Source organism: Pipistrellus kuhlii, unplaced genomic scaffold (genome assembly GCF_014108245.1).
Source record: "Pipistrellus kuhlii isolate mPipKuh1 unplaced genomic scaffold, mPipKuh1.p scaffold_m20_p_2, whole genome shotgun sequence".
In the NCBI taxonomy this organism is placed as follows: domain Eukaryota; kingdom Metazoa; phylum Chordata; class Mammalia; order Chiroptera; family Vespertilionidae; genus Pipistrellus; species Pipistrellus kuhlii.
This window is the reverse complement of record NW_023425515.1, coordinates 76,691,918-76,764,006: the sequence shown is the minus strand read 5'-3', so window position 1 is coordinate 76,764,006 and position 72,089 is coordinate 76,691,918.

Here is a 72,089-nt window from a genome sequence, read left to right as displayed (position 1 = left end):
AATTCCAAATGCTATTGAGGATGCAGAGAAACTAGATTACTCATATTTTGCTGGTAGGGATATAAAATGTAACAACAGTTTTTGAAAGGACTATGTCCATATCTTAAAATACTAAAAATGCAACTACCATATTACTTTCCAATTGCATTTTTAGGCATTTATCCCAGAAAATGGAAAACATATTCACACAAAACCAATACAATAATATCTATAGCAATTTTATTGCAAACAGCCCAAAATTAGAAACTATTCAGATGTCCTTCAAAGAGTAGATGGTTAAATGAATTGAGGGATATCTATATCAAGAAATACTACTATTCAGCAATAAAAGGGAACAAAGTATTGATGCATGCAATAACCTGAAGGAATCTCCAGGATTATGTTGAGTGAAGAGAGCAAATCCAAAAAAGATCATCAACTACATGATTCCATTTACAGAACTTTTTTTTTTTATTATAAAAATGTAGAAATAATGGATAGATTCATTGTAGCCAGGTAAAAAAAGAAGGAGTTGAGGGTTTGATTACAAGAGGACAATATAAGGAAACCTTGTGGTGACATAAATGTTCTGGGGTTTGACTTCATCACTGTCAAAATGCTGGTTATGACATCATACTTCAGAATTAAGATGTTATCATTGGAAAACTGGTAAAATGTACAACAAAAGATTAATTTGTATTATTTATTACAAATGCATGTGTATCTACAATTATGTCAAAGTTAAAAAATAGAAAGGATTTTTAAAAATTTTAAGAGCCAGCCAAAAAAATGGAGACAAAAAAAGACAATGAAATGAGAGTGGCAGCCATATTTGTCCAACAATTTTCTAAAGTGATGCAAATCAAAAATAAATTTAAAATTTTTAAAAAGTGATACAAGTCAGGGAACAGTGATTCAAAATTATAAAATTTTCAAAAAGTTCATAAAAATTTCCTTCTTAACATGAGATAATTGAATATTATCAGGATAACTCTCAATTGAGTAATCTGTGCAAAATAAATTATCACGATTAACATGAAAATACAATAAAGAAACATTTAAACTGTCAGAAGTTATTATTATTATATTAAAGTATATATAAATTTACACACACACACTATAGACCAGGTTTACTGACAACATTCCTTACAACCTAAAATGTCACCTTCAAAGTTTTTATAGTTAATTTTCTACAAGAACAAAAAGTGAGTATTAAAGTAAATACTTAAGAGGAAAAAAGCATTTCTATATAGAAAACAAATCTTCCTTTTACACATATTAGAGGCAAAATTTTTCAAACCTGATGCAAATGGACATGGTACCAGATATGCAAAGTATTTTAAAATACAATTTTATGATTTTGTTTACAATTATTTATACATAATATTTTCTTTAACATTTAACATTATAAAAATAATTTTAACAATTAAATTATGAGAATTATGTCATTTTGCAATTCTTAAAATACTCATTGGTCCTCCAGAAACTTATAGCAGTGGGTTAAGTGGAACAAGAAGACAAATACTGTTTATTAAATATTTATCAGAATATTAGAATTTGAAGTTACCTTCAAAATTAATTGATGGAATTCCCTCATTATATCTATTATAATAAAAGAATAATATGCTAATTAGACCAGACAGCCAAGCAACCTTCCGGTTGTCAGACGAAGCTGGGACTGTGAGGGCTGGCCAAGTCTGCAAGGGGCTGGGAGGGCCGAGCCCCTTGCATAAATTTTGTGCATCGGGCCTCTAGTCCTTTATAAAACTAACACTCTTATCTCACAATTAGCATATCACAGGACCTCGCTATATAATTCCTAAGTCATGTAAGCAATCTTTCCACCTAGCCAAATGTAATGATATTTGAGATAATATGCTTTTTGCTTAACAGTGTAGAACTTAGGTTTTACACGGCAATAGGTAGCAAAGTTAAATGCTACCCAATGCTATTATTTCGCCTATACTTTAGTAAGTCCAGGGTGCTTAGAGAATTTGATTACACAACATCTGCTATAGTGCTTAATAGATAGCTCATTCTCATAATGTGTCGGACTTCCTCTTCTGTAGTATGTTTTGCCTCATTAATACTTGACTGCACTCATCACATCTTACTGCTCCCACAGTGGATACTGAATTCCATGAAGTCGAGGATTTAATCTTATGCAGATTTGGGTCCTTAGCACTTTCACAGTATTTGGCTTTTGGCAAGTCCCCAAAATAGGCGTATTAATAGAACTTACTGTGGAAAGACTCAGGGGCACAGAGAAGGATATAAATGACTAATTATTAAATTGTGCTGAATCGAATGGAGATTCCTTTCATTTAATATGTTTGCCAATAGCTTGAAATACTTAAAAGCCAGGGAATGGCCAAACCTCCTTTCTCGCCCCACATCTTTACTGAAATATTTTTATAAAGAATTATATCATCTATTGTTTTTTAATGAAAAAATAGGAGCATGTGTGTTGAAATGGTCAGGATTAGAGTGATAAACAGTAACAGGTATTTTATAAAGCATTTACTTTACTATTGTATTTTATTTTCACTAGGATTATAATAATTATTTCATTATTGGTTTCTTCTATAACTGCTGATAAGAACAATCTGGTTCCCTGATTTACTGATAAGGGCAACATGTTTCTTAGCCAGGGATGAGACTGCTGAGGCTTGCTTCTGCTCCAAGGTGGTGTGAGGAACCAGGGAGGAGGGATGAGGAAAGATGTGCAGTAAGTGGACAATGTTTGAATGTGTCCAATTTGGAGGAGCTACATTATGTGAAGATGTCGACATCAATGGCTCCAAATAAACCACAAATGATTGCAGTAAAAATGTGAGTGAAACCCTGAAAGAAGGCAGTTTTACACTGAACATTATTTAGCTGAACTGGGAAAGAGTGAACGGGTCCACACAGACACATAATAGTTAATATACCATGAAACAGAAGAATAATTGCTTTATTTGGGCTGAGGTGAGGAGATCCTGGTCTTCTGCTAGCTATAAAAAAATTTACAGTACAAAGAAAAGGGCACCACCTTTCCAAGTATATGAAATCTTTGAAAGAAAGATTAGCACCAAGACAAAATAAGAAACATATGAACAGGTATGTTTTGAAATGTATATATACTTGTATGGAGTATCAGTACTTTTCTAAAATTAAACATAATTGTAAATACCTATCATCTCTTGAGGAATAATTGATCACTTACAACTGAGTCTGCATTATTGTGGATGAACCTACTTATTAGTTATATTTCTCCATGAGTCAAAGTAAAAAATACAATGCCAATTCTTTTCAATATACTATTTGTCTTTAAAACATTGTAGCTGATACTCAGTTTTTCTGTTTTGGGAAGCTACAACTTAAGCTTAAAAATTAATTGGCTTTTTTGCTAGAAGTCGATAATGTAAATCTTGTTTCTAAGGCCACTAATATTAAACTAAACCAGCCTGTACTTCTCAAGTTGGGTTGTGTATTTCAAGGAAGCAATCAGAGATATGCCACAAATAGAAGAAATTACAAAATATAAAGGGGTACCAAGTGGCCAAGCCTTGTGCTAATAGTGGGTAAGATAAAACATGTTTCACATACGTTCTAAAAAATATAAAGATGCACAAGTATGGAAAGACTTTTATATTGAATAACTTGTTTTCATACACATGCTGACAACCTCTGCCTCTGAATGTGAGTGTAACTCTATTAATATTTAATCTAATTCTTGATGTTTGAGTTTAAAATTATCATTCTACTACTTATGTTTCCCTTACTGTTCTTTATATTTCTCATTTTTTCTTTCCTACATTCCTTTGAATTAGTTAATAGTTTCTAGAATTTCATTTTACTTTATCAATTCTTATTTTTTAGTTAAACCTTTTTTTCATTATCTGTTTTGTGTTCATTTTAATATTACAGCGTGCTTTCATAGTATTTCAAGGGTCTGCATCCATATAATGTTGTACCACTAACAACATGTACAAATTTGCAACTCTTGCTCCTGTGGTAGAGTTTTCATGTGTATTGAACTGCATATTTTCTGAACCCCAGTAAGCAATGTTAGTGTTTACTTTAATTAACAGTGAGCATTTAAAAGAAATGATAATTTCCAATATTTTTCACTTATCACTGAATATTTAAGAGTTCATACTGTATCATCTCTTACAGTTTGAAGAAATTCCTTTAGAATTTGTTGTTAAGGTTTGTTGCAATTAAGTACTGAATTCTAGTGAATACCCTTTGGGTTTTTTTAAGTATAAAAATATATGTATGTAGTTCTCCTTCATTCTGTAATATTATTTACCTTGGATGTAGTATTGCTGTTGACATATTTTCTTTAGCTCCTTAAAGATATTGTTTCATTGTCTTCTGGCCCAAATTATTTTTGAGGTCAGAAATCCTTTGAGTTTCTGCATACCTAACATGTAATCTTCTTTGATTTCTTTAAAAATATTTTCCTTATCTTTTGCTGTGATTAGTTTGATTATTATATTCTTATTATGGCAATTGTTATCCTACTTGGGTTTTATTGACATCTTAGGATTTGTAAATGTGTATACATTACCATTTAAGAACTTTTCAGCCATTATTTCTTTAAAAATTTTAATTTTATTAGCTATTATCTCTTCCCTTTTCTTATGAAATAGGCCTTTTTGTATTGTCTCAGATGTCTCAAGGCTCTGTCAATTTTTTTAAATCTCCTTTATGTTTTCCTCTATTTTTTAGGTTTATTAAATTATACTATCTTTTATTTAAATTTCCCAGCTATTACATTCTGTTAAGTGCATACAGTAAATTATTTTCCAGATACTGTATTTTTTAGTTCTATAATTTCTATTTAGTTCTTTTTTATGGTTTTTATTATACTTAGCTGAGATCTTTCCATGTTTTCATTTATTACAAGTTTGTTTACTTTTATGTCCTTAACTGGGTTATTCTAATTTTTGGTGCATCTTAAATGTATTTATATTTATTATCTTTTTCTATGAGATTATTCACATTTTCTATTTTTTCGTATGTCTAATCATGTTGAATTGTATCATGAACATTTTTGTACATTCTGTCATATGCTTCCCAAATGGATTTTTATGCAAATTAACTCAGTTGAAATCAAATTACAATTATCTTAGGCACACATCAAAATCTTAGTTTGTGTTTTTTGTTTGTTTTAGTTTTGCTTGAAGTCTTTGTTTTAAGTCTTCACTGTGAATGTGTAGGTCAAGGGACAGGCCAGAAATGTTGGGGGAATTTACAGGGAAATTTAGATTCTCTGTCTCTGTCCTTTCATTTCTAGGATTTCTCCTGTATTTACCAGTGATTGTAATTGTCTCAAAATTATAAATCTGATAGCCTAAAGTTTTCTTTGGAGTTTTAGATGACTGCATGGCACAAATACTATCGCTCCTTTGCACATGTTATAAAATAAATACAGGTACATACACACAGACATAGATACTTACATACATACACAAAGAATATTACAAATCTATTCAACTTTTTTGTCAGTTTACACTTGCTCTTCACTATTTTTGATATTTTACAAATAATTTATACTGTCATCTGTGGCATAGATGTACAAAGCTCCAACCCAGCTAAATAGATCTTGATGTTGATTTACACAGACTGTCCCTGACATTCACATAATATACCTGAATTTTTATGTAGCCCTCATAACCTTATAGACATTTGTTTATCAGATTTTCAAGAATATGCATTTCCTATCTATGTATTAAAGAAATTAAACCCCTGAAAAAAATTTTTGAAAACAAACTTTGCATCTTGACAATAGGACCAAATTTTTTATTCTATCTTTCTGAATCATGCCTTTTTTAGTTTCTCTATATGGAGTAGTGTGGTTATAAGTTGTTTATGGAAAAGAGCATTTTAGTAGAAAGATCACTTTTTTGTTTTTAACAAATAGTGTAACGTGACATGTTAAAAGGTTCATGGTTTTAATTTTTACTTTTTAAATAATAGATAATTTATATTCAAAAGTTTTTGAGAAAGTATATATTTTGTTGACTTTCTGAAGGTGTTTCTTTATTGGCTTATTATTTTTTCTGGTATTTTTAATAAGTCTTCTTGAAATTTTGTGTGTGATTTTAATTCAGGATCCCATCATCTGCCTTAGATAGACTTTTCAAGGGAGCTTCATTTCCAGAAGGGAAGGTCTTTAGAGAGATGAGATGAAAATATGAGTGAAGCTTTGATTTCTTTGAGTTACTTATTTGGAAAGAAGAAAGTGAAGACAGCTTTTAATCAATCATACAATTTTGTGTGTTCTCACTCAGAATAAGTTACAGTTTCTATATCCCTTTTAGAAGAGAATGTTGGACCTTAGGTTATGAAAGCCAACACAATCATCTACCAGTGATTTTCAACCTTTTTCATCTCAAAGTACACACAAACTAATTACTAAAATTCTGTGGCACACCTAAATATATTTTTTGCCCATCTGACAAAAAAATAAGTAAAATTTTTATTCATTCACCCAGATAGCTATTGTTGTGTTGGCTGTTGTGGTTTTTTTTTTGTTTTTGTTTTTTGTTTTTTGGTGTTTTTTTTACTTGACAATCTAAGGGAAATGAAGTCAGTGCCCTAATTAAATAGTCAGGTATGGCATGATTTAAAAATTATTGCAGCACCCAAGTGTGCTGCGGCACACCAGTTAAAAATCAGTGTCATATACAATATGTTTTTTATTATTCCTGCTGAAGGTTTTGCTGATAAATGATGAAAAAAAAAGAATTATCTCTACATTGAGGAACTTTGATAAATTATGTGGACATGCATATATTCAATCTACTCTTTTATTAAGGTTTTCATCAACTTTGTCTTTGCCTGAAATATTCTTTTAGTATAGTTATCGCCATACTTTTTCTGTAGTACTCAACAAGTTCTTTGGGAATAGACTTATCCATTAGAATTCCCTGAACAACATTATTACGGTAGACATTTATGATAATGGTCATAAAAAAAGAAGAAAAAAACTTTTCATCTTTCTTTAAACAAAGTAAATTTTCTTAAAATACAAGTAAAACGTGTGTTAATTCTCATTTTCTTAATTCAAACACTATTTTTCTCTTAAAAAGGGGGAAAAGACGCAAGTTTAGGATGAGTATCCTTTAAGATTTATTTTACAGTCAAAGCCAACACTTTATTTTCCTAAAATGGTGCTGTGGCCATTCCAATTCCCTGGCTGTCTGTGCTGAGAATGAGACTGGCAGATATATTGATACTTCTTCATATGGAAAATAAATCTACCTGTAACATAATTGACAAATAGTGACTAACAGACTCTTAGACATTTTATTGTTTATTCAGGCACACAATTATGAACATTCATTATAGGACTGTTCTGCCTACCTTCTAATTTTTAGAGTCATGCTGCCTCATATCAATTATCATTTAAGTGACTATGTTGGCCTCTAACAATTATTTCAGCTTCTGTTCTTTGAACGGATAGAAAACTAGACAAACAATTGTATTCAGGGCTAAAAGTGTTGTGAAAGGCTTTTAAAAACAATATATGCAAATATTCCTTTAAAAGTTAGGTTTTAAGTTGTTTCTGCAGGAGGACAAATCCAGTCTTTGTCATTCCATCCTGACCAGAAGTGCAAGGCTTTCATTTAGCCAAACAAAGGATTACTTTTATTTGTTTTTGAAAATATATTTATTGATTTTTTAAAGAGAGAAGAAGGGCAAGAGGGAGAGAGCAATACCCATCAGCTGACTCTTGCATGCCTCCTACCAGGTATCAGCCCTCACCCTGGGCATGTGCTCTGACCAGAAATCACACTGTCAATCTTGTGGTGCCACACCAGATGGGACTCAAAGGGTTACTTTAAATTGTTTAATGTATTTAATGGAAATGAAACTTTGTTTAGATGTGTCTTAATTTAATTTTTCCTCATATTTGGACTTTAACTTTTATAATGATTTTTATGTAATATTATAATCAATATTTTTATAGATAAATATTAGTATACATTTCAGATTACTTTTCCAGGAAATTATATTAGAAGTAAATATTATTGAACAAAGTATGGTTTTATGTCTCTTTTGTATTATGTTTAAAAATACTTTTTAAATAATCTCTTTTATATCTAAGAATAAAACTGCATTTCCAAGTTATCATCAAAATAGAATATTAATACCATGAAACTCCTAAAACAAGATAATTGTTATTTCATATTTTTAAAACACCAGGAAGTTTGTTTAAAGAATTCCAAATGGAAAAGATGAAACCACCTCTTTTTATTTAAGGAACTAATTCAACTATAAATATTTTGACTTATATGTGTATATGAGCATGGACAATAGAAAACAAATAAGAAAATTTAAAATAAAATGATATTTGAAATGAAAATATTGTTTTGAAAATGCTGGCAAAATTTATTTGTGAGCCTATAAATTCAAAAACTCAATTCAAAGGAAATTCTTTCTTATATGAAAAAGTAAACCTTGTTGTTATAAACTACTGAAACTTCAGTTTTGTTTCTTGCAGTAAACATACTTAACAAATAAAGACATTGATTTCTAATAGTGGAATATTGGAGAGACAACTAATTATATTATAAAATGCTTTCACTAATGTGAAATTCAAATGCTGTAACTGTTATTAGTATAGAAAGTAACTATCTAGCAAAGATAAAACTAATTTATGTTTTCAATTTTTTTGTGAAAAATTGAAATTTGTATAATGCCACTAAAGTAAGAAATTGAGGTAAAAAGTAGAAATGATGATATAATAACAGTAGGTCCATGGGTTACATCAGAGGTCCATTCTTATGACGCATCTTAATGCGATTTTCTCATAAGTCGGAATCCACCTACATAAACACCTAAGTCACTCCATGGAGCACATACACAGCAGTAATGAAGTGAAACAGTGAAAAAAAATGTAAAAGTAAGATAACAATTCCTAACCTTTACTTGTGGTTAAAAAAATAATAATAAAAAACATACAGCACATTTGTACATATGTCAAAATGACAGAACTTTTATTTTTTATAAATAAATGAGAGATGGCGACGTAACCACAAAACAAGGTATGTGGAGTCCAACATAACACGAGGACTGTCTGTGGAATAGACTATATATATATATATATATATATATATATATATATATACACACACACACACTTGGAATAAGGACAGATTTCAGAGTCTTTTTTTCCAAGTAGTCAAATCAGATGAATTTTAAATATGTATTTCTATAGCTTTGACTACTACTGCTGCAAAAATAAGTTTCAGTATTTATCACTGAAACTTAAAAAACACACAACTCATTTTGTTTTCCAGCTCAGATAAAATTGTTCTTGTTTAGAAAGGACATTAACTGAGTATTAATTAATGCTTTATTTTATTCAGTCACTGCTTTATTTATTCAGTCAGTTACCAAGTCATGTTTCCACAGTCTTTTCTTTGTTTCCCAGCAGCCACAGCCTGTGCTGCTACAGAGGAGACTCAATCACTGTCCTCCCCCTCCGCCCCTCGGCCCACCAGACTATCACTTGCCCAGAAGAACAGAGACATTAACTGAAACTCCACCTCCAGGCCACCTAAGGAAGAATGTCTCCATGGAAATTACAATCACCCTTTGGTTATCAAAAAATAGCTGCAGGAAATGAAAGTATGTGGCAACCCCATGTTTTCTGGCTTGAACTGTTTACTGATTTTCTCCAAAAAAGCTATCAGGGTTAATCCTGTCATTCCTCACTTTCTGATTCTCCTTAGTCATTTGGAGAGGCCCTAGTCACCCCTGCCATCATTCATCACTGAACTAGCATTCCCACGCTGTGGTGTATGTTCATTAATCTCCACTAATCTCTTAACTCCAAAACCCTTCAAGTGTGCCCTTTGCAAAGCACCCTCTGTCAACAGCAAATTACTGATATGCTCTAACTCTGCTCTGAATGTCCCCATCATTCTCTTCCTCCTACTGAAACCTGGCTATTCAATGAACACATCACTTTCCTATAGTTCCTCTAAGGAATTTTTTGGCCTCTCAAGGACTTCACTACCAATAATATGTCCTCCTTTTCCTGCACATACTTTCTCAATTATGTCAAGTCATTCCCATTTGCCTTTCTAAGAATAAAAATAAAAATTTGACCTCCATATCCCACCCATCCCACCCTAGCAATAACTCCAGCTCTCTGCTCCCACCCAAGGCAAAACTTATTGAAAAAGTCTTTTGTAGACAATATCACTATTTTCTTACCTTCACTCTTTCTTCACAACACTCTTATAGAGCTTCCAGGTCTACCATTACACCACCCCAGCCTGCTACGCCACTAAGTCTATTTTTTGCAAGGTTGTCAATGACCTATATGTTGTCAAAATTCATAGTTATCTCCTTGAAACACTTTTTTTTTTCTTTGAACCCCTGGTTTTTCTCTAACCTTGCATCTAGCTTCTTTGATAGTGCCCCCTTCCATGTTTAATTTCCAATGTTGACATATTCCAGGGCTTGACCCTGAATCCCTGTTTGTACATCTAGACTTGAGTCACTATCCTTATGTGATCTTACCTAATCCTATGATTTCAAATATTTTTACCATGTAAGCCATCTCTCCAAAACACCAAACTGATTTTTCCACATGACTGTGTAATATTTACACTTAGATTTTTAACAGACAACTTGTAAAACTTTGCCAAAACATAACTATTTTTTAACCTCAAGCATGCTTTTATTGAATTTGTTTTTAATTTTAATAAACATCATGTGAGTGCCTCAAGTCAGAGCCCAGATATTATCTTTGATATATATTTCCGTCCCTCATACTTACAACCAATCAAATAAGGATATTTATTTTCTTCTTTTAATGGGTTTTTAGAGAACGAGGAAGGGAGAAGGAAAGGGGGGGGGAGAGAGAGAGAGAGAGAGAGAGAAAGAAACATCAATATAAGAGGGAAAGGTCTTTGGCTGCCTCCTGCACGCCCCCTACTAGAGATTAAACCCTCAACCCAGGCCTGTGCCCTGACTTGGAATAAAACCAGCAATCTCTTGGTGCATGGGTCAAGGCCCAACCAACTGAGCCACATTGATCAGGGCATTAAATAAGGATTCTAAAATCTACTTTCAAAATTTGTTCTGAAACCATTCATTTCACAATACTTCACCAGTGTCCACCATGTCCACAGTGTGTGGATTGTGCAATGGACAGGGGCATCTAGCCCGGGGGTATGTCTGTGTGAAAATTCAGCCTATGCTCTCCTTACTATATTGGTATTGGTTGTGACTTTTTGACAGTAGAGATGTATATATTTTTATTGGTACAAACACTTTTTTATTTGGCAAGCCTTGAACTGAAAGGATCACCTTTTTTGAAGTGTGCTGTGAAGACAGGCTAGCTAACCCCTAATATTACTCTAGTAATGGCCACCATCATCTCTTCTCCAAGTAGATGTAACAACCTTCTAATTATCTTCTTTCTCTCTAGTTTTTCCTTAATACAATTGCCCCATATAATGATATAATACATTTACCAGACAAAATAAAATTACAAATCAGAACATAATTTTGCTGGCTTAAAATCCTTGCAAAATCTTACATAATATATGTTCTGTTTCATCATATAAGCTTATCTAGTATCACTTTTGAGCTATTGATACATCATTTATATATAAATGTATAAGGAAAACCCTCATTTTCCACATGTGTCTTTCTTCTATGTGACTCCTTACTAGTCCCACAGAACATTGCACTTCTGGCACTTCTGGTCACCAAATGTGTGGAGGTTTTTGCACATAACAAGCAATTCTCTCTGACACCAGCTGGGTATCCTATGATTTAACTCAATTCTGACATTATCTACCTGGAGACAGTGTCGGATCTCACACATTAAGAGCTTAGTCCCACAGACTGATCCAACACCACTTTGGTGCCAATCACAAGTTTTACTAGATCCCCAGGTTATCCACAATTTCAGTCTGATTTGGTTCCCATAACCCACTTCAAATTACTCTAATTTGCCAGATTAATTCACAGAACTCAAGGAAACACTTAGATTTGCCTGTTTATTAAAGAACTAGAGGCTGGGTGCATGAATTTGAGCATGGGTGTGTGTGGAGGGACTGCGGGAGATTGTCCAGTGTGTGAGGTTGGCTGTGGGAGTCCTTACTAGTCCAGCACCCTCTGTCAACAGCAAACTCCTGCATTGAGTGTCTGCCCCTTGGTGGTCAGTGTGCACCATAGTGACTCGTCAGCCAGTCATTCCAGTTCTTCAGTCTTAATGGTGGCTTAGGAATTTATATATAGACAGATGGATAGATGATAGATGATGATGATGATGATAGATAGATAGATAGATAGATAGATAGATAGATAGATAAATGATAGATAGATAGATATAAAAATGGATACAGATGAACAGCTAGATGATGGCATAGATAGGGTGAAGTGTGGGAGGGTTCCAAGTGCAGGAGCTTCTGTCTCTGTTAAATTGGAATGGGTCACTCTCCCAGTGAGGACATATTTGAAAACCAGGAAGCTCTCTCCCTGAGCCCCATACAATTGGAATTCTTGTGGACATTCCATCACAAGGGAATAAACTCCATTTTCAGCCCTTCTCCCTTCTCAAGAGAATCATGGGGGTGGAGCCGGGGGGGGGGGGGGGGGGCTGGGACTGAAAATTCCAAGCTTCATATCATGGTTGTTTTTTCTGGTGAATAGCACCTTTCCAGAGCCATCCAGGAGCCCAGCCAGAGTTGTCTTATTAGAACAAAAGATACTCTCATCACCCAAGAAATTATAAGTATTTCAGAAGCTCAGAAGCTCTGTGTCAGAAGCTGGGGCAGAAATCAATACATTGTGTGTGTGTATATATATATATATATATATATATATATATATATATATATATATATAAAATTATTTTCTTACAGTAAGGAACTCTGTTTTAGTGTTCTCTTTTTCCTTGGACATGTTACTATCAGATTATCTTGTGGTTGGATTTTTATTATTTAGAGCTTAGCCTAATGATTATAAATATTCTTAAAATTTTCTCTGAGGATCCAAACTAAATTGCTCTTATTTAAATATTTCAGTTACTTATTATTAACTAATTTATTGTTTAGTCTATATCTCTTCTCTAAAATGCAAACTCCCTGTCTGGCTTATTCACATTTGATAGTATTTTGAATTGTGCATGGTATATAGTATACTTTTCATAAATACTTGTCCAATGACTTTCTGAATATTTTAAAGTAAGTCACATATTAAGCCATTGTTGATAGCATTGAGTCTTTACTGAAGCAAAAACAATTTTATTCTATAAGACATAGCTAATAAAACTTCAATAAAGTTGTCTTCTCCCTGAAAAACCATGTCATTATACACATAAGAATTAGAAACTTTTAAGAGGAGCATTCATTTTTAAAGAAAGAAAGTAATCAGTTAATAGTTGGTTCTATTTATGACGAAGGATAGCTGAGAGATACAGATTTGAGTCTTACAAATCAATCACCTTCAAAATAGAAAGAATAGAAAATAAAGTTCTAAGCAAAGAAAAGAAACTAACATAGTAAAAATCAAATGATAACATTATAAAGAAAATTTGAAAATCAGAAAAACTTTATTTCATAGTGAGAGAAAAAATAAAGAGTATAACTCATTTTTACGATTTCTATACAAACAGACAAGGCTTTAGATTATAAAATCTAATTTATCATGTTTTAAGATTTTTTCAAAGTAATTATTGAGAGAATTAAGTTATTGGTATGCAACCTAATTATCCAGTTTTCTTAAAGCCCTTAACTTATTTTAATAATTGAGATATTAATAAAATAATGAATCTGGCCAGTTTGGCTCAGTGGATAGAGCATCAGCCTGTGGATTCAAGGGCCCCAGGTTTGATTCCAGTCAAGGGCATATACCTTGGTTGCAGGAACATCCCCAGTAAGGGTGTACAAGAGGCAGCTAATGGATGTTTTTCTTACATTGATGTCTCTGGCTCTCTATTCCTCTCCCTTCCTCTCTGTAAGAAATCAATAAAATATATATTTTTAAAACAATTAATTTGTAGTAAAATATAGCAAAGAAAATATACATATTTAGCAAAACCTATTTTCATGTCTGTCACATTTGATGTAATCCTGATTCAGATTTTGTATTTTAATTATTTTAATAAAATGTAAAAAAATGTAATAGTATTTTTCTCCTTCAGTTTTAGAAGCTCACAAAATTTTTGTAATTTCACTAATGTGTACATTACATATATAATTTTTAAGAGGAATTTAGAGAAATTGTGTTCAAAATCCTGACTCTATTATGTACTGATCAAGTGCCATTGGGAAAAACTATAAAAACTGTATTAAGTATAAATTCTCTCAGTTCCAAATGGGGTCTATGTTATTTTAAATTGTTGTCAAAATAATTGATGTATGATGTCTAAAGCTATTGGAACATTTCTAGCATCATTTAGAAATTCTTAATATACTGATGCTTTCATTTATTTATAAAACAAATAATTCACAGGTAGAAAGACATTATTTTGCCCACTTAACAAATACACTCTATGGTATTTTCAAAACATGTATCTATCTGTATTAGAGGACTTTTTACCTCACATACCATTTTAGTATTTTTCTTCCATTGTTATAAAAATAATTACACAGAAAAAAATATATTTATTTAAAGTCAATTATTATCTATCTATCTATATAGAAAATATATAAGTGACCATTCGACCATTTGACTGGTAGCTATGATACACACTGACCAACAGGGGGCAGACGTTCAATGCAGAGGCATGGAAACATGGAACAGAATGATGAATCTCAGAAGGAAGGAGTGAGGGGGGATAGTAGAAAGAGATTAACCAAAGATTGTATATGCAAATTTGAGGCCTGGTGCACAGATCATGTACTGATGTAGTCCCTCAGCCTGGCCTGTGGGATCAGACTGAAACCGGCAGTTCAACATCCACTAAGGGGTCCCGAATTGTGAGATGGCATCAGCCAGGCCAAGGGATGCCACAATTGCACGAATCCATGCACTGGGCCTCTAGTAAAAAAAATAAATAGATTACGTGAGAAAAGTTTTATAATAACCTCAAAGTTACACGTCATGGCAGGAACTAACATTTTGTCCTACTTTACTTTGGGCAGCTATCCGTCTCTTGCACACCATCCCCATCGCCTCTTTAATCTTATAGTTTGAACAAGAGCTATCATCTTACATACCCCACCCTAGCCATCACTTAATAAAAAGGGATCTGTGTGTACTCAAAATGTAACAATCTGATATGTTCCTAGGAAATTTGAAATGGAAATTAAGAAAGAGAGCTAGTTTTTCTCAATTAATGAAGGAAGAACTACGAATATGTAGTAGACACGGCATCCACAGTATGGACAAAGTTCATCTGCACGGAGGGCCTAAGCTTGAGACCATGAGATAGACAGCCTGGTCATTTTTGCTCTTGTTTACACTTGTCCCTAAGGCCAGCTGCTCGTGTGACTTTTGGTGGTTTGTTTCCGTGAACAAATGTACTTCCCTTTTGGCCTAAGTTTGTTCAAGCTGCGTTTCCTTCAATTTAAAACAAAACTGTACTGAGAAATGTTTATTGTCCAACATTACTGTGTATCATTTACTCATTTGAAGAGCAAGCAAAACATAAAACAAAACTTACCTTCAGATCATATTATTTATACTTGAGAATTTCGGGTAAAAATTCAATCTTTGGGAAATAGTGAATATTTTTAGAGAGCAAGACATTAATCTTCAGAGATATTTATATCTACTCTTCTTATATTGTTTATTTCTACTTTTAGAAGGAAATACCAGTGACAATTTTCCCCCTAAGAGTACAGAACTGTTTTGGCTTGATTAGAAGTCATCTTTTTAGCCCCAAAGTGCTCTGTTCTAGCAGCTGCATAAACAAAGGACTTAGTGCTTTATATTGAAGATACAACTCTTACTAGTGTTTGCATTTTCCTTGGGATCATCCTGTTAGTTGTTCAATTTGCTAGAAAGTATAAGAAGATCACAATATATTAGGACTCTTGGTTTTAACAACTGTCTGGTGTTTACATTTCATCATGAATCATCCTTCCATTTCCACTAATTAAATATTCTAATAATTACATATAATCATGATAGAGATTTTCAAAATATAATTTCCCAACAATTTCACAACACAGTGAAATGATTTATTATTTAGAAATGATTTGAAGTTGTACTATTAAACATAAAACACTGTTACTAAATGAATTAAAAAGTGAAAAAAACACTACCACTCAAAATTTAAGCAGTAATGTACCACTATTTGCTAGATATTCTCTTAATAAAGAGAAGTGAAAATAGTGGTTGGTAAAAGAAACATAAGAACATTTGTTTTCTTTTATTATTTATACAAACGTGGCATTAGCAGATTTACCCAGAAATTATGCTGTGCCCATTCCTTATTTTGGGCTAAGTAAAAAAGAGAGGAAAATACGTGTATATTTAAAATAAGTACATATGAAGCTTTAAAGGCAGGGCTTCTCCTTCTACCATTGAACACATTGAACAATGAACACACACTCTTTAGTGGCTATGACATCCTCTTTGAAGGCAATCCTGTTTACAATCCCTAATGCTCCGGCACCTATTGTTGGACTTCTTCTCCATCCTTCCTTTACTTTGTGTGTTGCCTCATGATACTTTCTTTACCACATGCAGCTTCTGAAGGAATTATCCTATATAATAATAATATACAAATCGACCAGATTGTGGAACAACCGGTCACTATGATGCGCACTGACCACCAGGGGGCATATGCTCAATGCAGGAGCCTGGCTCATAACTGGCAAGCTTCTCCCAACTCCACGGCACTCAGACATCCCCTGAAGGTCCCAGACTGTGAGAGGGCACAGGCCGGGCTGAGGAACTCACCCTCCCTGAGTGCACGAATTTCGTGCATCAGGCCTCTAGTCTCTAATACTCCCTGAATGGACCTAAGCATGAGATGTTAACTCCAGGTATTGATGAATTGAATAGAACAAGGACTGAAGATATAATAAATAAGATAGATAGAAAAAAAAAAACTTAATACATTGTAGTAATGGATAATATTTCTCAAGTTTTATCAATTCAGACATCAGAACACCACTGTCAGATATGTTTTGCCCAGCCTAAATACCTATTATTACAACATCAGGAGGAACTCTTTCATGTGTATTTATAAAATAAAAAAAAAAAAGTAAGTTTACTTAAAATGACTAAATTTAAACTCTGGAATGAGGATAAGATACATTTTACTATAAATGTCATTAGACCATTTAATAGATAACAGTAAATGAGACAGCAAATTCTGATGTAATTTTATATAGAAAAAGCTTATACATAACATTGTATAATTGTTCAGTATATATTGTGTTTCCCCGAAAATAAGACATCCTCAGAAAATAAGACCTAGCACAACTTTGGGAGAAAAAATTAATATAAGACACTGTCTTATTTTAGGGGAAACAGGGTATTAGTCCATACATAATTGTATAATGCTTTATACTAATAATCTAGTTAAAAAATCATTATTCATATATGGTTAAAAGAATTGCCTCTGTATTTGTCCTGGTTCTTTCTAAATTCTATTGGCACTGCTTCTGTAGTTGTTCTGGGCTTATCTACTATAGGCAACTACTTTTCTTCTGATTAGCCCCCTATTACTCTTTGCAGGAAATAACTTGATTTGTTAAGAAGGCGTTATTATATACATTCATAATGTCTGTGTTCATGTGTATTGGTTCAAGAATGGCTTCTCTTCCTAGCTCATGACCTTGCGGTCCTACATCTCCTGTGTTACTTATCGATATGAGGCACTCTGTATAAATTTATGGCATAAATGTATGAAAGATTATTATGATAGGAATAGCAACTTTGAAATAAAATCCAACCTAAAGAACTAACCCCTTCCACAAATGCATGGAATAGAGCTATTTTGAAACTCCCAGTGTGCCCTTCGTAAGAAAGCTCCCTGAAGAACGGTTCAGTGGTCAAGACGCTGGACACTACTTTGGTGGCTGCATCAGAAATAAAAGCATCTGCATATAAATACAACCAATGGACATAAAACTCTGGGGAGGGAGGGGATGTGTGAGAGGGAGGGAGGGGGGAAAAATCAATAAAATATGTAAAAATAAATAAATAAATAAATAAATGATTTAAAAAAAAAGAAATAAATAAAAGCATCTGCACTTTGAAGTGCTTTTAAAAATTTACTTGACGTGATTTTTAAAATTGAATTAGTCTACTAGTATATAAAACATTACGCAAGCAGTAAATGATCAAGAAATCAAAAATATCGCCAAAACCGGTTTGGCTCAGTGGATAGAGAGTCCGTCTGCGGACTGAAAGGTCCCAGGTTCGATTTCGGTCAAGGGCATGTACTTTGGTTGTGGGTACATCTCCGGTGGGGGCTATGCAAGAGGCAGCTGATAGATGTTTCTCTCATCGACGTTTCTAGCTCTCTATCCTTCTCCCTTCCTCTCTATGGAAAATCAATAAAATATATTTTTTTAAAAAGAAATCAAAAGTATCATTTGCCAAATCTATTTGTATAATATTTTGGGTTGTGAGATGACCCTTAATTCTGGCTGCTAAAATAAAATTTTGTAATCCACTCCTTTTCCTCCCCACCTTCCATGAAACCAAAATAAATTAAGTAGAATGATTATCTTGATGATAAAAGCAGAAATCTCCAAAACACTTTCAGGCTGCCTAAATACTGATGATACTTTCAGTATTTTTAAACTGATTTGTTGGTAGGGTTTATATCTAACTACTTTACATGATGTACAGTAGGGCACTTCTTAGTGTAATATTACACAAAGAGATTTATTTGGATAGTAACATACACAGTCCCATCTGCAATCATTTATTTCAGCCTACACATGTTTCAATGTTTGTAGAACTATCCCCTAACTATTATCATATAATTTCATGATTGATTCTTTGATAACTTCTCTCTAAAATCCTGAAAGAGAAAATGATGTAGGATTGATTTATTTTCAGTTTGCCATCCAAAAATTTCTATACCATTGGGGGCAGGGGAGACACAATAGTGTTTTCCAGAATTGTTTTTACTATTTTCTGGATTGGGTATGGTTTATAATGACACAAATTGAATTCCAAGGCAAGCTTTTGAATAATAATGTGGAGCAAAATACTCTTCTTACTGAAAATTTCTGGTTTTGCTTCTCTTTCCCCTTTCTTATTTCTTTGACTAGAAAATTCAGATAAGAATTATTGGAAATTGCATTTGGTGGGTTGTTTGAGAATAATGAATTACAATCAGTAGAGTATATTTGTAGTATGATATTTTTTTAATGGTCCTGTTACTGAGTTTAGAAACATGAGAGTTTGGTGACAGTATACAGTTATAGGAGTGAAACATCTGGTTCAGTTACAAGTGGATTACTTAGAATAACAGACTCATCTGGGCAGAAAGTTTGCAAATGAAGAGAAACCCCATGAGAAGTCAGTTGGTGGGAAGAAATAGCAGAGCAAGGCTACTTAGAAGAGCAGGCATAATAATAGCAGAAGGCAACTATTTTTAACTTTTGGATGCACATTTGATGTTTCATAGACAAAAAAACAGGTCACAGCAAGAGGGAAAAAAAATGATACAAAACATACAAGTTAAACTTTCTGAATAGTAATGCCATGTGCAGGAGTTTCCCAGCCATCAGCACTGTCCCTGAAGACCATTTATACTTCACAGCATTAATATTCATTAGATATAACGCCATATGCTGCACAGCAGGGTGCATTGCCAGTAGGCTGTTTGTCATAAAGCCAGATTTCATAAAGCATTGTAAAACAAACATTATGATGATAAATACAAAATGACAGGCTAATTAAGAGAATCTTAATTGCCATTTTTCCATAATAACATTTGTTTAGTTGTATCTGTCTTTGTGCTAGCATCCTTCTTGTTCAGCTTGCATTCTATGCACCTTCCTCATCTCTCCCCCCAATCCCCCTCCACACACAGAAGGGAAAAATCATGCCACATATGATTTAAAGTACTTAATGCCTCTCTTTCCCCTCCCACAAATCAATTATAGAGTAATGAATACCTGTGCATCACTGATATTCACCAACATTAACCTCTAATCCTAAATGAGTGGAAAGTAACTAATGGAGATTCTGTACTCACATGGCAAGTGAAATAAGTTGCAGAAATCAATAAAAATTCTAAATCCAAAAATCATTTGAAGTCTTTTGGAAATATTTGGAGTTAATATTTTCAGCCTCAAAAAATGCGTCCTGGATTTTGGAAGTCACCATGACCTTTAAAAAAGAAAAAAAAATCCTGAAACCCATGAGATTTCATCGAGCATCTCTCCACCCAAAAGTGATGGACCTACCTTACATCATATTAGCGCATAGAGGGTCTCTCACCTTCACTCAAGACCTCTGTGTCATATTCTGCACACTCCCTAACTGACCTAGTCTATAAAAGGTGAACTATTATTATCTAATCATTTGAATAACAAATATATTATATTTTTCTCCCCTTTCTTTATAAAATAGCATTTAAAATATGGATATTCTTATTGCAGTTTCAAAATAAGGGCTTACTAAGAGGTCAGGCATGGCCTAAGGAACAGATGAATAACCAACTCCCAGGAGCTGCCACTGAATTTCCTTGGTACTTTTACTAGGATGCAAGTACTGATTCTCAGATTTGCTATATCACAGAAAAATTAGAATAAGAGAAATTTAAAATCAGAGGTGTGGTTGTAAATATTTAATAACTAATTCTCAGATGAGGAAAATAAAGTTTGATTCATAGGATTTGCTCAAATCAAGCTATCATTGAGAAGTCCCAAACATGAAGTTGGAAAGTGATACATACGATTGACTGTCGGGAGTGTTGATCTTATATATAATATACAAGAAGTTAATTATAAGTAGAAAGTCATCACATCTGGATTTTCCATTTCGGGTGGAAAGAGAAAACATTCTGAATTTATGTGTCCAGGGGTTCAGAGAAAATTTCTGAACTCAGGTACCCGTTATATCAGATAGGAATATATATATATATATATATATATATATATATATATATATATATATACTTTATATTTATATTTATATTTATATTTATATTTATATTTATATTATTTATATTTACATATTTATATATACACACATTTATAAGTATATATAAATGTGTATACACATATATATGTAATCTAAATAATAATTCTATTAACAAATCTTGACCACAGAATTATGACAAATAAGCAGTTAAATTGGTATAAATATAAACTCTAATCAAAATTATAACAACATTAAATGGGGAAGAAAAAATAAAAATGGCCTCTGAAACACAATGTTAAAAATTCCCCAAATATAATATATTTAGAAAAAAGGTGAATACAATAATTTGAGATAAAATATTTTAAAAATTTTTTTGAGAAAAGTTGATATGTTCCATATTATTTGTCTATACCATAAACATTTTATTTCTTATTTGAGATTTTTTTTTTAGCTATAGTTGTTAAATTAAGTAAAACTTTTGTGTGGGTGGCTGGGAGCAAGGGGGAGGCTCAACATATCTTCTATTAAGATGAAAGTGAAATGAAAACTAGTCATTTAAACAAAATAATATGAAAAATTCTCAACATTCTTCAAAACTACCTACTAATTCTACAGTGTGTTATACAATAAACTTGGGCATGGACAATTCTACATTTTCAGTTGAGGTTTTTAGATGTTTCTTTAGTTAATTATTTTGTGAATCATTATAGTTATATAACTACTAGAGGCCCAGTGCATGGAATTCATGCACAAGGTGTTCCCCTCAGCCTAGCCTGCACCCTCTCTAATCCTGGACCCCCCAGGAGATGTCTAACTGCTAGTTTAGGCCCAATCCTGGGGATCAGGCTTAAATCGGCAGTCAGACATCCCTCTCACAATCTGGGACCACTGGCTCCTCACTGCCTATCTGCCTGCCTGCCTGCCTGATCACCTAACTGCGCCCCCCCCTTGCAATCCTGCTCACCCCTAACTGCCTCTGCATGCCAGCCTGATTGCCTCTAACTGCCCCTCCTGCCAGCTTGGTCACCCCAAACTGCCTCCCTGTTGGCCTGGTCACCCCCAACTAATCCCCTGCCAGCCTAGTCACTCCAAGCAGCCTGATGTTCAGTTGTCCATCCAGTTGTTTCAGTCGTGATGGCCCCTCGCTTTTTATATATTGATACAATTTAAAAAGCATATGATTATTGGCTTTATTATTTTTATAATCATCATAATTAAACTTGGCTTTGAATTCTGGATCCACCACTTTTCAACTCTTGACTTCTGTAAAAAATAAATGAATAAATAAAAAATAAAATAACTTTTGAGCATTACACCAGGATCATTGTCAGAGTCAGGGGCAGGGGCAGGGCTAGGGGCAGGGAGATTGCAGTTTCGCTCTAAGTTTCATACTCAGCCTAATTTTGGTTGCAACTTATGGCTTTTCCTAGATGCTTGGAGGTCCCTTGGGTAGGTGCCCTGGTGAAGAAGCCAGAGAAGTGCCCACAGCTGCCTGGTTGGGCACCTCTCCAGCCCAGAGCCTCTGTTCTGCCTCCTGCAAGCCTGGCCCCAGGCAGAACAGCCCACCTTCAGGATTCTTTTGGTCTCAGCGCTTTATCCTGGGTTTCATCAGCCTGGGGTTCTTCCCCTGGTGTGGCTCATCTAAGTTTCACAAAAAAGCCTGACTGATGCTGGCTGTGCTGAGCCTTATTGAGAATTTTTCATGCAGCAAGGAAGAGCCCTCTGGTACCCTCCTCTTCCCTCTCCTTATCTCCTCCTCTTCCTCTTCCTCTTCGCAGCCCATGGATACTTCTCCAGCTGTTCCAGCAGTGGGTTGCCTTCTGAGTCAGGAGTCTTAACGATGTCAGTCTTGATGATGCAGGTGCAGCGATGCCGGTTGAGCATCAGGGTGAGCTGCTGCTGCTCCTGCTTCAGCTCCTCCATCTGGGTTTTCAGCTCCACATTCATGAACTCCAGACACTTTGATTCCCGCTGAAGAAACTCCTTCTGCTCCTTTTCTTGTTCCAGCATAGGGCTGCCACCACTTTGTTCTTTTCCCCAGTGCCTTTTCCTCTGAACTACTTGTAAAATGCCAATCGCATACAATTTTCATGATGATTCAATGTTATATCAAATATATATCCAGTGATTTAAGTCTTAATATTTAGCTCCCGTCCACTCCTTCTCAGCTCTTTATATTATGATTTTAATTCTCTATTCATTGAAGAAAACTATAATACCATTCCATATATGCAAAGCTTTATTAAAATTGATTTTTAGATAGAGAGGGGAAAGAAGAAAGTGAAACATCAATTTGCTGTTCCACTTATTTAGGCATTCATTGGTTTCCTGGAGCCTGCAGGCCTGGGGAAAGGATCAAGAGTCCAGTCTGATGGCAGTATGGCTCTGGTTCCCCAGAACCTGCTGGGCCAGGGGCAGGGAACCCAGAGGCCAGTCCAATCACAGCATGCTTCCAGTTCCTCCAAGCCTGCTGGCTGGGGGGAGAAACCAAGAGGTCTGAGGGATGGGGGAGAGATGAAGAGGCCAGTCAAATTGCAACGTGGCTCCGATTCCCCAGAGGCTGAAGGCCGGGGGAAGGACCAAGAGGTGCTCCTGCACTTCATGGTGACTGGTCATTGGGTAGTTTTGAACGTGATGCCTTTATCTTTTTATGATTATGACTAGAGACCCGGTGGATGAAATTTGTGCATGGGGATTATCCCTCAGCCCAACCTGCACCCTCTCACAATCCAGGACTACTGGCTCCCAACTGCCTACCTTCCTGATTGCCCCTAAATCAGTGGTTCTCAATCTTTCTAATGCCACGGCCCTTTAATACAGTTCTTCATGTTGTGGTGACCCCCAACCATAAAATTATTTTCTTTGCTACTTCATAACAGTAATGTGCTACTGTTAATGAATCATAATGTAAATATCTGGTATGTGGTATATAAAAGTAGATCAGAAAAAAAATTGTCATTAGATAACACTGCAATTCAAATTTTATTAGAAATACACTCTATCTAAGATCTATCCTGAATAATTCCTGCATCATTTCTTTACTGAAATGATCTTATAGTAATAAATAGAACTATAACAATATAAATGCTACATTTGTGATGAATACAGTTCACTCTGAAAATGCATTAATGCAAAGGAAAGACAATTCTATCAAGTAAGACTAGAAAAAGGGAAAATATTATCTATTTTTCAGTAGCCAAAGTACTTGCAGAAATTAAAACAGTGTAAATAATAATCTACACTAATAAAAGAGAAAAATACAAATTGACCTTACTTCCTCTACAACCACAAACCATGCCCACCAGCCAATCAGGAGCACGTATGCAAATTAATTCAACCAAGATGGCTGCGGCCTTGGAGTAAGCAGGAAGCTTCGGTTTCCCTAGCAATAGAGGCAGGCAAGCTTCCTGCCCGCTCTGGCTAGCACTGGCCTTCACTCAAGCTCAAAAGTTTCAATTATAGAAGATAAATAAATCCCAGATACCAGGGCTTCTGCTTGTGTCACAAACCACCACAGGCCCCTCACCCAGGTTGCCCCATGCCCCAAGGGAACCCCCACCCTGATCCAAGACTCACTTCAGGGTAAACCAGCCACCCCCACCCATACACCAGGCCTTTATCCTATCTAATAAAAGAGTAATATGCAAATTGACTGTCACTCCAGCACACAAGATTGCTTCCCCAATGTGGTCAAAGATGGTTGCCCCTACATGGACACAAGATGGCCACCACAAGATGGCCAGAAGGGGAGGACAGTTGGGAGGGATAAGGCCTGCTAGCTCTAGCTCTAGCTCTATTATCATCTCTATCTGGATTCCAGGTCCTGTTTTTAACATAGCATTAGTTTGCAATGAGAAGTCTTTCAGGTGTTAATTTCTCTGACCTTGTTCAAATTCCATATCAAAATATTTGTTTTTGAATTTGCACTTTGTAGATTCTTTTTAATCATTATTGCATCTTACTGCCTTTTCTGTGTCTCAATGCATGTGCTTTATAATTTATCATGAATTTACATATGAATCCTTACGATAAAAAAAAAAAACACCAAAGTAGTTAAATACGTAGTAAGAAAGAGATAAGAATCACATTCTATATAAGCAAAAATGTAAATACTCACCTTGGTGTATCATATTTAAATTCAGGTGTACAGTCCTAGCCAGGTAACTCAGTTGGTAGAGCAGTCACCATATGCCAAGGTTTCAGGTTTGATCCCCAATCAGGAATCCAGGAATCAACCAATGAATGCACAAATAGTGGAACAACAAATCGATGTTTCTCTCTCTCTCGATATATCAATCTCTCTCTCTTTCTTTCTCCCTTCCTCTCTCTCGCTAATAAATAAATAAATTCAATGAATAAATTCAGCCATACAGAAATATAAATTTATTTTTCTGTAACTAACTCTACTTATTTTGATTCTTAATTCTGCTGAACTGGTAGGAAACTTTTACCTTAGTCTTCTCAGTAAACTTTCTGCTAGATGTGTGCAAGAGGAGCTGAAGAGGAAAAGGCTATGGAATGTTCAGGCTTACTGAGACAGGAGAGCATCTTTCTCAGATGGTCCCCCATACAGCTCTTCACCCAAAATGTCTCTTCTTGTATTTCACGCCTGGCCTATTTGTGCGAAATTAATCATGGGGTTCAATGACTATTTCACAATGTGCCAGAGGCCCCAGAAGTTTGTGAGAGGCTGTTATCACACTTAAGAATCACAAAGCTCTTACTTCTTTAGAGTGTTTCCACCCCCCTCAGTGTACATGACCCTTCTCTTCCCCTTTTCCCCACACGGCCCATGTATTTTTTTTCTTAAAAAAAAATAGTATTGATTGATTTTGAGAAATAGAAGGGAAGGGAGAGAGAGAGGGATTTGTTGTTCCACTTATTTCTGCATTCTTTGGTTAATTTTTGTATGTGACCTGACCAGGGATCAAACCCACAATTTTAGTGTATGGGGAAGACACTCTAACCAACTGAGCTATCCAACCAGGGCCCCAGGCACTGTTTAATTTCCACCTCCTCCTGTCTGTTTCTTTAAACACAAATCCCAGACTCTTAAAATGTGCACAAAGTTGGTTTGATAAAATAGAAAAATATCTCTCTACAAAATTGTTAAGTCATTTCTCCCTGATCTGTTTCTACAGAAGAAAAATTAATGTGGCAAATTCACAGCCAATGGGGGAAAAATCAACATCAAATATCTTTATTGTTCAACATATGAAATATTTTTACACATTTTTATGTAAAAGACAAATTGCTTTGTTTTGTTTTTGCTAATATTTTAAAAACTAGATTTCTACCTTCTCCTAAAAAATTTTTAAAATTGGGATCCAGGAGATAGATCCCTATATTCCTGCACCACAAAAAGTAGTGCTGAATTAGCTCTGCTTACCTAAGATGACTTTCATGTTATTTATTTCATCACAGTTCTCACGAATCCTAAAAACAGAGGGTAGTTTTAGTTGCATTCATCAGTGATCTTTCACTACTATTTCTCTTATACCTGGTCATTTCATTCTTTCATGGAATCTGCCTTACCCTCTATATGAATTTGCTTTTGCATATAGGATGAAGAGCTTATGTTTTTGGAACCTAAGTTCAGAAATTTGGAAGGCTTTTATTTCTACCTTGTCACATTGCTCCCTGCGACAAAGAGCACAGACCAATTAGTTGCTACTAAAGGACCAAGAAAAAAAAGAAAAAAGGAAAAAAACATACCGGAGAAATAAAGGACATAGATTGCTATCATAAATATATTATTCAATTACTGCCTTGTCAAATTATTTTATACATTATTCCAATCATAAAATAAGCTTAAAAACCCGTAATTCCCATAAAGCCCTAATGTAACACCAATTTATCAAATCCATCAATATATATATAATGGATTGGGTTTATGGATGCTATTAAAGAGGTATTCATGAAACTCAACACTTTTAGAAATGTAATTTTAATGAAAACTCAAATATAATTAGCTCAAAATAAAACCAAATGACTTTAAACCTGCATGTAAAATTTGAAATACACAACTTACCAAAAGGCTTTACAAAGAGATGGCTAACATAAGAGTTCCAGCTATGATGTCATACTAGCTAAAGCTGTATTAAAATGGAACCAGAAGTATTTGCCTTTCAAAGGACCAGATCTAGTCTGTAAAAAATCAATTTCCTTGCAGGTGGATACCATAAACATGCTGAGGTGTGCTATGCCTCACAGAGTACTATATGCATAGCAGGGCCTTAATATAATTGGGAGGGGAAATGACTACATGCTGACTAAAGGGGAAAAGACAGAAACACATTAAAAGTGTTCCATTTTTTTAGAGTAAATAGAAAATGTCACATATATTGAATTTTAAAGTGTGCCTTACACAGATCAATTATCTATTAAAACAGTATTCAGATTATCCAATATTGAAATTCTTAGACTTATAAAGAGGTTCATTTAGATTTAAAGCAGAAGGTGGATTTCTAAGCATGTTTCCAGACTGACTGCTGCTTCCTATGTGTCTTTGCAAGAGATAGCTTATGGAGTGGAGAGTTTGTTTATGTCACATTCCTATATCATTTCTTTCTAATTGTATATATTCTAATTGTGCTTAGGAGAGAATTGAGTCCAAATGGTTAAGAACCTGATTCCAAACTCAAATTAAGTAATTAAGAGAGAAAGAACTGAACCATGAGGCTGTACCCTTGTTTTGGATAAACATATAATTTGAAGTTGGAATACTGGATTTCTGATGCCTGTTTTTTTTGGTGCCTCATCCATTCTTTATATACATGAGTCAAAATAGAAATGCTTTCTTCTTGAGTTCCTTCTCCTTTCTTCCTCAATTTTAGGAGAAAGATGGTCTCAGATACTAAAATAAGACTTTTTTTTTTAATCACACAATCTATCAAAATTATGCTAAGAAAGAGGTGGTTATATTGCTATTTCTTACCTAACTTAACTCTTTCATTTTATAAATGAGGAAACTAAATCCCAGTGGGAGTATGTGATAATTCAATTGAATTTACTATATTTTTTAGAGTTCTTTCAAAAAAATGAAGCAGACCATAGATAGGGCAAATGTGACAATATAGATACAACACAAAGAAAGGGGGGATACAGGAAAAATGAGAGAAAGAAAGAAAGAAAGAAAGAAAGAAAGAAAGAAAGAAAGAAAGAAAGAAAGAAAGAAAGAAGGAAGGAAGGAAGGAAGGAAGGAAGGAAGGAAGGAAGGAAGAAAGAAAGAAAGAAAGAAAGAAAGAAAGAAAGAAAGAAAGAAAGAAAGAAAGAAAGAAAGAAAGAAAGAAAGAAAGAAAGGAAGGAAGGAAGGAAGGAAGGAAGGAAGGAAGGAAGGAAGGAAGGAAGAAAGAAAGAAAGAAAGAAGAAAGAAAGAAAGAAAGAAAGAAAGAAAGAAAGAAAGAAAGAAAGAAAGAGAAGGGAGGGAGGGAGGGAGGGAGGGAGGGAGGGAGGGAGGGAGAAAAGTTAGTTTACAACCAATGGCCCTTTTGAAAACAATGGAAATTATAAAGAGAGGCTATTAAGAGGGGACTTAAAGAGTTAGGATCAAGAAGCCATTTGTGTGCCTGGCTCAATAAGTCATCACTCTTTGTGAGTATTAACCTGTACCCTTTAAGATTCTAAATAAAAATGAAGATTGTTTAAAAAAAAAAAAAGTGAGAATGTAGAAATGAAGAGGAATAGATTGCAAAGACAAGTTGAAATTTTGCATTTCTAAAAAGGTCCCAGGTAATGTTAATGCTGCTGGTCTGTGGACCACAAACAGATTAGCAAGAATCAAGATCAGAAAAGTCAACAGATATATAATGCAACTCATATATTTAATTTTATTTTTTAGTAGCCACATTCAACAAAAGTAAAAAGACCATATTGAAATTAATATTAAATATAGATTGTATCTAACCTAATAGATTAAAAATATTACCAGTTCAACATGTCAATTAAAAATAAATATTGATAATTATATGTTTTGCATTATTTCATTCATACTCAGTGTTAGATATCCAGTTTGTCTTTTATATTTATAACACACTTCAATTCAGACCCTTAAATTTTCATTGGGAGTAATTGATCTGCCTTTAGATTTCATAAAACTTACAGTTGAAAAAGATGTACACATTGTTCCAAACATACTCAAAATTTTTGCAATGACAGAATCAAATTTTATTTTTATAATTTTAATTACTTAAAATTGGAAAAAAAATTAAATGTTACATTCTTTATTTATACTAACCGCATTTCAGGTGCTACATTATTGGAGAATGCAGTCTAGATGACAACAAAAAAAAGAGACATACAAAGAGAATAAGCAGTGCTATTTTGTAGCATGTAAGTACATTAAAGCAAAGAAGTATAGGAAGAACTTTTAAAAAATACTCAAAGAGGCATTAAAAAACAGGAGTCAGTATGAATATATTCTTAAAGTTCAAGATAGACAATTGTGCACAGCTCTTCCCAATTCTGACTTTACTGATGCCTCATTGGTATTATAGCATGGATTTGGCCATTCTGGCATATTGACACCATAATTAGTAACAAGTGCTCCCCCTCCAGCAGGAATAAGATCTGATTCCCCTCTTCAAAAGTCAGTTGTTAGTTATTTAGCAGCATGTCACTAAAGTTAAAATATTTTGAAAATCAGGTCAGTTTATTTCCATTTTATAAAACTATTAGCTTACCATGCAAATGAAATCTCAAATCCTATAAGATCCTATAATCTAACTTTTTTAACCATCCCAAGTCAATTATTTCATTATTTACTTCTAGCAAAGGATATTTTTTATATATATAATTTATGTGACATCTTCAAAATCATTCATATTCTGATATTAGATTGTTCTACTCTTCCTTTAACATGACACACTTGTTCTAACTTAGAATTCTCTTTACTTTCATACCATTTTCTCCACAAATCTGTGAGTTTCATCTTTTTGCATACTTGCAGAAAGGTTTATCTCTCAGAAAAACCTCCAGAAGCCAGTTCTTCCCTCACTCTTAGTGGCTGTCTATAGCACCATTGCTTTATCTTTCTAGAAGTAAATACAATCTTTTGTTTTCTCGTTATTTACTTTGTGTCTGTCTCTGGAAATAAAGTGTAAGGTCCTTGAGGACTTGGTTGGTTTTGTTTCAGAGCCTCAGTTCCTAGAGCACTACATGATGTGTACATATAATGTCATTAAATAAGATTTTAATGCATGAGGGATTAAAATGGAACCTATACTACATGGATTTGGTCACTGATTGGATATAGGGATAGAAGAGCCAAGCAAACCAAGAGGCTCTTTATTTCTGGACTTAGATGACCAGGAAGATACTCACTAAATAAGACAATAAATGTAACAGGGAGAACTGATATGGAGATGAATATTAAAAGTTGAACTTTTGCCCAGTCCGTGTGGCTCAATGGTTTCCAGTTAACACTTTATTTTTCATTCTATCAACCAAGAGAGCACAGTTCCATTCCCAGTCAGGGCACATGCCCCAGTTGCTGACCCATTAGGGGATGTGTAAGAAGCAGCCAATGATCTCCCTTAGCATTGATCTTTCTATCTCTCTCTTCCTCTCCCAGCCTTTTTGCAATCAATGAAAACATACTTTTTTTTTTAAAAAAAAAAAGTTTAGTTTTACCATGCTGAATATAACTGTTTATAGAAATTATAAATTGTGACATCCAATAGGACATTAGATATGCAGGTCTAGATTTGGGGGAAGAGACAGGTTTATTTAGAGACCTAATGAATATTGTTTATACATTCTCTTGTTGACTTATTTTTGCTTTCCCAGCAGGCCACATACCCAGGTTGTGGATTCTATCCCTGGTTCAGGGCATGTGCAGGAGGCAGCCGATCAATGTTTATCTCTCTTTTTCTCTTTCCCTTTTAAAATCAATAATAAAATAAAAGAAGTTAAGTGTGGAATTCTGGAGAACGCCAAAATTGAATTAGTGGTTAGAGGTAAAAATGTAAGAAGGGCTTTTAGAAAATCATATGTAGTATAGAAACTGGGAGTCCTCATTTCTAGTTACAACAACAAAAATGCCTAGCATTGTGCTAAAATACTTAATAATCAAGCAGGAATAAGATCTGATTCCCCCAAGATTTTAGGAAAATGGCAGAAAATATCCTTAATTAGTCTGAAAGGCCTAATTGTTGAGTAATGGTTATAGTTCACCTGAGGCTATGCATAAATCTTTTCTTCCCCAACCTTCTCTTCCCCACAATCATTCATAGTAGTTCTCAGTTCCCTCCAACCTGTGAGTCAATTGTTGAGAAGTGGAATTGGTAAAGTAAGCAAAGTACTGTCTGAAATATCTGCTCTGAGACCTTCCTTTGAAAACCTGGATACTAGAAAATAATAATATCAAAATAATGTAGTCCTTGAGGAACAATCAACCACTGCAATAAAGAGCAATAAGACTTCCAGGGTGTCAAAGTCCAAGCGTAGCTAGTACTGCAGATTATGCACCCAAAGAGTCACTTCAGCAGGACTAACTGAAGTGCCTTAGAGCTGTGACAACAAACAGGGTCATAGGAAGCATGGCCCACAGAGCATTTCTCATTCTGGTTAGACAAAAGGGACCACATGCTGACCTGGCAAGCTCAGGGGAGGCCTGCATGACAGTCTTGCAAACTTAGAGACCTAAAGTAACCACAAAAGATGGTCTTAACTAAGCACAGTTATGGTGGGCAATTATATCATAGGCCAGTATCTTCCCTGACAAAGATCAACTTAAATCTTTACTGAACCCATTTGCCTTTTGCCTCTAAGATAACATATCTGTGAGATGTCTGGGTAACTTGTAACTTCCCTTTTTCTGGAGCCCCTGAGGCACAACCAAATGCAGGCTCCAGGATAGATCCCACAAATTCCTCCATTATCATGTTAATTGTTCCTTATCCACCTAAGTATGTGTCCATCACTTTACTTTTTATCCAATCCCAGGGGTTTCCCACTGCTTTGCTTTATCCCACCTCTTTAATCCATCACCAGTGAATTTCTTGTAACCCACCTATGTCCCTCCTTTGATTGCACTGTATAAATACAAATGTAGCCTGCCATTCTACAGAGCATTATCTCCATCATTGAGGTTCTGCTTCCTGGCATATGTCAACAGTTTGGCTCAAATAAACTCATAAAAATTCTTTACAGGTTTCAATGTTTTTTACGTTAACACTGGGAAATTCATTGAGGCCCTGCCACTTGGCAAGTGGATTTTTGGTTCTACTTATGTATGCAGCTCTAGACAAGCTCAAGTATTAAAGTGGTTTTCCTAATCCATACATTTTATGGGGGTAAACTGAATATTAATTTACTGGATTTTTAGGGGTTATAATCTGGAAAGATATTTTTTAATACAAATTTTCTCAAATGGATCATAACTAATTATTCTAAAGTGCTATCATATTTATTTACTGACACTCTTACCAGTCTTATCCACATTACATTGTCTAATTATTGGTACTACAATTAGGTCATGAGTTATTCTATCCTATTCATATATGCTATTCTTTATATTATGCCTTATTCATTTTTGTAACTTTAGTACTTGAAAGTAGTAGGTGCTTAATGTACTGTCTCTGAATTAGTAAAAAATTTTGCCCTGTTCTTTTTTTCAGTTAGCACTTTACTTTTTCTTCTGAGTTTGTGATAATGAATATATTCTGACATATATGATTGAAACAAAACTTTCCCTTTGTGAAAGACCAACAAACATACATTAGCAAAGGTATAACTAGTGCATTTATGAAAATACATCAGAATCCTAAAACCAATCATATGATAGCCTTCAAATTTGGCTTACAAACCAGCTACATTCTAGAAAACCTTTGGCTGGTGTTTGTTTAATGTATGCAAGCAATGACACTGATCAATCATAACTCCTCTGAAAATGTTAATTCTTTATCAGTTAAACCTAAAATAAATCAACAAGAGTATATAAATGCTAGAGGCCTGTTGCACAAATTCATGCACTGGTAGAGTCCAGCCAGCCCACTCCGAATGGGGGCCATTAGGGTTAGGCCAGCTGGGGTGAGGAGCCACTGGCTGTTTTTCAGCTAGCCCCATCCCCAATCAGGGTGGAGAGGCCGCTCAGAGGCTGGGCTGGCCAGGGTGCGGGTCCACAGGCATTCTAGCTGTTTTGCTGATCAGTCAATTTACATGTTACCCTTTTATTATATAGGATACTTGTGGGAAATAGTCAAGATTTCCCAAAGTGGCATCCCACTTAGAGATGAACTGGGGGTGCTCTAAGAAATATCATACTAAGATATTGAGGAGACTGCCAATATTAATTCAACATAAAATCAGACCATATGAAATGAAGTATAACTGATTGCTGACTTTAACTTGAATCATTAAACTAATTTTTACTTTTTAATGCCTACATGTGTGCATTCACTAGGGAGCATTCTGGTTATTATAAAAGAGTCTGTCAGCTAAAGTAAAGATCAAAATACAAATTGTAGCACATAGGAACATTATGTGAATTTGTTTTACTCCCTGGAGAACTTTTGGTTTATAAAAAAAGCAATGAATGGATTACATGAAGACATAAATATGCTCCTGCATTTTCATCTGTGACAGATATACTCTTAGTGCATGCAGTCTTAAAACTACACCACCTTGGGCTATGAGCTCATCAGAACTCACAAGCTCAGCAGGGTCAAATCTGGCTAATGTTTGGAAGGCTGACTCCAAGGAAAATCCAGGTGCAAGAGGATATGATGTTCGTAATTCAATAGATGACATGGTTCCCTTTAAGTCACTAATAAGCAATTTCCCCTCAGGGACATTATTAGACACCATGCTACCGGATGTTTGTTCATAAAGATTTAACAACATGGGGCATTTAAGATCTATTAACATTTTTCCCTATCATATTATCATGATGATCATTCTGTGAACTATTTTTATTGAGGTAAAATACACATAACATAAAGTTTACCATCTTAATATTTTTAAATATATGTCTGGTATTAATACATTCATCTTGTTGTGCACCCATTGTCACCATACATCTTTAAAATTCTCTTCATCTTGCAAAAGTTGAAACTTTATCAGCACAAAGCAGTTACTACTCATTCTCTTTCCTCCCAGCCCCTGGCAATTATCGTTCTACATTCTGTCTCTATAATTTTTATTACTCTAGGAACCATATAAGTGGAACTGATATGGAATTTTTGGACTGGTACACGTGGTGTTCCCCTAGACTGGAACCCAGATTCTTTGAGTGCTGGAGTAGAAGAATGAATCCACAGACAGATAGTAATATAGCAAAGTTGGAAATTTAATAAAGATCAAGTACAGACTGCCAAGTACAGGATTTTTTGTTGTTGTTTTTTACAAGAAAATCTTCACATTTTATAAAGTTAAATACTTTAAAATATCTTTGATGCAATCATATAAATGTTTGCCTCAAGTGTAGGAATACTTTTACTTTTGCATTTTGCTTTAGTTTAGATTAATTATATCACCGGTGTAATGATTCTTTAGTACTACATAGTAACAAAAACAGTAAATTTTAGAAATGTACATATTCACCTATCATTAAAGCTTAATCAATGACTACCTTCAGCTTTCTATATACTAAGTGATAGTAGTCATTGTTACTTAGTAATTTTGTAGCTCATTTCTCCTTTTAATAAAATATTCTCTCAATTATTTTATGTGATAGATATATTTATACATTTACATATTAATTTGGAAGAGGCTTGAATAAATAATATAAAATACAACATAATATTCTAACTTGAATACTCAGTCATATTTTTTAAATATATTACTAGAAAAGTTTTAATATAAACCTCTATTGAGACCATGTAATTTTACCAAACTAAAAAATTGACCCAAATCATCTTAACCTTTGAAAAGCATATAGATGGAATGCAGTATATACCTTATAACTACTAGTGAATAAATGTGTCTTCATGAGAAAAATAAATAAAAAGAATAAAAATACTTTCAAAAATAAAATAAAAAGTTATACTCATGTAGCCATTTTTTTTTTAATTTTTCTTTAGCAATACATACTGGATGTCCCCAAAAAATGTACGCAAACTTTGAATAATTATTAATTCCAATGGGTTAAATCTAAAAAGAAAGAAACGTCAATTGATCTATCAGGAAAAAAAAAGGAGTGTGTATATATTTTGAGGGCACCCTGTATAAATTGCTTATGTGTCTGTATCTGCGTGAAAATCAGACAATGTATCAATATTTAGTAAGACATCAGTATGTTGCTAAAATTACCTTCTAAGAGGAAAGAAATATCCTGTGTATACATAATTTTCCTCAAAGTCAAAGGAAAATTGCCTTAATGGAAAATTGCCTTAATGATAGTAAGTGTCAGTTATTAATAAAAACAACTTTTCCTGAAAAATAAAGAAAAGAATAAACATTTTATCCGTCAATATGTTCTCTTTTTTGCTTATGAGAAAACAATAACAAAGACAAATACACTTATAATCAATTTCCTTTACTTAAAATCAAGTAAGGGAACAACTCTTTGTGTGCTCTTTGTCCACTACTTTTCTTAACATGAACAACACTTTTATCAATTTATTTCTCTATAATGAAAATAAAATTTTAAAAGCCTACACAATCTTCTCTTATATAACTAATCAAACTTTTAAAAAAATTGAAATATATTTCAATTTGCTTAGAAGAAACAAATTTTGTCTTCAGGAATAGTAGGTAATATTAAGTTATCTGTTGAGATAATTTAAAGGCGAGTGAAAGTAAAATGGTTATTCTATAGGTGATTTTCGAGTGTTTTTTTTTTTTACTTTTTTACTAAGTCCGGAAATGATATGTATAATGCTGCCATCATTTTGCTTCTTTTCCCTTTTCTTGTAATAATCCATCATAGTCAATGCAGAAAAAAGTCATAATATTGTCATAAGTGCCATTTTGAATGACAGCTTATCCTAATAGCATTTCTCTATTACTTCCTGATTTCCTGTCAGGCTTTCAACTCCAAGTTTGCTTTAAACCTGTGTTTGCATTCATTCTACCAACTCACATTATTTGAAGTGTAATTTTCTCCAATCCAATTCCTCCTCTATGGTTTTCACAATTATTGGTAGTACATTCCTGAAAGTAGAGGTTATGCTTTATTTAACTCTGTAATTTGACTTGAAAATTGGCATTGTATCTGACAACTAGAAAGTAACTATTAATTATTTTTCAAATAAATTAATAGCTAGCTAATGTTCACACTTTCTGAGCTCATTTGACTACCTTTGCCTAATGAAATTATATTTCCACTGTAATTTAATAGATTTTATTCATTATTGAGCAAAGATGGATGCCTATACTGGTGGCATTCTTCTGTTATTCATTAATCATAATATCTTTAAATTAATATTTTAATTTATCTGAACTTTTTAAACTAGCAGAAATCAAAGTATGTTACTAGTTCTTTTTATAAAGAGAAAAATAGACTATATTCTAAGTTACATAAATAAGTTGGAACTTTGTCCCAATAATTTAAATGTGTGCTGTTTTACTTATTGTGTCATTTTTCATTTTTGATTCATATACATGATCAAAACTATAGAAAGTTTCTTATTACCAATTCTATCCTTAAAATATCTATTTCTTATGAACTCCAAGCAACACCATCTGCTTGGAGTCCATAAGAGGACACATAATTTATTCTATAAATCTACCAGGTTTAAAAAGAATTTTTAATTGTAAACCTAATTGAAGATGTATGCAAACATTCCTCAAGACAAAATAATATTTTAATTTTTCATTGCTTTATTAAAATATAACTGATATATAACATTATATAAGTTTATGTTATACAGAGTGATGATCTGCTAAACATATATTCCAAAAAGGTTACCATAGTACAGTTAGTTAATACCTCCATTTACTCACATAATTACTACTTATTTTTCTGGAGACAACACTTAAGATCTATTTTCTTAACAGCTCTCAAGACTATATATAATACATATAATAATATGGTATTGTTAACTAGAGCTACTATGCTGTCATTAGATCCCCAGAATTTATTCATCTTATAACTAGAAGGTTGTACCCTTCGAATAACTTCTCTCTATTTCCCCTGTCTCTCAGCCCTTCACAGCTATCAACATTCTACTCTCTGTTTCTACAAATTCATCATTTTAGATTCCATGTTTAAGTGTTATTTTACGGTATTTGATTTTCTCTCTAATTTTATTCAGTCAGTATAATGCCATCAAGATCCATCCATGTGGTCACAATGGCAGGATTTTTTTCTTTCTCATGGTAGAATAATATTTAATTTTACACATATACCACATCTTTATCCAGTCATCTGTAGATGCACAATGAGGTTTTTCTCATATCTTGGCTTCTGCGAATAATGTTGCAATGAATGTGGGAGTGAAGGTATCTCTGGAAGAACTTGATTTCATTTCTCTTGGATATATACCCAGAAGTAAATTGCTGTATCATATGATGGTTCTATTTTAAAATTTTGATGAACCCCTATAATATGTTCATAGCAGCTGTACCAATTTATACAATCCTAGTAACGTTGCACAACTGTTTCCTTTTCTTTCCCTCCTGACCAATACCTGCTATCTCTTGTCTTTTATATAAAAGTTACTCTGGCAGGTGCGAGGTGATTTTTCATTATGGTTTGATTTGATTTCTCTTATAAGTGATGTGGAACATTTTTTCCTGTATTGAATGGCTATTAGGATGTGTTCTTTAAAGAAATGTCTATTCAGCTCCTCTGCCCATTGTTTAATCAGATTTTTGCTTATTTATTTTGCTATTGAATTAAATGAGTCACTTATATATTTTGAATATTAAAACTATATTACTTTGTTTAGAATTATTTTCTTCCATTCTATATGATACCTTTTTTGTTGTTGTTGTTAACTCTTTATTTTACAGTGCAGGATCTTTTTATTTTGGTACAGTCCCATTTATTTATTTTTGCTTTTGTTGCTTATGCTTTTGGTATCATACCCCCTAAAACTGTTGCCAAGACCAACATCAAGGAGTTTTCTCTCTATGTTTACTTCTAGGAGTTTAATTCTTTTAGGAGATTATGTTTAAGTCTTAAACTATTTCTAGCTAATTTTTATAAATGATGTGATTATCCCATTTTTCCAACACCATTTATTAAAGAGACTATCCTTTCTTCATCAAGTCTTCTTACTGTCTTATTGAGGATTTAGTTTTGGGCTCTCAATTCTGTTTCATTGATGTATGGAGATATTTTTATGCCAGAATTGTTTATTCTATCTCTGTGAAAAATGTCATTGAAATTCTGACAGAGACTCCACTGAACCTACAAATAAGTTTGGGTAGTATGGACATTTTAGCAAATATTAATTCTGATCCATGTAACAACAGATTATCTTTCCAATTATGTTGCCTTATACAATTTCTTTCATCTAAGTATTGTATGGATTTTTCACCTTTTTGTTTAAATTTATTCCCAAGTATACTTCATTATTTTTTATGCCATTTTAAAGGAGATTGTTTTATTTCTTTTTCAGACAGTTCAATATCTCTCTATATAAAAGCCTAATGTGCAAAGTATCCCCTCGTGAATTTGACTGACCAGGAGTTCGATCACTATGATGTAAGCTGACCACAAAGAGTGGCGCGGAATGAAGGAAGGCCCAGGCCAGCAGCTGGCAGCCACGAGGGACTCTGTGCACAAATTTTGTGCACTGGGACTCTAATTAGTGTATAAAATGCAACTGATTTATATATGTTGATTTTGCATCCTACAACTTCACTAAGTTAATTCACAAGTTCTAATAATTTTTTGGTTATTTCTGTAGAATTTTCTCTGTATAAGATCATATCATCCACAAAGAGACAATTTTACTTCTTTATTAATTGGCAAGTCTTTTGTTTCTTTTTCTTGCCTGATTGGCCTGGGTAAGACTTCCAGTACTATGTAAAATAGATGTGGCAAAAGCAGGTACCCTTGTCATGTTTTCTGACCTTTATTTAGTACTAGAGGCTCGGTGCACGGATTCATGCACCAGTGGGGTCCCTTGGCATGGCCTGCGGAGATCTGGCTGAAACTAGCAGTCCAACATCCCCCAAGAGATATAGTAGTGCACAAAGTGGTAGGTGGCCAGGGAGAAACATAAGCCCGGGCTGGGCACCCCACTGCTTCTGTTCATCCCTGCCCCACTGCTCCTGCCATCGCTGCTGCTCGGTAGGTCTACCCCCACTCTACTGCGGTCTTTGAGCACCTGTCCTAGGGCAATACCAGTGCACTCATGACTGAGAAGCAGCCATGGGCTTATGGCCAGTCATTTCCAATGCCAGTTCAGATTCTGGTCCTGGTCCAGATGGGGGAAGAGGTGCTGAAGGGGAGTGTCCATGGGAGAGGATCGTGCTATCACAGTGGCACTCACCAGCCATGAGCCTGGTGTCTGGTGCTCATCCATCAGCTTAGTGAAACAGTGACACTCCTGCTGTGGGAGCACACTGACCACCAAGGGGCAGCTTCTACATTGAGTTCTGCCCACTGGTGGTCAGAGCACATCATAATGACTGGTCGAACAGTTGAACAGTGGAATGGTTCCTTAGGCTTTTATATATTACTAGTGGCCCTGGGCACAAAATGTGTGCACATTAAAAGGGAATTAATTAGAGAAAATATTTTAATGTTGCTATTTACCCTTCCTCTATAATAGAAGTGTCAGAGATGAAAGAAAATTAGTAAAATATATATGAAAATAATATATAAATTTATTAATAAATAATCACAACATGATATAGCAACAACAAAGACATGATATGAAAACAACACTGATACAATGACTGATAAATTGATTAAACTTATTCTAATATCTCCCTGTATACCATATTAAGAAGAAAAAAAAAACACACACTTTCATAGTGCATGACTAATTTCCCTTGGGATGAATTATTTCCAACTTTAACATCACATGCTCTTCAAACATTAGAGAAAGCAAAGTATAACTAACCATATATGAAAACGGCTCCAGGTTGGAATAGGAATATTCCTACTCTGTCTAGAGTTTGTCCTTGTGATTCATTAATAGTCATTGGAAATGATGGCATCATGGGAAACTGTCTTCAAAATCATTTAAATGGAAGGCCAGTGTCAGATGAGGACAAATCAATTCTTGGAATCAGAACAACCTCTCCTGCAGATCCTGTTAATACTTCAGCTTTGATAATGTTAGGTCGCAATCTTTTTATAATAAATCTAGTAACATCACAAAGAATCCATTTACTATTAAGACTTCTCGTAGCATGATGATTGCTCCCACTTTCAATTTTAATTTATGACATGGCATTCAGCAAAAAATGGGCTCTTTCCTCCCTCATCTTCTTGTCAGGGTCCAGTTTGAAGGCTGGCCACTGTCCCAATTGTGTGAGACCCAGAGTTCCACAGATGCCTCAGGACTCATAGTCCCTCCTGCTGCCCCAGCAGGACCCAGGCTTCCTCCCTCCACATAGACTGGACCCAGGCTCCCTCCTGCCACACCAAGTGGGACCCAGACTCCCTCCTGACTCGCTTGAGACCAACAACAGCCTCGCCATCAGAGGTGCTCCATGAACCTCCCAGTAACCAGTTGTTTGGTCATTTTGGTCATTATGGCCCATTGGTCTTTTATTATTATGATAGACTAAAGGTCTGATGCATGAAATTGGTGCACAGGGGACGAGGGATCTCTCAGCTTGGCCTACACTCTCTCCAATCCAGGACCCCTTGAGGGATGTCCAAATGCCGGTTTAGGCCCAATTTCTGTGGGATCAGGCCTAAACCAGCAGTCAGATATCCCTCTTGCAATTTGGGACTGCTGGCTCCTAACTGCTCACCTGCTTGCCTGCCTAATTTCCCCTAACTGCTCTGCCTATCTGCCTGATCTCCCCTAACTGCTCTCCCTTCCTGGCCTGATTGCCCCTAACTGCTTCTGCATTGGCCCTTGGCTTTGTCTAGAAGGACATCCAGAAGACATTCAGTCTAATTAGCATATTACCCTTTAATTAGTATAAATAATGTTAGTTAAGGGTTTCTTAATTATGATCTTTATTATGTTGATGTATGTACCTCTATCACCCAATTTTTTAAAGCTTTTATCATAAAAGGATGTTGTATTTTGTCAAAGGTTTCATTTCTCCGGACACTGAGATTATCATAGTATTATGTTTTAATCTATTAATGTGGTGTATCACATTTATTGATTTGTGTATGTTGAACCACCCATGCATCACAGGGATAAATCATACTTGATGATGCTGCCTGATGCTTTTAATATGCTATTGAATTTGGCTTCCTAATATTTCACTTAGGATTTTTACATCTAGATTCATTAGGGATACTGGCCTGCATTTTTTTTCTATTATCCTTATCTGGCTTTGGTATCAAGATAATGATGACCACATAAATGAGTTCAGGAGTGTGCTCTCCTGTTCAGTTGTTTTGAAAAATTTCCATTCTTGTTTAAAAGTTTGGTAGAATTCATCAGGGAAACCATCTATTCTTGGACTTTGCTTTTTGAGGATTCTTTTGATTACTGATTCAATCTCCCTACTCATTGCTGATTTGTTCAGATTTTTCATTGCTTCATGGTTCAATCTGGGTAAATTCTTAGTTTCTAGATATTTATCCATTTTTCTAGATTAATTTATATGCACACAATTATTCATAATCTCTTATGAATGGGACTTCTCTGTTGAACTACTGATTTTCCAAAAATAAACTCTCTTTATCACTGGTGATTGTCTAAGACAGTGTTCAGACCATGGCTGAGAGTGGCTGGAGCCAATACTGAGGTCACTGCAGGGTTAACAGTTGGCACTAAGGTTTCCATGTCCATTAGCCAAGGCACAGGTGAACAAGACTCCATTTAGTACCTTGGCATTTGGTGCTGGCTCCCACAGCTCCCACAAAGACACTTTTGTCTGAGAATAGAAACCAAATTACTGTTGTGTGTGTGGGTGGGGGAGGGGGGTGTATATAAGAGAGATGTCTTATTCAGCCATCTTGCTGATTTCATTTTTCAAAAATAATATATTAAAATAATGTGTTTATTCATTTGCAAACTTAATGTTTTCCCTAAAAAGGAAAGGTAAACAAAATCCAAAAATTTTCTAAATCAAAATAAAGCCAAGCATTATGTAAGTGCTTTTCTATATTCTATTTAAGATGAGTTTTAAAATAATTATGTGAGGTAGAAGATAATATCTGATTTTACATAAGAGAAAAAACTGACCTTCAGAAAAATTAACTAACTTGGCTAAAAGCACCTCTGTGTAATTGGAAAAGTCAACAAATGAAAACCATGATGATAAGAACATTAAGAGGTCTTGATTTTCTTATTACCAAGAAATAAGTGTACATACATTGTTTACATATTTCAAATAATGTGTTCACTTCATCTTCTATATCATGTCGCCATGTTGATAATATACTAAAAAATGTAAACTCTTTTTGCTGAATATGCAAAACATATCAAACTGATGAAAGAAACTCTAAAGAGCAAAAGTCAGCTCAATTTATTCAAGAAATAATTGAAAGATTAACAGAACATTCATTTCCCTCAGTTTGGCTTGATTTCACCTCTGCTTTTTATTTCTATTCTCATCCTGATGATCAATCATGTCATGCACAGCAACTTGTCAAAATGTGCTATATTAGCAAATATGAATGCTTTGTTCATCTTTCCCCTCAAAGCTCACACATTTTTAAAAAACAAGTGAACTGAAGTTAGTATTTGGGATGAAGTAAAAGCAGAGAATAAATCAAGATTATCTTGCTTTGATATTCTTTATGCTTTTTTTTTTCTATTTGTTAAATAAGTGTCTGTGATCATGGTAAAATCTCTGTTCAATCAGAAAATTTTTGCATTTGTATAAAATCGTATGTTATAATTTTAACCAAAATAAGGGAAAACATGCATCTTTTATTATGTAAATCCTATAATGACTCACAGCATTCTGTAATAAACAACTGATGTAAACTCCTCTTTACTTAGAAATAAATAGTCTTGCTCACTTGACATGTGTTCTGTCTATAAACTCTTTCAAGTTAATTTCTTTCATACTAACAATTTATTTTACTCAAGGATTAGTAACTTTTGTCAGCTAATGAAAGAATGGCACATACAAACTCCCAAAATGGCAATGATTCACTATACATCTGAAAGTAATAACACCAAAATATTTTCTAATAATATATAACGTCATATTAGTTTCACGTGTACAACATAATGATTCAATAGCAGTAAATATTGGGAAGTGATCTCCCCAATAAGTCTAGTTAACATTTGTAACCCTACATAGTTAAAAATAGTTTTTCTTCAGATGAGACCTTTTAAATTTAAGCTGTACTCTTTTAATAACTCTCAAGTATGCAATACTATATTATTAACTATAGTCTTGTCAACCAATGGTCTTTTGCACTAATTTAATACCACAAAAACCCCCAATTTGGGGTGCAGTGAAGTAAGGTATTTTATTCAGTGAAAAACAGCTCAACTTTGATAAAGCATGGCTGTGAAAATAGCAGGATTGTGAGTCAGTTCTGGGGCTAGGCTGCCCTTGTGCCAGGCCCCTCTCTGGTCTGCTCTGCTATGCGCCATGCCTGTCTGCTTTGCACTATACTGTTCTGCTCTGGTCTGCTCTGGTCTAGTGAGACATCTGTGTTTCAGCCCAGCCAGGAAGAGGCAGTCTTCGGTGGAAAGGAAAAGTGCACCCTGAGAGCCAGAAGGGAGCTGGCTTACATGAACAGAAGTCCATACCCCTGATCTCTGATTAGTCTGTCCTCCCGCAAATGAGAACTCCAAAGCCTCTCAGTTTGATTGGCCTAAAAGGCACTGTCCGTGTTTGATTGGAGCTGCCCAGCTCTGACTGGATGGGGGAAGCCTCAGTCCTACTGGTTGACATAGGATTTGAGGAACTCCTTTTTAAGGGATGGCTCAAATGGCAGAAATACAGTGCAGACAGGCAGTCCAGTACAGGCTTCTCCCTGAAGTTCAGTTTGCATGAGTTCTCTAGGTGGAAATGTTTGTAAAGCGCTGCATTTTTTTAATATTTGAGCTCAGTTTACCACCAGGAGATTAATAGAATAACACCCAGAGGGCATAAATAAAAATATATGCTTCCCACCCAAGCCGGTTTGACTCAGTGGATAGAGCATTGGCCTGTGGACTGAAAGGTCCCGGGTTCAAGTCTGGTCAGGGGCATGTGCCTTGGTTGTGGGCACATCCCTGGAGGGGGGTGTGCAGGAGGCAGCTGGTCGATGTCTCTCTCTCATAGATGTTTCTGACTCTCTGTCCCTCTCTCTTCCTCTCTGTAAAACAATCAATAAAAATATATTAAAAAAATAAATTATATATATATATATATATATATATATATATGCTTTCCTATTCACAGGTGATAATGGGGAACAAAAAAAGAGCTCTCAATTTTGTTACAATGCTAAGTTCACTATTTTATTTACTCACTAAAGGCCCGGTGAACAAAATTTGTGCTTGGGGGTGTGGGGTAGGGGAGGCAGTCCCTCAGCCCGGCCTGCACCCTCTCACAATCTGGGACCGCTCAGGAGATGAACGACTGCCAGTTTAAGTAGGACACCCCTCATCCCTCTCAAAATCTGGGACCACTGGCTCTGAACTGCTAGCCTGCCTGCTGCCTCATCACCCCAACCCCTCTGCCTGCCTGATCACGCTTAACCATTCGCCTGCCTGCCTGATTAGCTCTAATCACTCGCCTGCCTGCCTCGTTGCCCCTAACTCCTCTGCCTGCCTGACTGATCACCCCAATCACCTCTGCCTTGGCCCCTGCCACCACGGCTTCATCTGGATGAATGTCTGGAATGCTGTTCAGAAGGTAATTTAGCCGTCCAGTCTAATTAGAATATTACCCTCTTATTGTTATAGATGTTGACTTTGGGTAAGCTACTTAACTCCTCTATGTTATTACCTGTAAAGTGAGAATAATATCCACACCTATTGCCCATGATTATTATAGCACAATGAGCAAAAACATGTTAAAGCATTTTGTATAAATCTTCAGCTATTAATAGGTTATTAATATACACTAGTGTGTTTTAGTAATAATACTACCAATTATGTCCTGTGGCAAGCAAGCATGGTAGATAGATAAATAGATAGATGATAGATAAATAGATACCGGTAGATAGATAGATAGATAGATAGATAAACTTATGGATAGCTCTCAATAAACAACTTTGAATATTTCTTGGCACATGGAATTAAACATGTATTAACAATGTTGAGATTTAAAGGACTTAGTAGTAACTGCCTCAAATTGAAAATTAATGATCTGAAATCTTTACAAGAAATTCTTTGTGGTAGTGTATTTTATAAGAGTGACCATTTTGTAATAAGTTTAAAGCTTACATCAAATATTAATGTATTTTTATGAAAATACTAGAGGCCTGGTGCATGAATTCATGCACTGGTGGGGTCCCTCAGCGTGGCCTGAGGGCATGGGTCGAAAACTGGCATTTCAATGTCATCTGCCACTTCCCCTCCTCTCAGTCCCACTGCACCTTCCACAAGCTCATGCCTTCAGTCCTGATCTGGAGAGGCTCCTGCTGCCACAGAGGTGCTTGCCAGCTATGAGCCCTGTGTCCGGCACCCATCCCTAGGGGGCTGGGGGGATGCCATTGGCCCTCCAAGCAGGCGGTGGGATGCCCTTGCTGGCCCGGAGTCTGGATCCATCCCACTTACATTTGCACAGGTTATTAGGTGCCACCTGATGGTTGCTTTTATCTTGTTTCTTTCTTGCACAGCATGTAGGGAGGGCAAGTGGCCACAGTGCTCAAGGCTGACTTCCAAGAGGTTGGCTGCACTATCAGGATCATGCCTCTGGCATAGTCCCTCAGAGCCTGCCCATTCTCCAGAGATTGGACCTGCAGGACTAGTTAGAGAGTGAGTGGCTGCCTCTGGGCTGGTGGGCCACTGGGACAAATTGGTCAGCTGAGCAGGCCTCCATTGTGGGAACGCTCTGACCACCAGGGGTCAGCTCCTGCGTTGAACATTTGCCTTCTAATGTCAGTGCATATCATAGTAACAGTTTGACCAATCATTTGGTAGTTTGGTTACTTAAGATTTTATATATATAAATGTGGACTAACACAATTTAAAAATTTGTAGTATTAGTAAAACATAATATTTTGTTAAGTCTCAATTGTCTGCACGTGTTTTGAGATGTCATTTTTCATTGTAATGCATTTATCCTGATGGTGTTTTTTTATTAAAACTACATTTAAAGAATTAATTTAAGACTGGATGAAAATAAAGAGCAAATGACTCATGTGTAAAGAACCCACCAAGATACTGATGTGCACCCTAAGATTTTGAGTCTGAGTATAGTAGCATTACAGTCGGTTTCAGAAATCACTGAATAAAGAGCAAGTCTGCATGACTGCTTATGATTAACTCATACCTGTTAATAAACAAGCAGCTCAGCCTGCTGTGCAATGATGTGTTTCCTCCAGATCTACAGATTCATGTTCTACATATCAGCATTCAAGTGTAAACCAAAAAGGGCCACCCAAGTTCTTTGGAAACTGAAGAGCTGTTAAAAATAAATAAAAGTGCATCCGACATGATAGTCTTGTGTGGATTACTTTTAAGTTTATTGCCTCATGTGACATTACCTCACCAGGTAAACTTTGTGTTGCTCTAATTTCAAGTTGCATATTTATATTCAGGGTTCCCCCGACTTCATCTATTTTGATTTCATTTATTTATGTGTTAAGTGACTTTAAAACTCTATATGCACATCATGATTTGAAACCCTCTCCTCCACAAAAATGCCAATTTCTTCTCAAATATCTATGGAGTTTGCCTAAGAACAATTGAAAAAACATTTTTTTCTCAATATTTCATTCTTTTCCCCTATAAAATAAGTGAATACAAATGATTTTTAGGTAGAAGCAGTGAATGTTTAATACTTATAATGAAAACAAAAGTTAACCCTTATACTCACCAGAAAAATAGAAAAAAACATCCAGTTAAAAAGGTCAAATTATCAGGTTGTTTATTTCCCTAAACAGATATATGTTTTTCTACAGAGCATACCTTGTTATTTCTACTTGTATACTTTTATGTGTCTAATGTGGCATTTTACAAATATTTACTGAATTAAAATTTTTTCTTCATTCATTAAGTATGTATTGGGAATTTATTAAGTGCTAGGCACTGGGTTAAGCTTTAGACATACAATAGAATCCAAAATATTAAACAAATTAGCTTGTGTGAGAAATAAATAATAAGTAATTACTAACTAGGCATCTATTGATTTGCAAAACTAAAAGTGCATTCAGGAAAACGTCAATGTATCCTATCTAATAAAATAATAATATGTAAATCGACCTGACCCCCTCTAAACCTACAAGCCATGCCTACCAGCCAATCAGGAGTGAGTATGCAAATTAAACCAACCAAGATGGCTGTGGCCACAGAGAAAGCAGGAGGCTTGTCTCCACTCAAGGCTACAAAGTTTCAATTATAGAAGATAAATAAATCCCAGATACCAGGGCATCTGTTTGGGTCTCTGGGGGGGAGGGGGCATGGCTGGCCTGAAAACTACCATAGACCCCTCACTGAGGCCACCCTATGCCCCAAGAGAAACCCCACCCTGATCCAAGACACCCTTCAGGGCAAACCAGCCGGCCCCCATCCATGCACCAGGATTCTACCCTATCTAATAAAAGAGTTATATGCAAATTGACCATTACTCTAACACACAAGATGCCTGTGCCCATGTGGACACAAGATGGCTGCCACAAGATGGCCAGCAGGGGAAGGCAGTTGAGAGAGACTAGGTCTGCAAGGAAGGGCAGTTGTGGGCCTTCAGGCCACCATGGGAGGGCAGTTGGGAGAGACTAGGCCTGCAAAGGAGGACAGTTGGGGGCAATCAAGCCTGCAGGAGAAGGCAGTTAGGGCTGGCAAAGGAGAGAAATTGGGGGCAACCGGGCCTGCAGGGAAGGCAGTTGGGGGGGACCCAGGCTTGCAGGAGAGAGTAGTTGGGGGGACCAGGCTTGCAGGGGAGGACAGTTAGGGGTGACCAGGCCAGGAGGGGAGGGCAGTTAGAGGCAATCAGGCTGGCTGGAAGGAGAGTGGGTAGGGGGTGATCATGCTGGCAAACAGAAGCGGTTAGGGGCAATCAGGAAGGCAGGCAGGTGAGCAGCTGGGGGCCAGCAGTCCTGGATTGTGAGAGGGATGTCCAACTGCCCGTTTAGGCTCGATCCTTCCAGTATGATCGCAGTAGGACATCTCTTGAAGGGTTCCAGGTTGGAGAGGGTGCAGGCTGGGTTGAGGGACACAAGCCTCCTCCCCTTCCCCCTGTGCACAAATTTTGTGCATCCAGCCTCTAGTATACATATAAAATCTTCCTTGTTCTCTTTTTCTTTGTTCAGTATTTACCACTGATTGTAAAATCGGAATTACTGGGTATAAGTTTTAAAGAATTTATTAGTCTATAAAGGGCAAAGGGGGAAAATTTGTAGGAAACAAATTTAATTAAAGAAGATGACTCTTAGGACAGACTTTTTGGCAGAAAAAGGCCTACATATTGGGCCCAACTCCAATATGTCATTGCTCCAAAATGTCTGGGGCTTTCGTCTTTATTTTATTAGTTAGTCTGCCAAACACAATAATTCGTATGAACACTTATCCTTTAAAATTAGAAATACTCTTGGCATAATTTTTAATCCCATTAGGGTAAAAAAATTTACGCTGCACTATTTTCTGATTAAACTTAGATCAGTAACATCAAAAGATGGAACATCATGGTGGGAAAGGGGAGGTGCACAATTTTGGAAGTGTGTTAATTCTGCCAAGCATGGGTCAAACCAGAGTTGTAGTACTCCAGGGTGGTTTGGGGTATATGAGGTCTCACGAGAAAGCCTAAGAAAATCAGTGCTGGGAAGAGGAAGAAGTTATCACCAGTGGAATCAAAACAAAACAGAAAACTGGCCAGGAAAGAAAGAGGCCATTTTCTCCTCAAATTCTTTCTCCAGAGACAGATACAGTCAGCCAAATAATGAGATAAAGCAGCGATTGGAAAACACTAACATTTAACCTAGTGTATACAATAAAATATGTTCTTAGTCCCAAACAACTGACTTACAAATGCACTTTTGGAATACAATCCATTCATAAATTGTGGTCTCCTCCTATAATTACATTCAGACAAAAATCCTCTGACTCATAAACAAATTAAACAAATAATTTCCTCCCCAAACATCTGTTAGTGTGAATTGCAGTCTTGTACATCAGCCACAAGATGCCTTATAATAACATGTGTGGTACAACCTTAATATACGAACAACATGGAGTCTGAGTTCTTAGTATCTGGTGAGTCAGGATTAACCATTTACTCATGCCCTTTCTCCAAAGATTTTAGTCTGGACTTTTTAAAGCAGTAGAAGGTAACATCATTTCTTTCTAGGGTAATCTGGAGAAAACATTATTTTTGAGGATAATAAACTCTGGGACTATTACTAATGACCTAATCTTTCATTTTATAATATTCTCCCAAAATCCATTTACATTTTTATAGTTGCAATTAATTAAACCAACTTGACTCCAGTGGAAATCATGATTTTACTGCAGAGAATAAGTCCAATAGTTAATTATTGCCACAGATTTAGGAGATAGTTGATTACAGATAACCTAGATATAAAGTAGACAAAGGATGTCATTAGATGAAATGTTTAACTAAATTGGTTGATAAAAAGCCAGCCCTTCTCTAAAATTATTTGCCAAACTTGGTATTTTAAAATGATAATGAGAAAAACCAGATAATATATCATATGATAATACTTGTTAAAGTTATCCAGTGCTTATGATATTCTAGATCCTATTCTGTGACTATATGGAAATATGATACCACTAATTCTAACATATATCTGTAAGATAGGCACCAGATTTATGAGTTTTTAAATGAAGAAAATGAAGTGGGAAAAGATGAAGCATGTGGTTCAAGGTTACCCAGCTAAGTGTAACTTTAAGTTTACACAGTGGTAGAATATATACATAATGTTAACATGAAGAAAAATGCTTAGTGTAGTTAATTGTTAAATAAGTTAGATGCTACATTAAAGCATATGTTAGGCAGTTTATAAGCTTAACTGAGAACTTCAGGATTTAACTTTGTTCCTTTATGTCTAGGAGCTTCTAACTCCAAAGATTATATTGTAGACTGAGATTATTTTTTCTATACTCTTATTTTTGAGAGAGTTATTATTTCAAATAAAAATTATTTAGTTTTCTTCAATAAAATGTACTTTTGTAGATACGTATAAATCCTGTAGAAATTCGGGAAAAGAAAGGGGGGGAGGTGGAAAGGAGGAAAAGGTGAAAAGGAGGGGAAGAGGGACTGCGTAGGAAGGAGGAAAGAATGGATGGAGACCTAGTGACAGAAAGTAATTAAAGTTGTTTCATAATAACCATGTCTCTTGCAATGCCATACCCACTCAGGTAATTAAACCAATATACAAATGGCTGTAATGCAATGTGATATATAATAATTGTCACAGAAAGGATATAAATAAAGGCAGTATAAAAGTACATGCATACAATAATCCAGGGGGGAAACACCTTAAAGGGTGAATCTACTTAGTTAGTTAAGACATAGAGATGGGAAAATGGAAACTATATTTAGGGTATAGAACATTCCTTAGTTTATCTAATGTAAACATGAAAACATATAGAGGAAAAAACAAAAGACAGAATTTCAAAAAGGTGTTTGGGTCTCAATCAGTTATCAATTTATTTTAATAGATTACCTCAAAAATTACTGACATATATGATCAGTCATTTCTTATGTCTCATGATCCATGGGTTGACAATCTGGGTATAGTTAGGTGGGCATTTGTTCTGCTCAAGTAACTCATCCAGCTGAGTCACTGGAGACTTTAATACAGTTGGATTGTCCAAAACAGTCTCACGCACAGGTCCAGAGGTCCCTGTTGGCAGTTGGCTAGTTCTCCTCCAAATCTGTTCTCTTTTACCACTAGATTAGATCAGACTTTTCAAGTAATGTAGAATGCTCCAAGAAAGCAGAAGCTCCAAAGTTTCTTAAAAAATTATCTTAGAAGACATACAATGACACTTCTGTAGAATTCCATTGGTCAAAATAAGTCACAATCTAAAGGCAAGACCTAAGGAAACAGACTCCACCTCTTGATAGGAGCAAAGCCATATTGCCCAGAGGACAGGAAACAGATGCATGAAGAGCCATTATTATAACAGAGCCATTAAATGTTTGGGTTTATTACTGAATTTTTTCCACCAGAATGCAAACATGCTACTAAATTCTTCCATTTTCAAAAGAAAAAACTTTTGCTTGAACCTACTTCCCACTCAGATAATTCATCATTTCTTTTTGTTTTTTTCTTTATAACAAACCAGTTTCAAAGAGTAGCTTTTTCTCACAGTCTTATTTCTTTTCTCTCATTCACTATTACACCAAATCAAGTTGGGTTTTCGTCCTCCACGAAAACTATCCTGGTTAAATCCATCCATATGCTCTACATTGTTAAGTTCAATAGTCACTTCTTGGTCCTCCACATCTTTGACCTATTACCGACACTTCACATAATTTAACTCTTCCTCCTTCTTATTCCTCACTTGTTTCCTAGGATGTCATGCTGGGGCCCATGAAAATGCACCATTCCTTGACCCTGCTGCAGAGAGCATAATCAGAGCACTGCCTTCCTCGGCGTTCCTGGATCTCCCTCTGTGTTTGCTGAGCCCCTGTTTGCAGCAGGTTCCTCCCAATCAATGGCATTAGCAGGAATGAAGGCCTGACACATACACAACTCGAAGACTTTGGCTTTAGGATTTTCTATTACCCAGTTGAAAGGTTCTCAGAACTGCACTGCAGTTTAAGACTCCTCCCTTTAATCCTTCCTTCTCCACTTTTATGATGGCTTTCAGACCAGCATCAAATCAGAAAATTCTCTTCAGTTCCTTTGAATCCCCGTCCTTTTTTCCTTAAAAAAATTTTCCTCCAAAATGTCTCATGTGCATCTAATCCTTTTTTTTTAAACATACTTTTCTGTGGTCCTGAATTAACACACCCTCCATGGGGTTTTCCCCTACTTCACTAGTTGACTCATCTTCGCATATTTTGATGATTCCTTCCTCTTTGGTACTGCATGCTGAATGTTGAACTACACCAGCACTCATTTGGGTCCTGAACTCTTCACAATCTCTATTCACTCACTCAGTAATTTCACTTTAGATCTATGACTTCAAGCACCATCTCTATACTAACTACTATCAAGAATGTATCTCTAGTCCAAAACCCTCATACAAAATCCACTTTAGTATATCCACTACCTGCTTTCCTGATATTTCCACTTGGGTTTATAATAAATATTTTACTCTCAAAATAGTAAGATAAAGTCCAGGTCAACTCTTTCCATTAAACAAAAATAAGAAAAACTTTCTTTATATCTGTCCCCATCTCTGTGCAACACTCAGACCATAAAACTTGAGGTTATACTTTACTTTGTTTGTTTGTTTGTTTGTTTCTTTGTTTTCCCTCTTGTAGCCCATTTCCAAAAATTCTATTGGCTCTACCTTGAACTATTTTAAAACTCCTAAAAAGATTCATATCTTCACTGGTGCCATCCTCGACTGAGGCATTACTATGTCTTATTTGGATTACTACAATAACCTTCTAACTTGTCTTTCTGATTTTACAGTTGTTTAACTACAGTTTATTCTCATTATAGTAGCCAAAATGAGTATTTTAAACCCTAAATCTGATCATGCCACTTTTAAAAAATCTGCATCAGCTTCTCATTTCACTCAGAGTAAAAGACAAAGCCTTTATAACAGTTTTCCAATCCCTACGAAATGTGCAGCCTTTGTACCTCTCTGTACGTTCCACCACTCACACTTTTAACTCTCCGTCTTCATTGACATTGCTATTTTCAGAACATACCAAACCTATTCTATCTCAAGTTATCCTGCCCAGAATGACCTCTAGTTATCTATGGAGATACACAATTGTATGCATAGCTAACTCTCTTCAAGAATTTGTTCCAACTCTATCTTCTCACAAGAATTGACCTGACCACCATCTATACTAATAAAAAGGTATTATGCTATATTTGCTAATAACACCACTGATAAAGGTTTAATCTCCAACATCTACAGACAGCTGATACAACTAAATAAAAGGAAGGTGAATGATCCAATTAAGAAATGGGCAATGGATCTAAAGAGAATATTTTCAAAAGAAGACAGAAGGAAGGCCAAAAGGCACATGAAAACATGCTCAAAGTCACTAATTATCCGAGAGATGCAAATCAAAACAATAATGCGGTACCATCTCACACCTGTCAGAATGGCCAACATCAACAAATCAACAAACGACAAGTGTTGGCGAGGTTGCGGAGAAAAAGGAACCCTCGTGCACTGCTGGTGGGAATGCAGACTGGTGCAACTACTGTGGAGAACAGTGTGGAATTTCCTCAAAAAACTGAAAATGGAACTCCCATTTGACCCAGTAATCCCACTCCTAGGAATATATCCCAAGAAACTAGAAACACCAATCAGAAAGGATATATGCACCCCTATGTTCATAGCAGCACAATCTACAATAGCCAGAATTTGGAAACAGCCTAGGTGCCCATCAGCAGATGATTGGATCCAAAAACTATGGTACATCTACACAATGGAATACTATGCTGCCATAAAGAAGAAGGAATTCTCATCATTTGCAGCAACCTGGATGGAATTGGAGAACATCATGCTGAGTGAAATAAGCCAATCAATGAAAGAGAAACACCACATGACCTCACTCATTTGTGGATAATAAAGATCATTATAAACTGATGAACCAAAAGATAGATATAGAGACAGTAAAGCAACAAGCAGATTGTCAAATTTCAGCGGGGAGGGGAGGAGGAACTGGGGGAGATAATAGATCAACTGAAGGACTTATATACATGCATATAAGTACAACCAATGGACATAAAGCTCTGGGGAGGGAGGGGATGTGTGGGAGGGAGGGAGGGGGGAAAATCAATAAAATATGTAAAAATAAATAAATAAATAATTAGACTGGACATCTTCCGAATATTCTTCCAGACAAAGCCACGGTGGCAGGGGCTGAGGCAGAGGCAGTTAGAGGTGATCAAGCAGCAGGGGGGAACAGTTAGGGGGCAATCAGGCTGGCAGGAGAGGGCAGTTAGGGAGCGATCAGGCCCACAAGGGAGGGCAATTAGGGGAATCAGGCTGACAGGCAGAGGTAGTTAGGGGTGATCAGGTAGGCAGGCAGGCAAGCAGTTAGGAGCCAGTAGTCTCAGATTGCGAGAGGGATGTCCAAAGGCTGATATAGGCAGTCAGACATCCCCTGAGGTGTCCTGATTGGAGAGGGTGCAGGCCAGGCTAAGGGGAACCCCCCCATGCACGAATTTCATGCTCTGGGCCTCTAGTATTTAATACTGAAATCTGCCTCTGCCTGCAATAACTACTCATCAACAGGGCACTTCACATTCTATTTAATATACTCCACTATGAAAAGAAGACATGTTCCATATCCCTAATCACCTTCACACATATTGCATATTGAATAATTTAGTAATTTTAATATTTTTTGTTTATTAACTGTCTCCCTCTTCCAAGAATATAGGTTCTCTGAATAGGAATTTTATCCAATTTGTTCACAGATGTATCTCAAGCATGTGAATGTTGCCTAGCACATAGTAGTTTGATAAATATTGACTAATGAATAATTATTTATTATAATTATTGATAAAATGAAACTTTTAAGTAGTCTTTGATAAGTATATGTTTCTCAGGCTAAAATGGCCATGTTTAGTAAAATGTCAAAGCTTACATTATGCAGCATTGACTTATTAGAGTTTAATATAAATCGTTACTTTAACATTTCCCCAGTAATTCTAGAACTTTAAGACTCTATAACTTCATTTACATATTTCCAGAGGTTTTATTGTTTTTGTGATGCATTTTAGTTTACCCATATTTTAGAGCTCACAAAATATTACTATTCAATATTAGCCAATATTCAGTTAATTTTCACATAAATATTTACCAACATATTTGTCCTTTTCAATATTATTTCTCCTTTATTGGTATAGTCATATGATGGAATATAATAAGCATAATGAGAAAATTATAGCTACAGTCAACAACATGAATTAATCTCACAAACATAGCATTAATCATAAGGAACCTGAAATAAAGGGAATTTACTATATATTTCCATATATATATACAGTTAAAGAGCCAAACTAAACTATGATGTTAGAAGTCAGGATAGCTGTTGTCTGAGGCATAAGTATGAGGGGTTGTGACTAGTATAGAACATAGAGGGCTTTTATGATTGTGGATAACTGGCTGGATTCACTTTTTAAAATAAGCATCAAACTGTACATCTATTATTTTACTAAATTTTTATAAGTATACTTCCGTACAAAGTGCACATTTTAAAAAATGAAATTTGAAATACTGTACAACATTTCTATTTGTTAAGTCTTGTTCACAACTATACAACACAGATGCTAACACTATCCTTACAAAATTATTGTAAGGAATTATTAAGATAGTATATAAGGAACATTTTAAAAGTGACAAATGCCATGATTATAAAATAGTATTATATATAACAATAAGCTTATATCTCATTTAAAAAATTATTAATTTGTTTCAATATTCTGCATTCTCTAAGAAACTTCAAATATTCGAATGCATTTCATTCTAAATTTATGTACAGAATCATAAATCAAAGGGACATATTAAAGATTCTCTAATCCTAACCTACTTTAAAAGCACTGCATATTACAGAGATGGTCATTTCCTCAATGCTTCTGATTACAAATAAAAAGATAAAGAAAACTAGTCTACTGTAGATATAAAAAATTAAAAAGTAGACAATTATATAGCTCTTAAAATATTCACATTGTATTTTTATTAAAATACTAGAGGCCCGATGCATGAAATTCATGCAAGAGTGGGCCTTCCTTCCCCTGCTGCCAGCACCAGCTTCCCTCTGGCCCTGGCTTCATCCGGAAAAACTTCTGGTATAATTAGCATATTACCATTTTATTATTATAGATTGTCTTGACATTATTTGAGATTTTTATTTCTTTTCCATAAAGCCATCCTAAAATGCCCCAATGATTATTTAGTAAATATTTATTTAGCTTTATTGATGGAAACTACATATTTCCTGAGTTCTATGTTATGCTATAAATAGGAATTTAATGGCATGTTAGATTAGAAATTTAGACTGAGATTCTACTGTGATAATGACAACATTCCAATTACTGATTAACACATGAAATTATCAATAATTAAATACCCAAAACCAATTTGGTGACATTGAATCCTCTTCCCCACAGCTAGCATATAAAGGGTTGGGATTTATAGAAGTACTTAGAAAGGTATTATTGTGTTCTGGAGTATTACCTCTTTGTTCATGGGGGAGGAAAAAGGGGTGCCTTTTCTTCTCCCGAGCCTAATGAGGGGGTGTTTCAGTGGGCCTCCTGGAGAGCAAGACATGGGTCCCCTGCTGTTGGGAGATGTTGCACTGGTACGTAACTCTTGCTGGAAAAACCTAATGCAGCTTCATGCTAACAATATACAAGTCTGGAAGAGACAGTTTAAAGAATGTATACATTTAAGAATATTTGCATTTATATATTTTATTTATATACCCGTATTTTCCGGGGTATAAGACGACTTTTGAAGGAAAAAGTCAACCAAAAATCGGGGGCAAAAGACCAAAATTGCACAAAAATTACCTGCAGATCTTGACAGCAAAGTAAGTCTTTTCTTTGAAGTGGGGGGTAGTCTTATAAAGCAAATATAGGCCTAAACCTATGTTTTAACTGTAAAATTAGGGGGTCGTCCTATACGCCAGAAAATACAGATATCTCATTTTAAATAATCAATCTACTTTTCTTAGGGAGATACCTGAAGATTGGCATTATATTTTACCTCATTGTAATTGTTATTATATATAAAAGCAAAGCAAATGGGAGAAGGTGCAGAGGGAGGGAAAAGAACAGAACAATATAATTAGTATTTTTCTAATAAATTGTAGATTTACTAACAAATGTTGAATTTTAAAAATAGTGAATTGAGAGGATAAAGCAAATTAACTCTGTAACCCTCAGAGAGATAAAAAGTCACACTGAGGAACCACTGTAGTTAAAGGGAATTGTTTTTCCCAGAATCCTTCACTTGGAATTCTAATGTTCTAATTGAAACAAACAAAAGGCAGTGGGGTCTGTAATCAGCTAGCAGTGGCTGGAGAGATCACCCACATGATCAACCCCACAGAAGACAGAGGGACGGGGGCAAGTAAAGCCTTTCTTTTACATATTTCTATGCTTACAAAAGCCCAAAAGAGAAGAAATTATGGATGCCTGATTTTGAATATTAGCTAGAAAAAATATTACAATACAACAGAAGGAGCCTGTGACAAGTGATGAGTGCATTTCAAATATCTAGAGGGTTTTATTTCTTCAAATAAAAATAGATTCATCAAAGAAAAAAGAGAAAGAACTTGTGGGCATGGACAACAGTGTGTTGATTGCAGGGTGTGTGTGGTAGGGGTATGGGGGGAGGTAGAGGCGGGTATAAGAGCCATAAAAGGTGATGAGAAAAAAATTGCTTAAAATATAAATTCATCTGAGTTTCTCTGTGATATAAATATCACATTAACAGTCTTTATTTAATTTTACAGATAATTTTCCAATTCAACTCTGGCCTGTTGCAACTAAAACTAAATGCAATAGCTATCTTAAAGTAAACACACACACACACACACACACACACACACAAATGCATGCATACATACATAAAAATTACAAAATGTGAACACATCAAATAAAAATTTGAGAATTTTTAAAACATATGAAGCAACAACAAAAATGCATAAGCTATTCCTCACATACCTTTATTTTAAAAATTGTTTAATTTGCACAATAAGTCATGCTGAGAGACAGACTTAGACATCAGAATGTCTGAGTAGCAGAGGATGTAGGAGATCATGAAATCCTACCTCCAATTGTGTTTACTTTACAGTTGGAGGAGATGTGGATGGTTGTGTTTGATGTCTAATGCCATATAGGTAATTGTAAGAAGAATCATGCTATGTTGTTTCTGAGATGGTTTTGTCTGTCTCAAGTGTAGGGGAAGGGATAAAGAGGAGGGGAGAAATGAGAGAGAGAGAGAGAGAGAGAGAGAGAGAGAGAGAGAGGAAATTGTGTTTTATATTTTAGGTCACAGTTTTACATTTATCTACACATTTGCACAGTAAACCATAATACTAGATTAAAAAAGAATAAATCATGACTCAAAGTATTTAAGTAAATTTCCATAATTACACAGGCAGGAACTGGTATTATAAGACTTGATTCCTGGTTTTCCTATACCAGAAGCCAAGCTCTTTACCCATAATGCTTTCTAACCCACTTCTTAGAATTCTGGTTTTGTTTTGTTGTTGTTTTTGTGAGCTTCAGGGAAATATGATTTGTTTTACGTACTTATAGCACTTAGAATCTTGTAAGTAGGTGAATACTAGCTAATGTGTGGAAGATGGTGTGTCTATAAAGGGGTTGCATGTGGGAGATCTTTGTGGTGATGGTGTAGTTATAACTTGATTGCAGTGGTGGTTATAGAATTCTACACATGAAGTAAAAAAGTTTAGAACTTTACACATATTGTACCAATATTGATTTCCTAGTTTTGACATAAACCTAATTAGGTACAATGTATCCTTTGGGGAAACTGGGTAAAAGGTACAGAAGATCTCTCTGTATGATTTTTAAAAATTCCTGTGAATCTGTAGTTGTTTCCCAAAAGATATTTAAAAATTATTCTCTACATCTTATCATAAAATCCTGGCAATTGAGGTGACTGCTGACCTTCAAGCCTCATGCTAAACACAGCTCATTTTGACTTTTATCTTACAGACTTTGCTAGGGAGCTTTCACTGTCTACCTAAGATTTGAGGTAAACTAGAAGCATTCTACATTCTGATGTTGATTGAGATGGAACTATTAGCACTACAACTGGCATTCCATATATTCAACATGACAAATATTGTTATAGGTTGAATTTTGTCCCCAAAATGATATATGGATATCTTAACTCCCTGTACTTATGAATGTGATCTAATTTGGAAATTGGGTCCTTGCAGATGTAATAAAATTAAGATGAGGTCATACTTGATCAGAAGAGGAGAAAAGACAAAATGACCTAGGAAGCTAGCACCACATGATGACAGAGATGGACACTGGAGTGATACTGCTATAATCCAGTGAACACCAAAGACTGATGGGGATCACGCAAGTTAGGAAGAGGTAAGGAAGATTATTCCCTAAAACCATCAAAAAATCCTTGTGCTGCGCCAGCACAGCCAAGGGTTAGTGAGCATGAGGGAGAGCCGGTGAAGGATGAAGCATAAAGACAGACAAAGAGAAAAGGTGGATCTTAGGTGCCAGGCTGAGTCCACAGAACAGATACAGACTGCAAAGCTCATGCTTTATTTACAGTCAGGGGCAAACAAGGTAATTTACATGTTTTTGTAAGTTTCACTTGTTTTGGCAGCACTTGCTGCCCCTCCTACAGTCCATTAGCTACCCAGTCAAGATCTAGGGAGCAGTTAGAAGATCAAGCTTTATGCTTAGAGGTGTGGGCCCTCTAAACTAGGACTTGTTTGCGACTTTGCCAGCAGGTCAGTCCGAGGCTTAACCCATAACCTCTCCCTATAAAGCGTGACCATGCCTACATGTAAACTTTGAACTTCTAATTCTTATAACTATGAGTCAATATATGTCTGTTCTCTTAAGGTACCCAGTTAAGGGTAGTGTGTCATGGCAGTCCTAGCAACCTAATATATACAAGAGGTCCATGACTGTTCCCCAAAGTACCATATTACCGTGTAAAAGAAGAATTCATTTTAGAGGAAATAAAAAGGAGTAAAATTAGTGGATTCTTAAGACTTTCCATAAAGCAAATCCTTTAAAAATGACTGTCAGAAGATATTTAAGTATAATTAACATGTGCTTTTTTCATGTAGGGAAAAATGCAAGATAAAATCTATATCTTTCATAATATTATATCTTCCATAATACCTGTTTAGCTGGATTCACATTTTTCCTAACAATGCAAATCATAGAACAAATATATTTTTTAAACCTGAAACAATATATTTAATTTATGAAATGCTAGTTTTTCAATCAAGATCTCTAGTTGATTTTTTTTTTATTCTACTTACACACAAGAAAAATATAGACATCTGTAACAACAAAATCATAGCAATTTTTATATTGTGAGAATGTGTTTGTTAATCAAAGAAAACATCAGGTTAATGCATTGTGTTGTGTTAATGTTTTGCTAATGGGCACAGTCTTGATTATGTTAACATCTGTTGTGATAAAAAAATTTTTTTTCAAAGAATAACATTGGATTTGCTAGTTTCATGCAAATGTCTTAAAGAAAAAGGTACACACACACACACACACACACACACACACATATATATATATATATATATATATATATATATATATATATATATATATATTGCACTCCAGGTGCCTGGGTCATAACAATCACTGAAGGCTCAACCAAATGCCAGGCTGCATGCGCAGGAGGCGAGTGCAGAGCTGCTCTGCTGACCTCTCAGAGAGAAAGAGAGGCAGGGCTGATCAGCAGCAGCCTGCTTCTCTCTCCTGGCCTCACTAGCAGCCAAGCCTCTCTCTCTCCTAGAGGTCAGCAGTTCAGTAAACTGGCCATCAGCCTGGGGAGGCTGCTGATCAGCCCAACTTCTATGATCAGGCCTAGAGATGCTGACTGGCATAGAAACCAACTGATCAGAACCAAATCTGGGTGAATTGTGAGGAGCCAATGGCTGCCTAAGAGGCAGGACTTTTACACTGATTGGTATAGAAACTGACTAATCATAACCTACTCTGGATGAACTGCAAAGGCAGAACCTAAGGTGAGGGCTGAGGGGAGGTTTTAAAGGCAACATCTGTTTGGTGTAAGAGTAAGAAAGTGGTTTTGGTAGTACATTTCATATGGCTGTCTTTTAGTCAAGATACAGAGATTATGTGTTTTTGTCTTCCAAGAGCATCTCCTTCTGCTGAAAAAAGGCTTCCTACCCCCCATTTAAGCACTCCTATCCTATTTATAATCTACCTATAATAATAAAAGGGTAATATGCTAATTAGACTGGGTTGACTGGCCATCTTCCAGACATCTGACTTCCTTCCAGACAAAGCCATGGTGGTGGAGGCCAAGGCAGAGGCAGTTAGGGGCAATCAGGCTGGCAGGGGAGGGCAGATCAGGCCATCAGGGGAGGGCAGTTTGGGGTGAGGTTTGGCCTGTAGGCAGTTGGGGGTGAGATCAGGCCAGCAAAGGAGAGCATTTGGGAGTGAAGATCAGGTGGCTGGCAGGGGAAGACAGTTAGGGATGATCAGGCAGGCAGGGGAGGGTAGTTAGGGTTGATCAGACAGGCAGACAGAGGCAGTTAGGGCAATCAGTCAGGCAGAGAGATTAGGGGTGATTAGGCATGCAGGGGGGCTATGTAGAATATCTTCATATTGCCAAAACCGGTTTGGCTCAGTGGATAGAGCATCGGCCTGCAGACTCAAGGGTCCCAGGTTCGATTCCGGTCAAGGGCATGTACATTAGTTGCGGGTACATCTCCAGTCGGGGGTGTGCAGGAGGCAGCTGATCGATGTTTCTCTCTCATTGGTGTTTCTAACTCTCTATCCCTCTCCCTTCCTCTCTGTAAAAAATCAATAATATATATATATAAATCTTCATATTTTTGTGGGTTTTTGTTTGTTTGTTTTTTGCTTTTTGCTTTCTGGTTGTGTGTTTTTTGCTTCTTCGTATTTCAAATATTTGAGTTGATTCTTGCGATCCTCTAGTCTCCTGTTGGATCTCTGTATATTATTCTTTATTTCAGTCAGTGTATGCTTAATTTCTAGTTGGTCCTTTTTCATATCTTCGAGTGTCTCACTGAATTTATTGGTGGTTTCTAATAGATTCTTGAATAACCTTAAAACTGGGGTTTGGAACTCTATATCCAGTATTTTTATTTTCTCCATTTCTTTCATTTGTGACCTGTTTCTTTGGCTCCACATTTTCGCTGCTTCCCTGCTGCTTCCTTGTGTTGATAGTGTGGCTTTGTGTGCTAGGTGTCCTCTAGGGCCCAGTGGCTCAGCTTCCCTAATCACCTGAGGTAGACACCCTTGGTGCACTCCTTTGTGGGCTATGTGCACAATCTTGTTGTAGTTAAGCCTTGTTGTTGTTGGTATCACTGGGAGGAATTGACTTCCAGGCCAATTGACTGTGAGGATCAGTTGTATGTATGATGGGAAAACTTCTGTGCTGTAGACATCCTTATGGGCAACACTTGTTTCAGTGGGGCTTTGGCATTCACTGAGTCTGCTCCCTGAGTATGTTTCTTATGGATCTGAAGAGTTGTAGTCTGAATAGTCTCTCTCTGACCACTGGGTACTTTAGCTCTTGGATCTCCAAAGAGAGAGGTCACCCAACAGGAGCTACAGAGAGATCTTCAGATTCCTCTATTTTGTTTGGGGTTTGGTGATGCCCAGATGAAGCCCAGCTGTGAAGCAATGCAAGCTGTTGTTGGACCTTGGTTCTTCTTTTGGAGGCTCTGGGGCTCTTTGATCCAGCTAAAGTATGTTAGGTTTCAGATTGCAAAGGGCCAGGCCATTCATATGCAAAAGCCTCTACAAACAAATTGGGTGGGGCAGGGTCTCAGAGAATCACCAGTATGGAACAAACAGCAATGGCTGACCATCAGCCCTACCTGGAAGCGGTCCTGTGTCTCTGTGACCAGTGGCACCGTGCAGGAGCAATGATTGCTGCAAGCATCCCTGAGAGAAAGCCACCCTGAAGTTCCACCCAATGCCAGACAATCCAGTTTCTCCCTTTATGAGTCTGGGTCCGCAGAGTCATGCCTGGAACTGGAGTTAAGAGCAGTTGGGAGCTTGTGTCTCCCCCTCAATTGAAAAAGACAACAGTGTACTCAGTTGCCAGCCCTTTCCACGCGCACAGCTCCGTACCTCTGCACTTCACTCTGCACCTCTGCTTTTCCTCTGAGTCTCAGTGTGCTTTTCTCTTTCCTTTTAATTGTATAATTTCCACTCAGCCAGACTTCCTATAGTTCTGGATGATACCCATTTTGTCTTTTAGTTGTAGTTTTGAAGTGGTTAAACAAGTTCAGGTGTTTACCTATGCTGCCATCTTGGTTTCTTGCTTGTATCTTTGAAATGTTTTCAAATAGTCACACTTTGTGTTTCTGTATTTTTATTATAAATAAACATAATCATTTTCCAATTATCAGAGGGTATCTGCTAAGTGACATAATCCAGGAATTTAGGAAACCCTATAAATGTTATTCTTTCTATTGAATATCTTCAAATATTAGACATTTTTGTCTTCATGATTTTAGACTAAGTTATTATAATCTTAACCTACCATAAACTGTCTTGATTGTTTAGTTGTCCAAATGCTTCTGCCTTCAATAATATTTTTTGTTAGTGAAATAATGGCTACATTGTATTTCTTTATGTTAACTTTTCAGAGTTTATTTGTTGCTTTATCTCTATCAACAACATAAGCAAAAACAATTTAAAATATCAAACTTCAAAAAAGTAGTTTATCCCACCAATGCAAAAATCTTCACTTTTCAATTTAAACTAAAATGAGCTTTTGTCAAGGTCAAAAGTGACTTCCACTTTGCTAAATGCAATGGTCAATTCTCAGGTGAATATATTGAATCATTTCAAGCTATTAATACAGTTAATAAGGCATCATTTTTCATACATTTTTAAATGTTTTTATTGATTTCAGAGACCAGAAGGGAGAGGGACAGAGGGATAGAAGCATCACTGATGAGAGTCATTGATCACCTGCCTCTTATATATCCCTACTAGGGATTGAGCCTGCAAAGTGGGCATGTGCTCTGACAAAGAACCCAACCATGACCTCCTGGCTCACAGGTCAACATTCAACCACTGAGCCACATTGGCCAGCCAATCATTCATTATTTTTGAAATGCTTTCTTTTCATGTTTTTTTTTTTTTTTTTTTTAATCCTTCTCTTCCTCAGCAGGCCACACTTCCCTCAAAAAGTATAGATAGCCCCTTTGTTTGAGGGTTTACCCAGGACTTATTCTCTTCTTTATTTATATTTATTCTATAGGTGACTCATCCATTGTCATGGTTTTAATTTATATGATGATGATTCCCCAATTTACTACTGTTACTTAGACCTATTCCTGTGAACTCTAGATTTATATATCTAAGGTCGTATTTAACATCTCCATTTAGATATCCAATTACTTATTCAAAATTAACATGTCCAAAACCAAATTTCTGATTTTCCCTCTCAGAATTGTTCAATCCAGTCTTCCTTATCTCTGTTACTGACAACTCCATTCTTCAAGGTATTCAAACATCTTGGAGATGTCTAATCTATCAGCATTTTCTATTACTTCCACCATAAAACTATAATCATAATCCAATTACTTAATCCAAAGCCAGCATTACCAACTATTAACATCCCCCAATATTTATATTGTATGTTAAGATCCTAACCTCCAAAGGCCATGGATTAAGCAGGTGGGACTTTTGAGGGGTGGCTATGTTATGAAGCTGGAGTCTTCTTGAATGGGGTTAATGATATTGTAAAAGAAACTAGAGGCCCAATGCATGGGATTTGTGCACTGGTACAGGGCATGGCCTGTGGGGATCGGCCCGCTGTGGAAGCACTGCTCATCCCAGACAGCCGAGTGGCTGTGGACCCGCCCTCTGAGCTGTTGCTCCCTGGACTGGCTTCCTCTGTGGAGCTAGAACACTCACCTCTCCAGGAGAGCCCTTGAGGCCACGCCCAGGGACAATAACACTGAGAGGCAGCGGGTGTAGGTCTCAGTTCTGCTCAGTGAGGAACCTGCCTCCCAGCCTCCAAGGTAACTCTGCAAGCCCGGTGGAGGTGCTGCGTGGCCTAAGGGAATCTGGAGGAGGTAGCAGGGAGCTAGAAGGAGGAGCCTAGGCCGAGGGGGTGATGATGACAGCCCAGGTTCCCGCTTTCCTTTGGAGATCAGAGCTGGAACAGCTGCTCATGGCCATCAGCGAGCAGCACTCCCACTGTGGTAGCGCACTGACCACCAGGGGGCAGCTCCTTGTTGAGCATCTGCCCCTTGGTGTCAGTGTGCATCATAACAACTGGTCAACTGGTTGTTTTTACATTTGGGATTTTATTATATAGGATTCTACAGAGCTCCATAGCCCATTCTGCCATGTAAGGATACAAGAAATCTGAAGCCTGGAAAAGAGCCCTCACCCAAATATGCTGGCAATTTTGGATTTCTAGCCTCCAGAACTGAGACAAATAGATGTTTGTTGTTTATAAGCTACCCGGTGAATCATATTTCATTCTATTGGATTAAATGAATTAAGACAGAAAATGTTTCCAGCCCTCTATAATCCTTTATCTGGATTATGGCTACGGCCCCTATGTTCTTATTTTTTCCATTACTCCTCTAGAGTCCATTGTCATGCTCAACAATGTAATTCTTTGAAAATATAATTCAGATCATTTCACTACTCTGTTAAAAAAAGCTTCTGTTAGCTTTCCTTCTCACTCAGAGTGGGAAGGAATATCCTTACTTGGGCTCTATACAATGTGGCCCTATCCCCCTTATTTCACTATCTCAGTTCCTACTACTCTCTCACTGATTCAGGACTGATATATTAGCCTTCTTGTACCTGAAATACCCAAGTATAATTCTACCTAAAAAACTCTGCTCCTGCTGGTCCTTTTGACTGGGGTGATTTTCCCCATATTATTCACATAGCTAATCCAGACTTCACTTAGGTCTCTGCTCAACTGTCACTTTTCTAAAAAATGCCTCCCTGAAAAACTACTGGTAGTCCTTGGCCATATACCCCTGTCCTTCCAAAGCTTACTTGATGTTCTGTACTCAGCTTTAAAAAAAAAATCTTCATTGATTATGGTGTTACATATATGTTCTTATTTCCCCATTACACCCCCTCCCCCTTCTCATGCCCTCACGCCCCTGCTGTCTGTGTCCATTGATTAGGCTTATATGCATGCATACAAGTCATTGGGTTGATCTTTCCCCTCCCCCCCCCCACCTTCTCTCCGAGATTTGATGGTCTGATCAATGTTTCTCTGTCTCTGGATCTGTTTTAGTTCATTAGTTTCTTTTGTTCATTATATTCCATAAATGAGTGCCATCATGTGATATTTATCTTTCTCTGACTGGCTTATTTCACTTAGCATAATGCTCTTCAGTTTCATCCATGCTATTACAAATAGTAAGAACTCTTACTTTTTTACTGCAGTGTAGCATTCCTTTGTGTAGATGTACCACAGTTTTTTAATCCACTCATCTGCTGATGGGAACTTAGGCTGTTTCCCAATCTTAGCTATGGCGACTATGAACATAGGTGTGCATGCATCCTTTCTAATTAGTATTTCTAATCCTTGGGATATATTCCTAGAAGTGGGATCACTGGGTCAACTGGGAGTTCCGTTTTTAGTTTTTTTGGGAAACACCATACTGTTCTGCACAGTGGCTGCACCAGTCTGCATTCCCACCAGCAGTGCACAAGCATTCCTTTTTCTCCACATCCTAGCCAGCTCTTGTCATTTGTTGATTTGTTGATGATAATCATTTTGACAGGTGTGAGATGGTACCACATTGTCATTTTGATTTGTATCTCTTGAATGATTAGTGACTTTGAGCATGTTTTCATATGTCTCTTGGCTTTTCTTATGTCTTCTTTTGAAAAGTATTTATTGTACTCAGATTTTCTTATCTTGGGTTGTGCCTTTGTTCATTTCTAAAAGAGGAGTTAACTAGCACTCTGGACCAAGGGGCTAACATAAACTTGGCCTTCAGTCAGACATAGATCATTATGCAAGGTAGGCTTCTGACTCAAGAACTTGAGTCTGACAATACTTTATGGTTAAAGTCGGCAGGTAGCCAGGGTTAGTACTGATGATCCCAGGAGTTTAGAGGTTTCAATCGGTGGCCAGAGTCCAAGGAACTGATACCACATTAGCTGTACCTCTCAATACACAATACTGCCATTGATAGCCAAGGAGCCTAGCCAATTGCTCATCATTCAATTCAGCACTCGATTCCTCATGGAAGAATTAAAACACTAATCACTATGTAATCAAAATACATGGATTATAGAAACATTTGGGGAATTATGTTAAGGTTATGAATTTGAATAATCCTGTGAGTTGAGGGTTCAATTCAGGCATACAGAATGTTGCACTAACAATAGTATGACTACTTTCAAGCTCCATGGGGCAGAGAATTTGAATTTATATATACACTGCTAATATTGGTCAAGATTATCTGAGCCTGTCAAAGCAAAATCTGTCAAACAGAGGCCCAGAGTAGGTCTGGATTCTTAAAATCCCTTATTTCTTTGGTCTGGCTTTACATTTTTAAAAAGCCTAATATAATGTATAAGTACAATAGGAATAAGAAAATATATAAGGATTAAGAGCAAAGGTAGTGCTTTTAATGTTCCCTAGCAGTAATATAATCAAAATTGATAAACTCAAATCTATTTTGATTATATTACTGCTAGGCATTTATCAATCACTAACCAAATCCTTGCTCATTTAATCACTAAGTCTCATGAGAGTGGATACTAGGTCTGTCTTGTTCATCTTTATCCTCATTAAATAGTATCTTATATAAAATAGACAATTACATAGTAAAGATTTGTGGATTAGTTGAATTAATAAAGAAATATTCATTTATTTAAAACCTGTTATATTTGGTGCTAAAGAAAATCAAGGAAGTCTGTGTTGCTTTCAAAGATTGTGCAATATCAAGGAAAGAATGATAATGTTTGAAGTCTGACAATAAAGCCATATTGAAAACTCAAATGCTATCAAGGGTTAGGCAAGTAATTTAAATGTGTGAAGCAGCAACGAGTAAGAAAATAACCAATGATATAACCTTACATAAACTAGAAAAATCAATGCTAAACCTAATCAAATCAACTGATGTTTAGGATATGGTGTTGCATTATTTATGATTTATAAAAAGATAATTAAAATCAAACAGTCAATGACTAGTATAGATTCTGCAATATACATGGTAGGCACTTACAGATCTGAGAAAGCACTATTAACCTTATAGTGCAATTTATGCCCCAAACAATTGCCAGACAGAAATATAATCTAGGAAATCTCTAAATTTCTTTTTTTGTTTAAAGCATATAAGTAATTCCATGGAGAAGTTTTTACTAATTTATGAACTGTATTAACTAATAAAAGTAAACCTAATTTTCCTAATTATAATAATCTATGTGTCCTTGAATCTACATGATAGATTAATTTTATTTGTTTTTTACCCAAGTTTCAAAATGTCTGGTTGTTCTTCAGAGGCTTATGGATTACTTACAAGTTTCTATAATGTTTTTAAAAAATTACTTTGGATCCATTCCCATTAACTAATGTTATGTCTTTGTTTTGTCATAGCCACTATCAGTTTCCTCGTTATCAGCTGTTTGTATGCCTCAAGTAAAGGAGTACATTTATCGAATATTGAATGAAAACCTTTACCATATTCTTTCAAAGAGAGAAAAATAAACGATGAGTATTTTATATTATACATTAGGCCCAGAGCTTGATTTAACTTAGGGATAGATGAACATATAAATTTTCATAGACAAAGTTAATACGTTTCCATTTTTATAGCCCTCTCAAACTTTACAGATAGACGTGAAGGGCTGCTTAATCCCTTCTCTTTGATAGATTTATGAACAGAATATACGTGTGCAAAGTCTGACTTGCTGGCTCTACAGTTGGCTTCTTTTTTGAATCAGATATTAATTTGGGGAGACATTTTAAGATTTTCAATAAATATTGCATGTTGCTGTTTAACACAAGAGGGATTTCCCTCTCTGAATGAATTTAGTATTCCTGAAAGGTTTCAGATGGTAGAACATTTATTGGGATGCAAAATTACAAGATGCAGCCAAAAGCAATGGAAACTTCTCTAAAACACTCTGTGGAGGATCCTGATGAACTAAAATGTATCCACACGTTTTCCTTCTCATGCATAGAAGAACTGCAAATTGCTGGAAACAGCTACTTTATTTCTGTTCTCTGGCCAGTGCTTGAATCCCAGGAGACATTCCAGGGGATATGAGCTTGAAGGCTTCAGCACACCCTCTGGAGGACTCCACATACAAACCACAGCTGCACCAGTGGCCTTTGGTAAGGAGTGTTTCCAACCAGAAACATCGCTGCATCCTCCCTTCTACCTGAAGAGAAAGATCCCTTTTGATCAGGTTTGTAGTCACCTCAGGGTCAGAGGGAGGACCTTGCATTAGTCTCCGCTGGCTCTTCCTCGGCCTGAGTGGAGTCCATCTGCTTCCCTGCCAGCACTTATTGCGCAGCAGCATTCACAAGTGAAGGGTCAGGGGAGAGAACAACATAAAGAAGTCCAGGTATGACTTGGTAACCAGATGTTTCTGTTGGAGGGGCTAATCTCCCAATCAATTGTTGGAAAGTCCTCTGTGTTGCTGAATTAGATCAGTTTTTAGTGCCTCAATTTTTCATGCTTGCTCAGATTTTGGGTTTATCAATGTCCATGCTGTAGAAGCACATTTGTGGGAGAACAGGTAAAGAGAGGGTTCCTGCCTGACCTGAGTAGTTTTCTTCCACAAAAGTTCATCTATGCATTAAAATGTTAAAGGAGAAATTTGAATTTAAATACCTTTAAAAGGAAAAAAATACAAGATTTTATTTTATAGTTATCTTCCTAGTAGTATGAAACTATGTTCTATGAGCACTTAGTTTGCCTAAAGAGATTTGTTACATGTACATTTCCAAAGGTTTAATAAATCACCACACACACACACACACACACACACACACACACACACACAGTATTAGTAACAAAAATCCAAAACACTATCCAAATGGATTTCATAACTTTCTTTGGGGAAATTTTCCTTTGATAAGTAACAGAAAGTTTCTCTAAATTCCAAAAAGAGAAGTAAACATTACTGATGTTTGAAGATTTACTTGAGGCAAAAACTGCTGACTCTGGTGTAAAGTACAGTGGATTGAGAGTCAGAAAAATTAATTCTAATACAGATGCTATCACTAATTTAACACAAAGGCAACATCAAGTACATCACCTTATACCAAATAAATGTCTCTGACTTCTTTTCTTCAACTGTACTCTGAGGAAATTGCCTAGGCTAGAACTTTGTTTTTTAAAACGTGGGTGGGCCCTAGCTGGTTTGGCTCAGTGGATAGAGGGTTGGCCTGCAGACTGAAGTGTCCCAGGTTCAATTCCAGCCAAGGGCACATGCCCAGGTTGAGGGCTCAGTCCCCAGTGGAGGACATGCAGGCGGCAGCTGATCAATTATTCTCTGTCATCTTTGATGTTTCTATATCCCTATTCCTCTCTGAAATCAATTAAAAAATATATATTTTAAATAATGAAAAATATAAATAAATAAAACATGGGTGATAGACCAGCAGCCTCTAAACCACTATGGAGCTTGTTTAGAAATGCAGGCTCAGATCCCCTGTCTTCAGAACCACCATTGCATTTTAACAGGACTCCCTGTGATTCCTACACACATTGGAGTTTGATAAGCGCTGTATAGATTAACTTCTAGGACTTCTTCTCCTTCTCCTCCTTCAATAATCCATAATTGCCTGGAATAAAAGCCTATAAAATATTGTTACTTCAGCAAGATGTCCCAATTTAGCTCAAAAGATGTGTGTACTTGCTATTGCAGAACTGGAAGGTAGGTGACCACTGTGGACTTTGATCACATGAACATATTTGCATAATGTGTTTATGTTTTAGTCCAGGAAGAAATTAAGTCACCAGGGGAAGAGATGGAGATGGCAAGAACATGGAGGGAGGAAGATGACCTTCATTCTCAGTCTACCTCTATGAACTCATTTGAAATGCTAAGAAAGAGGGCATGCAATCAGAAGTTGAAGACTATCATTATAACCTATGGTGATGTGGCCTTCGGCAATAATTCAGAGGCAGAAGCACCCTTCCCAGTTTCTTCAGGAAGAACCACCACCAGCAGCAGCAGCAGTGGGTGTTGTGGATCAGCAGAAGCAACTGCTGTGCCAAGAAGACTACCAGGGAGCGAGCATGGCTAGGGAGCATGGTGCTGGCAGTGATTCTCCTTCAGATTGCCTTTAATTATTGCACTTACAGAATGCTACTAGAGCAGAAGAAAATGCATGATGAAACGGTTTGGGAACACAGAGGCACACTGGGAATGCTGACAAATAACTGCCCTGTAGTCAAGCACGAAGAGTGAATCCATCTTTCCCTTTCTCACCTGAAAATACTTTAGTGAATGGCACTGCCTCTCCAATCAATTGTCCAAGCCTAGAACTAAGGAATAATCTTTGACTTCCTTTCTCCACCATCCTCACATAGAGTCAATGAAAAATTGGATCAATTAAAACTCCAAAATATCCTTTATCTTCATGAGATTACCTCTAATTGTCACTGTCACTTCCCCTATCAGGAACATCATGTCCCAGGAGCAACCTTCCAACTAGCCACCTTGAAGCTGGTTTTGTTTTCCTCTAATCCACTTGCCATGGTTTGAAAGCTCATTTTTAATCTTCCCCCTGCATAACTTGTTAGTTTCATTTCCCTCACAGATTGGGTGACATTAATGTGCATGAATTTTAGTTTTCAAATGTATTTATACTTTTGTTTCAACTCTGAGTATTTCTACATTTTTCCTGCTCTGGTGGGCTATTCCTCCTTAATTTAGCCAAAATATTACTCGTCCTTAAATCTTAAATTAAGTTGAAATAAACTAGATAAGTTGGACTTCATAAAAAATGTAGATTGTTATGGAGCATTTAACAGGTGGAGGTTGCCTCCTTCAGGGATCACAGGCCCTCCTAGAGCTTTGCTGGGGCCTCAATTAGCACTCCCACTTTAACAATAAACCAGCTAATGGATTTTAAAGTCGACACTGTTTTCTCAGAACTTTA